The 60,948-nt window shown below is 27.4% G+C and overlaps 1 protein-coding gene across 2 annotated transcripts; it reads left to right on the forward strand.

Annotated features, from left to right (window-relative positions):
* Positions 1-18,383: 18,383 nt before the first annotated feature.
* Positions 18,384-57,579, forward strand: LOC129958750 (inactive phospholipase C-like protein 2). Of its 2 annotated transcripts, none has more exons than XM_056071409.1 (26): positions 18,384-19,198; positions 23,125-23,280; positions 25,391-25,597; positions 29,841-29,883; positions 30,062-30,191; positions 36,261-36,370; positions 37,455-37,518; positions 38,716-38,809; positions 38,888-39,005; positions 39,817-39,902; positions 39,993-40,110; positions 40,772-40,943; positions 43,933-44,016; positions 44,704-44,800; positions 45,135-45,314; positions 46,327-46,508; positions 47,144-47,276; positions 47,353-47,499; positions 48,760-48,857; positions 48,970-49,041; positions 49,163-49,348; positions 50,538-50,606; positions 51,610-51,663; positions 51,765-51,857; positions 53,396-53,491; positions 55,282-57,579. In XM_056071409.1, exons 1-26 carry the CDS (start codon positions 18,772-18,774, stop codon positions 55,573-55,575), a joined length of 3,510 nt encoding a protein of 1,169 aa, XP_055927384.1. In that variant the 5' UTR covers positions 18,384-18,771; the 3' UTR covers positions 55,576-57,579. The 2 variants fall into 2 exon arrangements, with proteins under 2 accessions (XP_055927384.1, XP_055927393.1); XM_056071418.1 differs by having other exon boundaries at positions 29,844-29,883.
* Positions 57,580-60,948: the final 3,369 nt, after the last annotated feature.

A 60,948-nucleotide genomic window follows, 5' to 3' on the forward strand; every position in this document is an offset into this window, starting at 1 on the left:
TTCACCCTCAGGCAGGGATTAAAAAAAAAATGATATAATAAGAAAGGGATTGAATAAGAAATAATTTTTAGTTGCGATTCTGAAACTATTTCGTTTCGTTTTAGTTTTAGTTTAATTTTCAAAATATTTCTTACTTTAGATTGGTTACTATATATATATATATATATATATATATATAATGATATTTTAAAACTTAATTTAATCCTAATTAATTTCCTAAATTTTTATCCTCAAATTCACCTCATGTCAAAGTCATTCTAAAATATTCTCTTATTTCCTGATCTCATTTCACTTTTTCTGTTTAATTAATTCAACTGAAGCTTTGTAAAAATGATGCGCCATCAGTTCCATGTGCCTAGTGAAAATGATCCCTCCGTTGCCCTTGTCAAAGGTCAACACGTGTATGGAATCGACACGTGGCGGAAATCTCATGTTATATAAGACCAAGGATAGTTTATTTCATTCTTCTCTTTTCGTTCTGTGTTGCGTGTTCGTGGCTCATGCTTGTATATAATGCGTGCTTCTGCTGTATAAAATAAAACGACGTCAAGAAATCAAAAGTCTCTTCAATGTCTTCAAACCTGCCTTCTGCTTTTAAGAATTATATGCTTACATATATATATATATATATATACAGGTGGTTATCAAAATAATGGAAACTCCTTAGATTTATAAATAATCCCTCATTAGTATTGTGTATTACCACCTTTGGCATATACACTCATGTCCAAAATTAAAGTCACAAACATAAAATCTGAGAAAAATGAAAAACTATTTACTGTGTTGTCACGAAATTTGGCACAGAGGTACACTACAATGGAAGGAAGAACATAGACTCATGACAACATGGAAAAGATTTTAATTGTGAATTAAGAAACAGGGTATATCAAAAAGTGTTACATTATGAATCAGAGATAAAGCATTTATCTCGGGAAAAGCTTGTATAATATGGACCACCTTGTATAGTATGTGACCACCGTGCACTGCTATACAGGCTTCACAACGAACTTTCATACTGATTATGGGGGTGTCAATAAATGCTTGGTACAACAAAGCCCATTCTTCCAAAGGCACGGCTTTTAATTCTTGTAGGGTATTAGGAGAGGGGTTACGCTGCGCAATGGCTCTTCCGAGACCATCCCAAACATGTTCAATAGGATTAGGATCCGGAGACCTCGAGGGCCAGTTCATACATCGAATATCCTCTTCCTCAAGAAAATCATCAACGATCTGGGCTCTGTGTGAACGCGCGTTATCGTCCATAAACATGAAGTCTGGTCCAAAAGCACCCCGGAACAACTTCACATAGGCTTCGAGGATCTCATCCCTATAGCGATGTGCATTGACAGTACCCGCATCGAAGACGTGCAGTGGTGTACGGCTACCCAACATTATGCAACCCCAGACAAGGATTCCTCTGCCACACTCTATGTGGTAAATCTCGACTCATCACTGAAAATTTCTGTTCCATTCTTGCTGTGCCCGAGACTGATGTGTTAGGCACTACAACAACCGGGCTTTTCTGCTGGATGCAGTCAAAGGGACGCACTCAACTGGTCGCCGGGCATAAAGGACCCTCTCTGCTAGACGTCTGTATACATTTTGTCTGAAATTCTTATTCCAGGCGCAGCAGCAAGGTCACGAGCAAGTTGAGGAGCCGTTGTCAGTCTATGCCGTCGTGCGCTTAATGCCAAATAGCGATCCTGGGCAGGTGTCGTTGCTCTGTGATGGCCTTGGACGGCCTTCCTGGTTACAGTACCACTTGTTTGGAATTGATTCCACAACCCGGATATCAGTTTCGGTGCCACTTGTAACCATCGAGCCACCTCCGCTTGAGACTGCCGAGCTTCAAACCTGCCAACAGCTCTCCATCTCAAGAAATCTTCTAAACGATTATGAGAACTCATTCTCACTGAAAACAGGTTAATTTTTTTGTTTTAATGAAATATTCACAAAATTGCAGGCAAAACTCCCAGATGCCTAAACGGTCTAATTTCAGTAGTTCCTCAAAAACTAATGCTAAACAACATTTTTTTCCCACAACAAAGGTTAATATCGTGTTACCGGTCCTTCACAATATATAAAACATAATTTGTTTAAATTTTACTGGTAGCCTTTTAGAATTACTTTGAAAAACATTTCTGTGACCTTAATTTTGGACATGAGTGTAATAAGCTTGGTTTTGCCTAGGAATCGATTCATACAAATCCTGAATAGTGTTTAGATAAATATTGTACCATTCTTCCTGGAGATATTATGAAAATTCTCAGAGAGATGCCGGTGGAGGATATCCATTCTGTATAGAACGCTCTAAAATAAACCATAACGGTTCAATTATACTGAGTTCAGGTTTCTGTGCGGGACAATGCAGATGTTTAACTTCATCCTCGAGTTCATCAAGCCATGATTGGACAAGTCTCGCTGCATGGATATGTGCATTATCATCCTGGAAAATCCCATCTCTTTCAGGAAACAAAGTTTACATCATAGGATGGACCTGGTCAGCTAACATTTCTCTATACTTCTCCCCAATGATCCTTCCTTTCAGAGTTACGATTGGTCCATTGGAAACCACGGTCTGGCTGCCACTATCATGACCTCCATGCTTGACTGTTGGAAGAAGACAATCACGATCATACGCTTGTGCAAGTGTCCTCCAAACGTGCACCTGTCCTGTTGTAGGGAAAATTGTGAAACACGATTCGTCAAACCATATTACTTTCTTCCACTTATCAATCGACCAGCTATTGTGAGTGCGACAGCACTGTAGACGACGTTTACCATTAACATCTGTGAGAAGTGGCTTGGGAATTGTTGATCTTCCATAAATGTTCCGTTTATGAAAGTGCCTTCTAACTGCAATCACTGACGCTGGAGAATCCCGATCGGGATTGAGCTCTGCTGTCACTTTTGCTACAGTTGTTCGCTTTTTAGACTTTACAATCAGCTTCAATGCCCGTCGGTCTCTTTCACTGATCACCTCTTTCCACCCACTATTTTGCTTTGCGGAGCTTGTCTGTGTGTATGCTGTCATGACTTTAGACGCAGTATCTCTATAAATGCCTAAAAGTTGGGATGTTTCGATCACACTTGCTCCAGCTAGAGGGGCACCTACAATTTGGCCTGTTTGAAAATCTGAGAGATCCGACATTTTGCGCTTTGAAAAAAATACAAGAATTACAGAACTTTAATAAAGCTAACACATCTATCAGAATATATACATTACTATTTATAAAAAAGCTGATGGTTATTATTATATTTTAATGCTTACGAAGCGCATTCAAAAATATCACTTTTATTCACAGGTATTTTTATTATTTTGATAACCACCTATATATATATGTGTGTGTGTGTGTGTGTGTGTGTGTGTGTGTGTGTGTGTGTGTAATGATATTTTAAACTTTTAATTTCAATTTAATTCATTTCCAAGATTTTATCTTAATTTAGCCCATATTAAGTTCATTCTCTTATTTCGTGATACAACTCCACTTTCTCTACTTAATTAATTCAAGAGAAGCTTCATAAAATTGCTTAGTCAGCTAACCGCCGAGATGCTTTCACACGCTCGGCATGAAGGGGTAAAAATGTCCAGTAAGCACATTCTTTCTTAAAAGATCCCTGTGTTTCCCTTACACGTGATTGACATGCGTCAGAAATCCCTATCAGAATCTTAATAATATATTAGCACTGTGGAGAAATATTTTCCCTATCAAAATCTAAGGTTATATAAGGCGAGGGATAATTTATTTCGGCCCTTCTTTGCCACTTCCGCTTTTGTCTGCGCTGTGGCGGACGCGAAATGTCAGCGTCTTTGCTTGTAAATAATTATGCTTTCCCGATGGATTAAAAAGAATTTAAAAAGATAAAAAGTCTCTTCACTGTCTTCAAACTGCATCATGCTTCACAACAAATAATGTTACATATTAAAAAAGCCGGCAGAATTCCGAATATATATATATATATATATATATGGGAAGTTGGATAGTACGAAAAATTAGTGTAAATCGAGCAGTTCCGATTACAAAGTGAAATAGTCGAAAAGTGGGAAATTAAAGTCAAAAAATAAATTGATGATTTCGTTTTTAGTAATTGATGAAAAATTAATTTTAACAATTCATGAAATTTGAAATAATTTAAATTTACTTTAAAAAATAATACATGCATTTATGATTTCTTATTATTAGCAGAAATGCATTACCTTATGACGAATGAGCGGAACGAGCAGGGATAATGTAGTCATCCCAAAAGAATCACAACATTATTCTTGAGTAAGGAATCAAAACCCCTAATAATATTTTAAATAATCTATAGACAGACGAACCTAAAAGATCTGTACAATTTATTATATTTAAAAATTGTCCTAAATAATATATATATACTAGATGCCTTTAGCGACCAGTTTATTCATTGACTTTTGGGGCAATTAAATAATTAATATGAAATGATTTTTTTAATTTTATCATGAAAACTTAAATTAAATTTGAAACTTGAAATGTGAATCATTGCATTAAAAAAAAAGTGTGTAGAATGAGAAATAAAAGAGGAAGTGAAAATCCTACCTTGGAGTTATGGTCCAAATAAAGCAATTCTTTTTCATTTTAATATTGACAAAATCATGCAATTGAATATTTTGCTGAATGAATTTGAATAGAAATTTGGCGATAATTAAACCTATTTCCGCCCTCGTTTAATCTTTCTGTTTGATATCTATTTCTTGATTTTTATTACATCCTCTTTTCTCTGGCTAAATGGAACTTTTGGGGGATATGGACTCCCACAAAAGCACTTCTAATGACATTTTGCTGTTCCATTAATTGGCGAGCCGTTGAATTAAGCGCAGTTATAAAGACGTTCATTGAAACGTTCGGCAAAACATTTGTTTACATTTACTATTGCTATTCGGCAATAAATAATAAAAGCGATTTCTGTGTCATGCATGTTAGCGTTTCTTATACATAGATAATATCTAATAAATGGCTTTTACTTTTAAGCCATTTATCTTATTGCTGCCATTCGACAATAAGTACTAAAAGAGATTTCTTATTACATATTGTACGTTAACGTTTTATATATCTAGACTCTGTCTAATAAGATTACTTTTTCTGCTTTTAAGCCATTTATCTTAATATAGAATTTATGAATGATGAAGATAATGTTAGAAAGTATTACTTCCCGACGACGGCGAGGGCCATAATGATTGAAAGAACGCAGAACCGAAACAAAAAGAACACATTTATGAGCCTTAAATCTACCATCACATCAGCAACGGATTTCCAACTAGACTGACCCTGTAACTAACTGTCTATAGCCGCTAAGCTGAGAAGGGGAAGGCCGCAAGATCGATTTAAAAATGTTTTTTTCTTCACATAAATATATTTGTAAAAAATACTGATGCTTTGAATAAAATAATTTTTAAGATAATATGAATATTTTTCAAGTACAATTGGTCAGATTCTTATATGTTTCATTACGTTATTTTCATTTTGTTTTTAGAAAATTTATAAATAACGAACGCTTGTTTTTATAATATTGAATAGAAACGTAAAAATTTGGTTGTCTAAACTCATGAGAAATAAATAAAAACTAAAATATATTTTAATATATAAAAATATATTTTAACATATAAAAATTAAATTATATAAAACATAAAGCTAATAAAATAATATATAAGACTATTAAAATAAGACTAAAATAAATCCTTAACATGTTAAAAATGTTAAAATAAGTAACTAAATTTTCCATTTTATTAAAAGAAAGGCTTCTCAATGTGCAAAATACATGAATCCACTACTGCATAGCATGTAGAACGTCTTCTCAATGCTGTAATGTGGAAATTTAGAGAAAATAGTAAATTGTAACTTGGGAAACGTTTTCATCATCTAATCACCATTCAAAGTTTAGAAATTCATCCCAAAATAATCTTTGTGTTCCTTCAAAATGGGGCTAATCTCAGTAACAATTACGTTCAGATTATTATTATGCCTTTCGCAAAATTTATCCAGAGAAAAATAAATGTGCGTTGTGATTTCCCACAATTACGCTCTGAAGATTACATATCTACAATAGTTTAAATTTCTAATCAAGGAAAACTATCTGGGTCAAAAGATAAATACTGTTATCGAATGTTCTTTGCTAAACAAAAAGATTAAACCATTAACATTATTCTTTAGAATCACGAAAAATGCTGAAATGTTACTAAAAGCAAGTGAGTGCTACATTCGCCCCAAGCAGCATTGTTTAGAAAAGACGTAAAAGTGACATTTTCATCAATTCGATATTGTTACGCGCGTTGAAAAGACAGCATTTACTGATTCGCCCCAGGTACCGAAACTTCTACTAGAATCCTTAAAAGACAGTTCTTTTTCATTTAAAGGCTTGATCACGTGATGTCTTCATTAATAAACTAATAATCTAAATCTGGCAGCAGCACAATTAATTACGCAGCAACATGAGTTAGTACGTTTAATTTCAAATCAGAGATTCCCAGTGCCTTAGGGAACTAAGAACTACTTCAAGGCATGAAAAACCGAGGCTGCGTTCGCTCATTGATTTTCTCGTATTATTTAAACAATGCTGCGTGTTTATGTTTATCAGTTTCGAAAGGGTAAACCATCTCTGGAACTTTATCGCGCATTCTTTAATTAATGTACTTTTGTATTATTAATCATATACCATGGACGAAGAAGAGTTATGAAAAAGCCTAAGTGTCTATTATATATAAGCCTTAAAGTGCGATACCAGGCGATTTCTTTTTGGCGATTAATCACTGGCCTGCGGTTAATCGAGAAATACCAGAACATCGAATGTATAGTATAATGAACATCTATATGAAGCCTATTTTTTTTTAGGTCGAGTGAACCCAAAATTTGACACAGAAATTCAATTTTAGTCACAAAACCATATACCAAACTTCATTCATTTAAGTCAATGCAATTTCTGTTATTGCGTTTACATGCTTGTGAAAGTACAAATCAGCAAGCTCTCAAGCCTTTCATAGATTTAGTTTTAAATTTGATACTATTTCTATTTATATACTTTCGCTGTCAAAATATGTACGATATTTCATTTATCTACCTCTCTTCGTCTTATAGTTAGCGTATTAACTTAGTTTCGGACGGTCGGACAGGTATATTGAATATCATATAAGCCAGTTAACAACTACGCTACCTGAGAAATTGCTTTTGTATCGTGGTCATGTTACTGGACTGCGAATCACAAGATCCCAGGTTCTATCCTCGCGCAATTCAATCTCACCACACTGGTGACCCGCCGAATGGATTTCTTTCAAAATTTGATTTAAAAAAAAAGTCTACAAATTTGGAGTACCCATGTACCAAATTTCATCCGACCAACTCAACGCGTTTTCGAACTATCGTATTTACAGACAGACAGTCATAATTTCAAATATATGTCTTTCAGACTCGAGAGTTCTGAAACGTGGAATTTTTCAAAATCTCGAGGTCGAATTTTTTTTATATTTACAGTCCTTTTTCTTTGTATATTTCGTAAATGAGAAAACGAAAAAAAAAATCGAGAATACATTTTGTATCTCTTCTATTTGATAAATTGATTCCAAAATACGATACAGATCTATAATTTTAGAGTCAAGACCATATACCAAATTTCTAAATTGTTGTATCATTGAATTATGTACTTGCAAATACATATACAGGCCGAATGACCACCATTTGTTTTACAAATATGGCTTAAAATTTATTTTGATTTTCCATTCTGGTGAGAAAAATATAAGCCAAATTCCATTCATCTTTGTTGCCTTCTTAAGTTATGGTTTTTACGTGTACTTAGATGGACAAACAGACTCTTTTTATGTATTTCATTCAAAATTTGATACGTACTAATACCGCAGACATGTAGGACCGTATACCATATTTCATTCAGGTAGATGGTTTCGTTTCCGAAATAGCATGGTCATGGACAGATAGATCTGACTCCAAAAATATGTTCCGGACTTCTCATAATGATTATGTTTAAAGAAAAAGAGATTCGTCAAAATATCGAAATTAATTTTTTTTAACAATTTCTTTTAATAAACTTTGTATATTGCATATGCAACAAGATAAAAACAAATGTAAAATTTTAGAAACCTAATGTTGAAACCAAAAGATGCTTTATATTAATTTATATTAATGCCAAAATAATGTATAAATATGTAAAAATATATAAGTCATATGAATGGCATCAATCATGCTTTGTATTACTTTATGTATAATATTCTTTACGTAATTTACATATATATATATATATATATTATATTCTTAAAATTTTTATTTAAAATTTCCCTATTTATCATGAGAAGAGAAACGAAATTTTATATAAAAAAAAAGATTGGAGAGACATATGATTTAAATTGATGATAAAAATTTGATCCAAAATACCAAAAGATTGAGACTATTAACATATCATTTCAAAAATAAAAATAAAACTATTTGAATATCTTAGATTTATTTATTAAAAGAACTTAAATATAAAGCTGTTTAATTATTTCACCCCTACAAGCGCAAAATGGCCAGAATATTTTCGACTTTGTATGGTAATCAAAATATTGAAAAGCATTGTGGGGACACCTTACAATATCAACTGTTATAAGGAAAGTGATATCGTATTTGGCTCCGTATAATTAATATCATTATAAAAGTTGCAAGATGATTAAAATTTTAGAACCATTTCTGAAACTTAAATAAATGGAATTAAATTTATTGAGTTATTTTTAAATTTGTTAAAGCCGAATTTATTTTTATTGTTCCTGTTTATAATCCAGTAATAATCAGTAAATAAATAAACTGATAGATGACTCGTCAAAATTTTGTTCACTTTCTAAATGAAGTCAGAATTGCTGACCTAGCCTTCCCGAAATCTTTGCATACTCCGATCTCCTCGGTCGAATAATGTGATATGTCCGGAATTATCGATTACTTAGATCAGGTTCGGTTTGCACCGTGATATGGATCAAATGGCATGTATCTGGTAATAATCTTTTAATTTATTGGATCCTATCTCTGTAATTTATTCTGGTAAATCCTCAATCTCAGAAATTGTCACAGATTTAATTGGAGGGCTATTTTCTATCCAATGGTATCTGATGTATCTTTAGGGATAAAAAGAATTGGTTAAATTTGACGATATATCTGATAATATTGGGATTTTACAAATGTATAATTTACATATATGAAATTCAATTACCATTCCATCTATTATTATATTATTCAATTCATTTATCATGCATCTGCAATAATCTATTTTTCATGGAACATCAGTTACTTATAAATCGATTATATTAGCATTATTATAACCGTCTTGCTGAAAACATAAAGAGAGATACTTCTTTTTAAATTCTAATTCATCTATTTTTCTCAGAATTTTCAAATTTAGGTAATCATGTTTAAATATGAAAGATATCTAAGACATCTAATAGAATGTACAAAATTCTGCTATCGTAATCAAATAATGCTGATTTATTTTACCCCTTTTTTTTATTTTTTATTAAAAAAATTATCCCTTTTTTTTGTCCTATTATGAAATTGTATGTTTTTTTTAAATAATTCTATTAAAAAAATTCTATTCTATTTTAAAAGTATCTTATTAATCATATGATTTTTCAGAATTATTCTTAAATAATTTAATAAGAATTACATGATAAAAAATTTATTCAAAAACATTATCTGCAAAAAATACCGTGCAAGATAAATAGACTAGGGGCATGATTTTTTATAAAAAAAGTTAGAAAACAGCTGGATATCATTTTCCTTCCTGTAACTATGATATGTTTTACTTCTAGAAATAATCCATTATGACAAAGTCTTTCAAAAGAATTAAATAGAATTCTTAAGGTAAAATGGTATGAATGTTGTAATGCAAAATGGTGAGGTAGTTGCGAGTATTCATCAATAAATCTAATATTTCAGAATGAAAAAAACACGAATTAATTGGTAAAAAATTCCTCTGTGCTTTTCTTTTACTTATTTGCAAAATTATTTGGTTTCAGAAAAAAATGGTGAATAACAATCAGTATTATAAAACGATATTAATTTAAAATAACGCAAATAAGTTTGATCAAAAGTCGTTTAGGACGAATAAACCTCATGTAACAGTTTTCAAGTTTTGTTTATTAATACAGAAATTAAAGTAATGATCATAAGTTGAGCTAAAAGGATATTATTGTTAATATTCGAAATAATATTTGCTGTTTAATCATCTGTAATAAAAATATTATTCAAAAATCCATTTCAGTAGTAATATACAGTATTCTAAATATGCAAATGCGGCATAAATTCGAAATGATGTTTCTCATTTCTTTTGGTTTAGCCTATTTTGCCAAGTTCATGGAGTAAGGAATCGTGAAATACTGAACAACACGTCTTTGAAATACTCTACGTAAAATCGATGGAAAAGTATGACATAGATGTTATATATAATGGGAAATCCCTTTCTTGAAATACTTTCAAGGGAAACTGTCGGACATTTGTGTTTCTTTTGAAATAAAACTTCCACAAGCCAGTTCGTATACCAGCAACTAATTCATTGCTAAATTGCAGATTGATTTACAAGTTTTTAAATAAAGCTGATTAAAGCGCAGCCAGAGAATAAAATCTATAGCCTTCTTTATCCGATTCATGCCATGCCATGCTTTATCTATAAGGTGAGTTGATGACATAAATCCAAAATAATTCAGAATACCCTAACTTTATGATTATTCTATAAATATCGTACATAAATGATTCTAAATTATCATCCTTTGTGAATCAGTTTATATTTAATGGAAACGAATATAAATCTGAGGGAATGCGAAAGTTGTAGGTTGTCGGGCCCTACTAAGCTCTCTAGAGGCCCTTGAGCGGTAGAAGTTTCATGGCCTCCTTTGCATGTATCCCAACTTCCAAAATCAGAATATAATTTATTGATTTTAATTTATTTTATACATAAGCAGTTTTAAGCAGCAAATTTTGGCAAACTGAAATAGTAAAATATAAAAATTGCGGATTACTTTCAAGGGATTTTGTTTCAATGTGTCAAAAATTTAAAAAAAGAAATCAAAATTCAAACTTTAAAGTAATCTTATACAAAATATTAAAAAATTGCCAAAACTTTTGAACACAGTCAAAATTCTATTTAATTATAGGATCGAGCATGATTTTTTTTTTAAATTATAAAGCAGCATATTTTTAGAACTACAAAACGACGCACAAACGACGTCTTATCTCTGTTGCAAAAGCTAATTAATTAGGAATGTTTCTAGAATAATGTTCCAAAATTTAAACTATAAATAATTTTGAAATAATTCTTAAATTCAATAAAAGTTTTAAAAAATTAAATTATTCTGAAACTAATACAAAAAAAATCTTGAAATTTTATTTATCCCTAGATAACTGCCTAATTCGTTTGATTAATAGTTTGACTATGGTGGGATGACTATAGGACAATGGCGTTTCAAATTTTACAATATTTTTATAGACTCAATAAATATTTTCTCTTTAATAATTATTCATTCAATCATCTAATGCTGGTGGACATGAAGATACTTTGTTTGAAAGATATCAAATTGTTATGTTGTTTCATATCATCTCTTATTTTCGTTGATTCAGGGTTAAAGCTGTAAAATTCTTATCTAAGTGAGAATCGTGCCACAGTTTGTAAAGGGAAAGAGCTGTTGATTTATTGTCCATTATTTTAAGTTTACCTCTACTAAAAATGATTTATATATCTTACTTGAATTATATTCATCACGAAAATATTGAAATAAGTGTGACTTACTACAGATATTTACAAACATTTCCTTTTTACTTTTTCATACACGAAAGATAGAGGAAGTATTGCAATCGTCAAAGACTTCGAACTCGAGACTTTGACAAATTTTCAGGTTTTAGACCTCCCTGAGTGCGAATAATACGTTTTTGGCATTATATTGTGGCAAATTGAGATGCGCGAGGATAGAACCTGGGACCTTGTGGTTCGCAGCCCTGTAATATGACCAAAATACAAAAGCAATTACTCGGGTAGCGTAGTTGTTAACTGGCTTATAAGCTATTCACTACAGAATCTCCCTCCAGTGAGTCGGAGGTGAGACGAATGATATGGCTGTTGAGTGGTGATGTATTTAGCTGTTGTCTAATGGGCCTGTACACAGTTGAGTAGCGCCAAGCGTTATGGTGGTCGTGTGTGGGTGAATGGTTGCTGATGCTGCGTCACGTGAGTGTGACGACTTTGGGTTGCTGCGTCAAGTGAATCTGACGACTTTGGTTTGCTGTGGGTAGATGGCGCCACAACAGCTGTACGAAGGTTGAAGGTTCATCGCCCGAGGTCACCAATGTAGCGGATTGTGATTAGCGAGGATAGAACCTGGGATCAGCCCAGTAACATGACCACAATACAAAAGCAATTGCTCGGGTAGCGTAGTTGTTAACTGGCTTATAAGCTATTCACTACAATATCTATCTGTCAATCATTCAGTCTCTGTCTGTGAACACGAGAATTCCAAAAATGTTTTGAGCTAGATGGCTGAAATTTGATATATGGAATTGACTAAATTTGAACTAAATCTATTCAAAGTAAGTCTGTCTGCTTAGCCCTTCGAGTACAAACAAACTTGATATTTTCAAAACTAGAGGGCTAGGTAAATAAAATATAGTACACCGATTTAGCATATAATATATAGAATCTCAACAAATTTTGAACCAAACCTGTCAAAATACTGACCGTCTCTCAATCTATTCTTTCGCATGCATGTACCCGCTATTACTCATAAATGCGATGACTTAAATCAATGAAACTTGAGTATTGTGTGAATACAATACTCATTAATTTTGGTGCCAATCAACTGACTCAAAGGCTTCGAAAATATATTTTTTTGTAAAATAAAAATCAGTAAAAATGCTAAATTTACGCCAAAGACCTATATTTTATAATTATCGTTCGCCAACGACACGCAAGGAATTGGCAGCTTTACTCAAGCTCTACAATTTTATACAGAAGTATTGGAATTTATTGGAGAATATATGAGAATGTTTCGGGGAGATGGCTTCTGTTGGCTTGTTTAGTGATTTTTGAATTAAGAAAAACATGTCTAACTTCCATTAGACATGATTTTTCTTATAACTATTATCCATTGATTAAATAATGTGTTCTTGAAAAACAGTCGAATAATAATGTGACGCTTTGTGTGACATTCAAATAGTTTTTATTCAAATACAGATATTGGTAATGAAAGCATTAAAAATATAACATCTCCAGAAAGTCACAAGAAGAGGAGGGAGTAAATGTAAAATGTGCTAAAAATGCAGGAGAACAGATTGTGTTTCCCAAAAGAATCTAATACATATTTTTATTGTGCCCATATATGGCTTCACTAATTTTAAACATTAAACATATGATCATAAAAAAATTTCAAGTGCTTTTTTTTTTCTATATTCCTTATGTAAAAGAGAAAATGCGATGAGATACTATAAAGGAAAGAGAATACGATAGGTACTATTAAATTCATTGATAAATTAAATTGTCAAAGAAATTGATGTAATGATTTTTGTATTAAATTTTTTGAAATTTTCCTATACTGTAGTTAGTACAGTTAGCAAGATAATAAAAGTGCTGACATATTTATTTTATTTCTATTTGAAATCGGAATGATCAGTGAAATTTCATTGGAAAGATCATTTATATCAGTTGAAAAAAACGAAAGGATGAGCTAGATAATTAAACACTAAAGAAACATAATTCAGTTAAAGACACTAGAAAAAGATATCCACTATGTATCAAACAGCTCCCATTTATCCATTTGGATCAATTAATAGTGTTTATATCACTTTCAACATTAATAATATGCATTAAGCTAGTTAAATATTTTACAACATAATGTTATTCTTCGTCAATAAGTTTATGTGAGTTAATTGTTAAAATCCATCTTAAAACTGAACAGTTTTGCAACCTGATATCAAAAAGAGAAAATGTCTCTTTCGCTCCCTTTCTTAATCTCTCAGATAAACGGTATTTTCTAAATTTCGTTTTGCACAATTCTTGTTATTTTTCTCATTCTGAGGTACCTTTTTTAAAAAAATGAAGTTTTAATCCTCTTTTTTCTCTGAATTTCTCAAATCCTTTTTAGAGATCGCAACAGAAAAGATTTCGGGCAAGTTTAACAAGAGACAAATATATCGATTAAAAATGATCGAATATAAATCACATTCAAGCTTTTTTTTTTTTCATACTAAACCAGGAATTGAACACTTTGACTCTCTAATGATTTAAATTGTGCCATGCTCCATACACTGCTAAATAGATCCTGGCATTCTAAAACTTTGATAGATTAGGAAGAACCTGTGATTCTGCTACTCGATATTTACCATTCTGCCTTATGGTAAATATCGATGCATCTTGCTGGAATTGTTCCCAACATAGCAAATGCGCTGCTCAGTTGGAATATTTTTAGAGAAGTCAATTGTGATATAAACTACTCATATTCAGTAATACATTCATTCATTTTTTGAATTAAAAAATTTAATTTATTTATTTATTATTATTATTATTATTTAAATAAATTCAAATTATAAAAGCAATTGCAGCTATCAAATATTAAGAGTTATTAAAATATTAATTTTGTAAAAGAAATCTATTAAGGTTCTTGACTACTTAAATTATAATCGACTTTTATTTTCAATAATCGAAAATTAGAACAAAGATTTTTTTTATTTTGTTTTTATTTGTGAGAAAAAAAGCATTTTATGTGAAATTGAAAGGGTATCATAAGTTTAATATATTCGCAATATATTATGATATTTCCTGACAATAAAAACCGTGTTTCAATTTCAAAGTAATTCAGGAAATAATTACCAAAGTAATTTGTCAAATTTTCTTGCCCCAGAATAATATGGCCGCTATTGTCTGATAGCATGGTTATGATTTCGGAAACGGAAAGCCCTTCAAAACACAATTCCACCGAATACCGTTTACATAAGCAAGGCTGGTGCAAATCATTACTAGCTGCGCCCTGCTAATATGGTAAATAAATTTAGAAAGATAACACCATTAACAATTTTACATTCATTAACTTTCATCGACGTTGTGATGATATTACTGCATATTATATATTTAATTATACAATATAACAGTTTTCTATATGGTTATATTTTTGATACCTATTTTTCGATTGATTTATTCATTTAAAATAAAATAAATTAATGCTAGAAAATGGAAGAAAAGTAAATAAAGTATATTAAAAAAGTAAAATAAAAAATAATTGTATATTTAAAAAATTATTTTTCAAAAATTCTTCAATCAACTTTTATTTCAAATAGAACTTGCCACAATTATTATGCAAGAACAAATAATCAAGAATTTTGGTGATCAATCCTCGTTTCACACAATTTTTTTTTCTTAATATTCAAATTTTAATTTTATTAAACTAAAAACCCGTAACTAATTTCGGGAAAACAAGAATTTTTTTTTATTTCCCATACATTTAAAAGCTGTTACATTTGAACTTAACTTCCGTACTCTATTCTAGAAAATCTTCATTTTTTACTTCAAATCGCATTCTTAGCTTGAAATTCTAAAAAAGTTAATAAATTGAAAAGACAATCCCTAGTTAGAAATAGAAGTACACGATATTTCTATCGAGTCAAACCATTACCATAATAAGAACTCGCATTTCGAGGTCTCACTGCATGAGTGGATAAGACGCCTCTAATAAACTCAAAAGTTTCGGGTTTGAATTTGTAGGTCCCCAATAGTATATAAATATTTTATAATTGCAACATCATACATCTTATGAATACCACGGAATACCGAATACTGTTAAAAACATTGTAAAATATGTAGCAAAATTTCCAAGATTATTAATTTTCAAAAATATTGTAAAAATTAAAGTTTAATATAAAAAAATTAATTTCAAGTCAATAAACAACTTCAGTTGATTATTATTATTAAATAATTCGCATGGACATTTATCCACCAACATACTGAATGTTATGTAATACTTTTCAATACAATGAAACTGATATTATAAAATCTATATTTATTGACACACATCAGTTGCAGTGCATACCTATTACATCAAAAAATGTCGAAAGTTTAATACTTTTTATTTTGTTATACAGTACAAGGGCAAGAATTTAGAGATAGAACTTTTCGCTTTGACTTTGAAAAGTTTCTTCTTTTGCCTTAAAAATTTATAAGCATTTCATTTTTAAATAATTCTTAAAAGATGACTCTCAGTTTCAGTACAGCAAAAATATTATAAATATATTTCACGAAATGCATTAAAGTGTAATAAATGATTTACTCGTGCCTTAAATCATCTGTCATTCAGTTTCGAAATTATTAACCTCATTCTCACTTAATATATTTTTTCTCATTTTTTTCTGTATATACAAACTATTAAAAGATGTGATGAATAACCTACTCTTTACAAAAAAAAAACTGTTTTCATCTTTTAATTAAAGCAGAAATTTCTTTGATCATAAAATAAATTAAATAAAAAGACTGTAATTGGTTTCGAAAAATTAGTCTAATTAAACTACTAACCTAAAACTATAAAAGATTAATTTAATTAAAATTAAAAGGTCTATTCAGAATTAGATTTAGTAACTGAATATATCATATGAAATAGAACTCTGTAAGTAATATTCCGCCGGTGTCCTGGCGCAGAAGTAGCGCGTCTTCCGCATGATCTGGGTGTCCTGGGTTCGAGTTTCGGTTCGGGCATGGTTGTTCTTCGTGTGTTCTATCTGTGGGATGTGTGAATGTGCCCCCCTGTAAAAAGAGGTTGTGCAAGCGAATGTGATGCGTGAGTAGCTAAGACGTACTCTTTGCCCTAATTGACGCGATTAAAAACAAGAGACGCTTCCTTGGCTTAAAATCGCTGACTTTGTCATCGAGCTTGTCCATGGCAAGTGTCATTAGAAACTTTAGATAAAGTCTTGCTAGTCCAGTGTGTAAGCCATCAGTTATCCAATTCAAGGAATCGAGTTGAAACAAAAGGTAAATCGTGATTGACTGTAACGGAATATTTAATAAGAATGGTGTCTGGAATTAACAGGAAATGCTGATATAGATGCTTAAGCTTTTCTCTGCACCCTAATTAGTAAATTCTGGATTTTCAGCATTGTGAAATATACAATACAATATAAGATTGTTTACTATTATATAACGCTCTATAATTGTGTATAATTCTGTACAACTTTATTGGAGCTGTTCTAATATTATATTGTATTATATAAGATTTCACACTATCGTTAAAAAATATTGTATAATATTAAAAGAATCTTGCATTCTATACTGTTTCAATATTAGAGAAAATATTATATTTTTGCAAATTTTATGATACTGCACAACATTATGTGCTACTTGAAGTAAGTGAAAAACAGAAGTATAGCAAATTTAGATTTTAAAAAATAATCAAGATCTGCGTTAAAAATGCCGTGTTTTTTTTAATTCTCGAATATGCAATTTTAATTAATTTCAAGTATATTTATTGCATTGAGGACCAATTTGGAGAACATTAGCAAAATTATATATTATCCGAATCCAATATTGATCTATAACAAAAGTCTTACATTTTACACTTTTAAAGTGTAAACTTATAAAATGTTGTACTATATTGTTTTCCCAAATTTTACAATATTATACAACATTATATACTTTTTGTTTTTGTAGGATAAAATAGGAATAATGCTTTTGAATGCGTTTTATATAATTAAAGCCAGAAATCCATGAATAGCATATGTGGTAATATAATAATAATAGTAAAATTCAGATATTATAAATTTACGCTACTGGTTAGTGAATATAGCGAGAATAATTAGTCTCCAGTACATGATATGATTTTTTTTTTTTTTTTTTTGCCTTTCCTGTTCCCGGCCTAAGCAGCTTAGCAAATGCAAATGGAGTCGGGATATGGCATTATATTTTCGTCCTTTTATCGCATTGAAAATAAAATGAAATGCACTAGTATTATATCCAAAACGATTCTCATAGAACGGTGTTTATATCCTCTCCCCCCCTACACTACTACACAACTGTTCTGGTGCTGTATGAGTTCGAATCATTAACTCACGAATCTTTTTACTGATATGATAGGGCGATAGTCTGTTTCATGTCGGAAAATATTCCTTTCGAAAAACTTTGACCTATCAACAACAATAAAGTGTACGTTTTTAAAGCATAAGCAACTAATCAAGAGTTTTGATTATAATAAAGCATAATATATATCATTCTTTTTTTTTTAATAGCAATGCATTTGTTAGGTTGTTGAACCATAAACATCAGGAATTAGTACTAAAATTTCTAAATAAATTCAAATAAATGGCAACGGTTTCTAGTCTCTCTACCGACCTCTAGCGGCCGGCAAAAGTGATTTCAATTTGAGTGAAGTTTGTTTATCGCGGTAGACGTGTGTGCAGTGTGTGTTTTGTTTCGCGCTAACAGTTTTTGGTTTTCGATTTATACTATCGGTCGTCTGCTCCAGTTGAAAACGAATTCTTGTGTATCAAGTCTTAAGCGTTTTAGCAAGTTAATATTTTTCAATTAGATTTCAACTTTTTTAAATTTGTCTTCTGTATATTCATACTGTGATGAAACATATGATTAACATCAAATTATTGGGGATTTAATATTTTCGTATTAAAATGAATTAAAAGTGTATAAAGAAAAAAATTATCATTGCCATAATTTTTTTAATTTCTTATTTCAATATTTTTCATTATAGTTTCCTGTGGAAATGATTATATACTCAAAAAAAATGTGGTTCTTAATAAAATAATATAAATGAGTTCTGAACAGAATATACGCACTGATAGGAATACAAATATTTCAAGCGATGGTGTGGAGATAAAAAATAACGGTGATTGCGCTAATGTTTGTGATGCCGCTCCAATTCGAATTAGAAACTTGGATCATCACAGTGAACCAGAAACCGAAACTAATTCCGCGCCTTCCGGATTAAAAACAACTAAAAAGGATTTACCAAATCTTCCTCATATAGCTCTGCAGCCTTCAGCAAGTGTTCCCATACGGGAAGATCGAAGTACTCCATCAGAAGAAGATAGCTGTGAAAATTTAATGTGTCATAGTTGGTCTGGGTCAGAAAGCAGAGATGACAAATGCACACATTTTCACAATCAGTACCAAAGGCCAAAATCTGTTTCATTCCACACAGGATCTAGTCTTCCTATTGAAAGCAAAATATCAAATGGTAAGTTGTACTGAAAGACTTCAAAACTCTGAAATTTGCGAGTTAGAAATTAGTTTGCTATAGTTGATTAATTAACTAAAGTTGGAAATACATTTTTTGTTACTATGTATGATAGAAATATTAAAATATATGCATGTATTGCTGCTGTGCATATGAAAAGCTATTTACAACATATTTTTGAGATGCGTCAATGTCTCTTAATAAATTTGGAATTAATATTTAACAACTATAGTGTTTCTATAAATTGTTCAATAATCAAAGTGTATTCACTTTTTTATATTAAATATTTATAATTATTCTTCAAGAGAATGTGTTCACATTAATTTCATCCAATTCTGGCTGAATCTTAAGAAATAGTATCTACTTTTTCAATAAAATAACAGATGATGATTTAGTTTAAAATATTTAATCATTGTATAAAATAATTTATTTATGGGTGTGTGGGTTAATTGTTTGCCATCTCATTAAATGTATAATTTTAAAAAATATTTTACACTGCATATTATATCTATAATATTATTAATTTATCTTTAGTTATATATTTTTTTACATACTGAACCAAAATTTCATTTTAATCTAAATTCCATGATAGCTTAACTCTTTTCTTAAAAAAAAAGCTCCATTTGGTTGTATTTTATTTTATTTACATCTTTAAAAAATAATCTGCAAAGTTCTAAAAGCATATATTTTCTGTGAAGATGGAATTCATTTGTTAGATTATTTTGTTATAAAATATTTCATAATTTTCTACAGCATTTCATTCTTTTTATTTTTTAAAATAGAAATAATATTTAGTGAAATATAGAATTCTTATCTTTTACTGTTGCATCTCTTGGCATCTCAATAATTATGAAATAAAAATTCTTTTATTTATAGAATATATTTCTATGTACATTTTTTAAAAATTGTTTTTTGATAAAATTTATTACATATTTTGTAAAGTGCATCAACTCATTTAAAATTATTTGTTAATTGTTTTAACATTTACTTTTTTTTTTTTTTTTGACAATTTTAAGTGGTTTCATTATATTAGTTGCAGTTTCTCTTTGAAAGAAATGTTTCTTTGTCGAAGAATTATTCTCTCCTCTAAATTCGAAGTAATATTTCTGCGTTTTTATAATTAAACTGAAAAAAATAAGAGGTTTGGTTGGATTTTTTTCAGTATCATAGCTTGCATCAATATGATATTTATTTTCTTGAAATATCAAGAGATATTTTCTTTTTTCTAAAATACAAATGTTCTAATTTTTTAATGATTAGGTTAATGCTTAATTTTATTAGGGTAGTGATCTAATTTTCAACGAATATTCTATTTTGTTGCTTAAATTATGTTTAAATTCATGTTAGTGTTAGTTTTTAATTTTTAAGAGCTTTGATCATTTTATATAAACTCAATTTCCTATATTTCATTTAAAACAATCAAAATTTGCTGTTATTAATTAGTCTATATGAGAATTATATGGACAAGTATTAAATGCATATCAAAATTATTATTGGTATTGAAATAACTATTAAAATTTTTATATATTTACTTTAATTGCTTATCAGTTATATTTTTGATAATTTATTTGTATGTCAAGTCTAGAGCAGTTAAAATTATTTTTAAATGTCTATTTAAACCATTATATATATATATATTGATTTTTTTCTGTATTCATTGAAAATTTTATCATTTTACCCAACCTACCCTTTTATAATTTTAATATGTATATATAAAATTTTATTTTTTTTAAATGTTTCATGTTTTTTAAATAAATTCTAGATGCCAATTTTTATAGTATACATAATATAATAATTTTGTCACTGGTTTCAGTTAGTATTGTAAATAGACACCATTAATTTTTCATTAGAAAAAAAATGTTGTTCTTACTTATATTAATTTACTTTTTTAAAAAAAAATTGGAAAAATAAGTGTTATTGATAAAAATTACAAAATGTGAATTGAAACTTCATTAAAAAAGTTACAAATCCTTAGTTCTTTCCTACTAAAAATTAAAAGTGGTCATAACAGAATTTGTTTTCCTATTAAGAGAGGACTCTACAGTATTATTAGCTATGTACTATATATTATAGCTAATTTGTCACATAGATATTTTTAAGTATGACTAATAATGCATTTCAAATTTTACTGGGACAATGTCTGATAATAATACTCATAATTCTTATAATTTGAATTATTAGTAATTTGTCAAAATTCATTGAGGTCTTATTTGTATTAGTCTGAGATCTAGTTATCAACAGGATCAAAATAAATAAAATTAATGAAAGGATAAAAGTGCAAAACTACTTCTTATGAATGAAAGGAAAAAGAGTAGTAATGGAAAATAAGAGTAATAATCAGTATTATTATCTATTCAGGTAACATGTGACATTTAATTGTAAGTCTAATGTGGCCCAATCTAAAAAACTAATAGCACAGTTTTATATGGAAATTAAAGGTTACAAAAACTTCACTTTGACATGAATTTAAAAAAAGTTTCATGCCTGTTTCAAATTAATTAACACTTTTACTAAAGAGAATATATTTAGATATTATCTAATCTAAAAAACTATTTTGAAAGTTTTGCTTATGTATTTGAAAATATTGGAAAGATTTTAGTGCATGAGCTTGATAATATTTATTCTTAATATACAGTTTACTTTCTAATAATTATAATGAGAAGGTTTCCTTTTCTGAATATATTACAGTTTTTTTACCTATTCATTCATTCTTTAATTCAGAAATATTATGTTTTTTGAGATGCTTAATTTAGTAGTATTGTTCGAGAATGCATGAAATTATTCAAAGCATCAGCTCATAAAAATTTGATTTTAATCCACCATTGTCTGTTAATTGATTTGATACTTACAGATAAGTGTGCACCTTTATTACAGTATATAATATTATTGGAGCTTGAAAATATGAGTATGTTAGCCATCAGTTGAGTATTAAAATAATGAATACTGTTTTTTTTACAAGTTACCAGTCGCCATCAAAATTAAATGGTAATACTATAGTATCGATATTCGTCTTAACATTCTTGTCACTGAGATTTCAAGCTGCACTAATGGAATTTTGCAAGATAATGTGAAATAAAGATGGAATCAAACCTTTTAATCTGGATTTCAATTCTATATTTCAGAATATCTAGGGCCAATTATAATTTCAAATGCACATGGGAATTTCCTTGATCAGATTATTTTGATTTTTATACTTTGAAATATTGTTTAAAGGTTTTTGTAATGAAATTTCAATTTATATTTGCCAAAACATACTCAAAATTAGTAATAAATTAATGCCATCAAAGCAGTTGACAATTAACCAATAATCATTCTTTATGAAAGCAATAGCATACCTAAATACATTTCTGAGCTTAAGAGGATAATCTGTCTCTCCTTATAAATGATCAGAATGTTGTCCTGAATTTCTGCTGAAGGAAATGAATTTTTTTTAATTTTAATTATTATTATTAAAATATATTTGTCAATATATTTTAACCTGCCAAATTTAGTCTGCTTTTTGATTATTTATCTCACTTTTATCTGGATTGTCATGGTTTTAATACACATACACTGAATATATTTTCTCAATGAATATATTTAGTAAATATGTAAAGTAATTTTTATCTTTCAAAACATCTTCAGTTTTATCTAATTTCAAAAAATTAAAAGTTTTAGTTTTGGTTGATAAGAATGGCTCCTAATAACTCATATTTACATTTATATATGAGCCGAAATTATCAGTGTTGTGTTTTGAAATATAAAAGAACAAAAAATTTATTAGGAAGTAAAGTATTACTCTCAATAAAAGTTGTATTATTTTTAATCAGATATATCTTTATTTAATTGTCACATATTTTACTAATAAACCTCTTTATTAATTATAGCAAAAATGTCTTGTTCTCATTCTCTGCCTTATTTTCTAATATATTGTAACTGTTTTATAGCTATTGATTGTGTTAAATACATGATAAATGGCAGCAATCTAATCAAAGTTCGTCCAAGTGCTCGACAGTACAGACGCTTCTTCAGACTTGAAAATTGCTCTGATGAATATGCTTTGAAATGGATGCCATCTTCTAAAAAGTCATCAAAAGCAAAAAGTATAGTTATTTATATTTTATTTCCCTTCTGTTCTCTACCATATTAAAGACAAATTAGAGATCTAATAATCTAAGTATAATGATGTTGCATGCTTTTTACCTAAAATGCTTTATCTTATTATAAGCTAAAGATTAATACATAATATTTCTTGCTTTACTAGAAAATTATGGAAATAAAATAAATATATAAATATAAAATTATGTGTTAAAAAAAGTTTTTAATGATGTATTGTTTGGTAAAAATGCTAAGATTAAAAAAACTTTTTTTTTTATATTCTAAACTCCTCTTCTGTATATGCTATAATAATAATGTTAGTTTATATTTATGTGCTAAGACTATTGTATTCAAATTCTTTCATGTAAATGGAGTGTGGAATTTATAAGCTATGCACGTTTCTATAAATTTTGTTCTGCATTATGTTAATTTCCTTGAAACTTAATCTTTTTCAAAATGAAATCATAATTGCTTAGTAGTATATCTAAGAATAATTGCTGATAGTATTTGTTTCAAACATTTTTAAACTTTTATTACAAATTATTTAATAGATAATTTTAATTAAGATTTTACATTGAAATGAAATGTTTTCCAGTAATATATGTATAGTATAGGTTTTTCCTTTATGTTTTATTTAATCTATTTTTATATTACTACTATTGAAGCATTTAAGGGTTGTCTAAATGTTCTTTTAATTATTGTTTATTATTTTTCTTCATTATTTATCTCTAAACACATTGTGTTCACATACTTAATAAAATACTGGTATAATTAACAATTTTATCTTTTATGCTTTTGGAACTCCATATTTGTATGGATAAACCCAATATTGTTATGTAAAATAAAGGTATGCAAAAAAAAAAAAATGAAAAATTAACTTAAATTTAAAAATTGTTTAAGATTTTATAAACTGAATTGTTAAAGTAAAAATAACATGCATTACTTTTTGTACTTGTTTGATTATTATTTTTATTTTGATAAGGATTTTTAATTACAACATGACCATATATTTTCTATATTCTCAGTTTGATCATAGTTTATTATCTTCCTATACAGTTTAACCATTTGAAAATGTTATAAAGTAAAAATGTCTATGAGTTCAAAAGGCTACAGTTTGTATAAGTTGTCTAAAAACTTTCAAATCTATTGTGGAAACCTCTTATTCATCTTAAATAAAAAGGTGTAAGAAATTAAAAGTAACAAACTTGTTGAATAGATTATACAAAAATTTATGCACATGTTATGGTCAGAAAACTAAAGAGCTGTGTTTTTTCTTAATTTGTGTTAAATGCTTAGATATCTTTAAGTGTTCACACTTTGAAAAAACAAAATGAATATTAAAAAAGATAATTCAGTGTTTGAGACTGTTAGTTCTACAAAAATATTTAAAATTTCTTTGATTTTTTTTTTCTATAATAAAAAATCAAAGAATATAAGGTGATCATCTTTTTTTAATATTTGTTTACTTTTGAGTTAATGTATTATTCGGGCTTCAATAAATCAATACTACAATTCCTTTCTAATTTTATTGAAGAGTATGAGAAATTAATTTTTTAAATGGTTTAAATTTTTCATCCAAAAATTAACATTAATCCAAATTAAAGAAATTGGTTTTAAAAAAATAACTATGTAAAAACAAATTCGGAAGATGTTGGGATTTTGATGTTTGTTCTTTGACAATTTGATTGACTTATAAATAAATAATAAAACTTGACAATTGTATACAGCATTATTATACTCTATTATGTTAATATTTAAAAATGTAAAGTTGATTGATGTATCTCTTCTGAGAAGCATGAAGTAATTGAAAAAAAAATATTATTAGGTCAAATGTTTGCAATTTAAATGAACAATTTTATGACTGTAAATAACTTTTTAGTTTATATATAATATGTAATTTTTTAAGACTTTATTAATTCTGTTTTTGGAACACATTATACTTTAAAGAATCAATACCTTAACTCATACTGTAAAAAAATATTTAAATTGGACATTTTATAAATATTATCAATATTTATTTTTAAATTCATTTTTGTTATGATTTAGATATTTTTAAACTAATTTTTCTATTAACTTGTTATTGTTTTCTAAATCATTTTCCATTTTTATTTTCAGTTCTAATAAAATCTATGAAGGAAGTGCGAATGGGAAGAACAACTGATGTATTAAGAAGCAAGGAAATCTCATGGACATATTCTGAAGATTGTGCTTTTTCAATAATTTATAATGACAATTTTGAATCTCTTGATCTGATAGCATCATCTCCAGATGAAGCTAATATTTGGGTTACTGGGCTGAATCTTTTGATTAATGCAATAAAGTGTAAGAATTTTTAATATCTTTAGATAAAATATTTTTATAAATGTGCAGCCCAGAATATTGTGGAATAGGTTGAATTTTTTTGTTATGAAGGCTATATTTCAAGATGTGATGTTCTTAAAACATAGGGTTTTAAGTGATTAAGATAGTGTTATTTTTATATCACTTTCCCATTAGTGTGATGGCAGCAAAAATGTATCTAAATATATTAACTTAATGTTGTAAAATGTAGAAAGGAATTTAAATCATCTGCTTCAAATCAGGAAATTCACCTAAGAAATTCCCTTGATAAAAGAAGGTGACTGTATTTTTAAAAAAATTGCATACATTTTAGTGACTGCTATAACCAATGGGGAAATTGGATTTCATGTCAATATTCATCTTAAGTACTAGTTACTGTCCAAATAAAGGAAAAGTATCATAAATGATTTACTTGCTTTTGTTTTGATTGTATTAGTGTCATTCTGTGCTTTGTGATTAAAAGAATAGATGTTCAAATCTTTCTTTTCTCAAAATTTTTATTCTGCATCCTAGATTAGCATATCATATTTTTTTTTTTTTTTTTAATATTGCAAATACTTTCACTTTAATATCACTGGAAAGTTTTCAGATTTAGATTCCAGTTTCTCTAAAATCTTTGTGAGTCAGCAGGGACTCAAAATTATGAATTTTATCTCTCACTTTGAAATCAAGTGTTAATTTTAAGGCTCAAATTATTTTCTCAATTTCTTTATATGTTTTAATGTTGCTAGTAATGATTGGTTATGAAAAAATTAAGCTCAGAAGTGCAGTATTGGAAGAATGGAGTGTTTATATATTGTTTTGTGCAAGAATATATAATATTATATTAATTATTCAAAAAAATTAAATGATATATTTGCTTTCTCTTTATTTATTAAGTAACAGAGGTCATCTCATATTTTAATGCCATTAATAAATTATGATTAGGTATATGTTAAATCAAAAATTATTTTCCTTAATAAATAATATTTTTAAAAAATTAGCATGTTCAGAAAAATATGATGCCTTTATAAATATACAATAGCTTAATTAAAAATTAGAAGTGAGCAGAATCAAATAAAAACAAAAGAGAAATTTAGTTTCAGTTTGAAAGCTTTTGTTTAGCATTCTTGAATGAACATTGTTTATGCAATCTCTTTGAAGATTCTAATAGTAATCTGCAATAAAATGAATATCCCATTTTTCTTAGTATTGCTATTCCATTATCTTAATTTTCTGGTGAAATAGTTCATTCTGATTGGTTATGTGTTCATAATCTCTTACTAGATAATTCTGCCTCTGCTGCCAAATTTTTTGGAACTGTGTGAGTAATGGATATACTCTGATTACAACCAAAGTTTTAAAATAAAATAATTTTTAACATTTTGACTGTCCAAAAAAATTTTGAATTGCAAGAATAAATTAGATGAATTCATTTCACTTTGCCTTATTCAATATTCTGCATCCATGAAATAAGCATCATTTATGAATTTTCTCTTTAAGAATCATAAAAAAATTACAACTTTAAGGTGACATGGTTTACTTATTACAGCCATTTTTTTGTCATAAGTATGCAAATCAAGGGATGCCATATTCATAAACTGTTATATTAACCTAGTTTAATTTGCATTTAGGGTAAGATGATTCTACTTTGTCTGCTTAAGAGCTCATGAATGATATTTCTTTCTCCTTCAGTCATATTTTCTATTTAATATATAACTTTTTTTTATCTAATTGTATGATTCTGCTATCTCATAGTAAAAGAAGCAAATATATTTCATGTGAGACCTTTCTGACCATATGAGATATACTTGCATTAACTGAAATGTCCTATTTTTAAATTTAATCTTTTCCATGACAAAAATTATAGTATCATAATATTATCTTATTTACCACAGAATTTTGTATATGAGAATACTAATGTTCTATCTTTTATTTATGTGATATTTCTGTCCAAAAAATAATTTGCTCTTTTAAGTTTTAAATGTAAAAAGTAAAGCTGCTGAAAAAAAACTTTTCATATTTGAAATCAGCACACCAAATGTAATTTTTAAAGAAATTGCTCAGCACCTAGCAGCTTTATTTGCCTCCTAAGTAATGCTTATTTTAATCATATATTGTACAATTATACAAAATGAGAAAAAAAAAAAAAGTCGATTTTTCGTGTTTCAAATTGTAATAAGTTCTAAAAGCTGCTTATCTGCTTACTAATCAATAAAAAAAAAGTGAAAAAATTATGCATTAAATCTTCAGTTCAGTCAGAAAGCTTGAAAAAAAAACTCTGAAATTTACCTTTATGTTAAAGTTGTAGAAGCTACAATTTTTTGCTTGTTATGGGATCGGAAGTTCTTCCTTTTTCATATATCATAATAGAAAAAAGAAAAAATATGTAAAATCACATACACTTTATTTTGTGTTTATACTTTAAAACTAAAGTTTTCAAACTTTAGAATGAAATCTGGATTTTACCGTTATACAAATATACATAATATATTATTGGACGACTAATTACGTAATAAGATATGAATTGATTCATAATAAAAGGAATATACTTTGTTAGTATAAAAGATAATACTAAAAAAAATATGAACACAAATATGCATACGAATTTTTTAAAAATAACTTGGTAGGTCATTTCATTCCAACGAATGGAAATAGTTGTGAAATTGCAAAATAAATAGCTAGAAGATAATAATGCTACCATTAATGAATTGGAAACAATTGTATGATGGCGAAGCAACAAACACTAATTGGGAGAAATGGAACTGTCTGCAGATAGATCTTAACATTCAGCATACATTGCAGTGGTTCATTTGCTTGCTTCATTTCGGCGGATTACCATGCAGACATTTACGCGAACATCTAAACCGTCGTCATTCTCTAGGAAATTTAGCAAATATCTGCATGATTGTGAGAAGTTACCCTTTATAAATTGTGAAGTGATTGCTGTATGAAATCAATGTAGATAAAACTTTGTGAAGACTAGCAATGCCTTCTAAATATTGTTGGAGCAGTTGAGACAAGGCAATTTACTCTAAATCTGGCTGCAAGAGATTTTGAGGCCTTTGGTCAGTCCTGATAGTTGTTGACATTTATAAACCGAGTTTTGCGATTGCTCACTACCCAAACATTTCGTAAAGGCTTGTAATTGCATTGTGGCAACATATTCCTATTAGGTTCTACATTAAGAGACATCACTCCGTAAAATAATGTCCTAAACATATTTTGAAAGTTGTGCAAGAAACGAAATATTTGTTAGATAGCATTAAAAGAATAATCGGTTTTGTGATTGAGAGAAACGTTTTCTTCTGTCACCCAGAAAACATTTTGTTAGCTATAATGGTGGATGAGGGACAAACATATGAGAATTCGGTTAAAGTGCTAAAGAACCTATAAACCGAAGTTGTTAAAAGCTTTAAAGCTTCCTTTAAGAAATTTTGATGCCATGAATTACATTGAGCCGATAGATTACACAAATTTGTTATCTTCCTCAATAATGAACAGGAACTTAACTCCTCAAAGATGAAAAAGCTTGACAAAAAGAAAACCAATTCATCATTATTACAAAATAAAGTTTCCTTGGGTTGATTTTTGAAATGTCCCCTTACTATAACCCAACTATTGAGATTCATTATTGGGACAACAGAAAAAATGTATGAGCAAGGAAACATAGATTACATTGGATTTACTTTGCTCTTAAAAGCCACAATGCCAGAATTTGATTTTAAAAAAATTAAGATTATCCGAAACTTAAGTCAACATAATTTAACATTTCCTGTTCTTGAGTAGGCTTGAAATTACTTGTAAATTTTGGATAATTTCATAAATATATTATTTTAGTGAAGAACTACAAAATAATGTACTTTTATCAAAACAGTGATAAAGCTGATCACATTTAAAAATTATCTAGAAAGACAGCCATTTACAATATAAAATATTGCAATGCATTTGTTTAAAAGATGGTAAAAATCTTTATTATTTTTTTATTTAATTTTTAGACTTTTGAAGAATGTAGTATATAGTTCTTGTAGCATGATTTTAGTGTTAAGGTAAATTTTGGTCTTATTTCCGTTGATTATTATTTAAATATACAACTTTTTAGACCTTAGAGATCGATTTTATTTCTGTTTGCATCACTTAACCCTTTTTTCATCTTGTTGTTCACCTGTTACCCTTTAATTATCCTATTTGATCTTTTTTATGTTGAAATTCAACTTTATGTATAAACTTTGGTCCTTTCTTTTAGCAGCGCCAGATTCGATTGATGAAACTCAAAAAATGAGAGAAAAGTATCCTTTCGAATGTGTTTTATTTTTCTAAATGCTATTTTAACAGAAAAATTTAGTTCTTGATCAATATTTTTGAAAATTATTGTATGGCCTTAATATATATATTTTTTATTGATTTGTATGATCATAAAAAGTTTTTGAATTGCAAAATGTGATTAAACCTTAGCTAGTGATTTAGATGGTTAAAAGATGTCTTCGATCAAGCAGATACCGATCAAAAGGGATTACTGAGTGAATATGATGCCATATCATTAATGAAAAGAATTAATAGTGCTCTAAGTACAGTCCGCTTGCACCAAAAATTTATGGTAAGTCATTCTGTGTACCTTAATTCTCATACATTTTTGCTGAACTTATCACTAAAAATTTGCATTGAATTTCTGAATTCTATATATGAATGGGATTTCAATTCATGCCTTTTGCAATAAAATACTAATTAATTTGGCGATAATTTCAATGTTGACTGTTATTTTTATCTTGATTGAAAAATGGGCGGATATATAAATAGCAATCTTTTTCAACATTATTAAATTTATTCTTAAACACTGAAAAATTCACAGTCATAGGACCATCGCAGGGTAGACAGTCAAAAAACAGGAAATGTTCAGGGAATTTCGAGAGATCAGGAAATTTTATTTTAGAATTTGAATTTATATAAATTATTATCGCAGTCAACAGTTCACTGATCTTTCTCCATAAGTAGAATAACCAATACAAATCGGTCATTTACTGAAATCAGAAATAGAAGCCATCCGTGTTTTTGCGCACTTACCAGTCTGTGAAAAGTTTACATTAAAACTAAAAAGGAGCAAAATTTCGGGCATAAGATCGTCACCGCAGTAAGTACCTTCAATTTTGAACCGCTGTAAGTACCTTCCTTTTTAGTTTATGATAAAATTCTACTTCTGCTGACTATTTGGAAACATGTAAAAAGTTACGTTGTTTTATGCTAGATTGCTCACGTTTATCAATATAATGTTTAAAAAGAATCTATTCCTTTATAGCAATTTTTGCATAATTTATGGTATTACCAAGATAACTCAATGATATAATTTATTAATTCATTCTTTTTAGATCAAATCTCGATTTAGGTTCGGTTTAGCAATCGTACTCTTAATCAGAACAAGTTAGGAATAGTAAATTGGTGATGTCAACATTCGGAATTGCAATGGAGAAGAAAAGGGGGGGGGAATAATAATAATCTCCAGAATTTTTATAGAGAGTTGGTTATCAAAGTGATGGGAACACCTGTGAATAAAAGTGATGTTTGAGAATGCGCTTTTGTAAGCATCAAAATATAGTCCTAGCTAACAGTTTTGTTATTTTTAATATAAAAGTTATACGTCATGCTTAGTGGGAGATAGTTTTAATAAAGTTGTATACGGCTTGGATTTTTGTCAAAAGCGTAAAATGTCAGACCTCACAGACTTTCGAAAAGACCGAATTGTATGAGCCCGACTAGCTAAACAACTGTGCCGAAACATCCCAGCTTTTAAGTTTTCAACTTTTTTCCAGAGATATGGTGTCTAAAGTCATGACAGCGTACAAATACAGCTTGGCAAGACAAATTCGACAAAGCAAAATACTGGAAGAGAAGTTGAGTGAAAGGGACTGGTGGATATTGAAGCGAATTGTCATGGCTCAAAAGAAAACAATGGCAGTCAAAACTGACCGCAGAGTTCTGTCAGTATCTGGATTTTCCTGTGTCAATAATTAATAACAGTTATACGGTACCTTCATAAATAGAACATTTACGGCAAAGCACCGATTTCCCAGCCGTTTTTTAAGCCAAACGTCGATTACAGTACTGCCATAGCTACAACAGGGTTGCCACGCCATCTGGAAAATCTTGAAAACCAGAAAAACACAGGGAATTTAAAAATCGGCAGAATAAACCGGGAAAATGCAGGAAATTTTTCATAAAAGCAGGATTTGTAAGTTTCTCAGATATATATATATATATATATATATATATATATATATATATATATATATATATATATATATATTTCCATTTAACAAATCCCGATCTCTGTAATGCCGAAATTCACCCCCTTTTCTCAGCTTGTAAAGTTGTAATGTAAAAATATTTTAAAAACTGCAGAAATTGGCTTATTCAAATCTGATAACTATTTAATCATTTTACTAAGAAATGTGTAATATATAAATAGTAAAAGATTATAATAAAATAATAATACTGTTACAGAAAATAATTTTCCGAAAAAAATCGAGTTTTTGTTGTACGATGAAAAAGTCCAACATATTAGTAACAAATAATGACGTTTTATACTGACAACAAAAACAGCCAAAGCATACGCTAGGACAGCACTTGCAGAAAACAGCAGCACACAAGCAGCAAATCGTTGATAAATAATTATAACGGCAAAAGAGGTCCAAAGAGAAAGACTTTTTTCAACTGTTCGGGCTTTTGTAATCGTCTTGTACTCTCAACGGATTATCCGCTTGAACTATTCGACTCATTACTGACTGACTTCAGCTTTGTCTCTCAGCTTTTTATAGTTTCCTTGACATAGCAAAGAAGGTTGGTTCTAAAAATATCAGCATATTTGGCCACTTAATGGAGCTACTCTCAAAGATTCTTGAATCTTAGATTTTGTCGCCATGACCTATGGTCATTGATTCAACATCCATCAGAACTATTTATAATGGTAAAACTGTCTGTCTTCCTTAGCATTGAGCTAACTGTGCTGGGAAACAATATCACAAATTCATAATAATATTTATTGTTAAAGTTTTTTAGTAATTTAAAACAATTTTGCTCGATTATTTATTGTTCCATTTTCATTCAAAGCAGTTTTATTGAATACTTAATTTTGCAGTGAATTTCTCTCATGAATTACGGGTTTTAAGAAGTTACTGAAATCCTCAAAATATGGATGTATTGAACTAATGAAAAAGATTCAAATAAGACCGGTCTTTAGTTGAGTGGATCGATTTCTTCTAATTGGGTCACGCGTCTAAAGGGTTCCGTGTCATACTGCAGTCTATCTTGGTTCAGTTCTATGGCGTATCTAGAGTAGGGTCGGCAGAACCCATGGTCTAGGCAATGTTGCAGTAAGAATGGTTATGGTGCTATGTTTTTTATGAATTAAGAATGGCTATTGGGGGTGTGTGTGTTTTTTACTCCTTTTTGATTCAAAAAAGAATTTTTTTAAAAAATTCTTTTTTGTTCGAATTTTTATTATTCGAATCATAAGAAGGATAAGTCTTTCTTGCAGTCTGTTTTTACAGGTTGATCTTGAGTCTTGATTCAATTAACTTTCTAGCAGAAACAGCGACAAAAATTTACTGAGAGAAGAACAGAACACATCCGACATGAGGCAAGAAGAGTTCCTTTAATTTAGCTTCAAAATGAATAATTAATAGTACATTTAATTAAAGCTAGTTAAGTATTACTTAACTCATTAAAATTCTTCATCTTAATCCTTTAAATTTTTTTTCCAGGTAACTGACCCTAAATTTTGTTTTAAATTTGTAAAAAAAAGAAAAAAAAATGTTCTCAGTTTTTTTTTTTTTTTTTTTTTTTTTTTACTGGCGATTAAATGAGTGTCAATATTTGAATCAATTTTTATGAGACTCTTAAGATTTAATTGCTTTGAGATCTAATTCTAGAAAAAAGTATCGTTATATTTTATTCTAGATTTTAGTATATTATCGAAACACAAGCCTTAGCAGTAAATCATCTTAATTTCTGTAGCAAGATCATAAAAAATATTTTATCGGACTTCAATGAGAAATAAATTTTTAACTTCTTTGAATTTGTTTCGAATTTAACAACATTCTTAATCTTCTGGTTCTTTTTCTAAAAGAATGCTTATAAAATATTTTAATTACAATAAAAATGAATTAATCGAGATGGACTTCAGTATTTTATGAATGTCTAATATTGGATAATGGTAACATGTGCAAAATAATGATAAGACACAAGAATGTACGAGAGAAAACGTAAAAAAAAAAAGAAATAAATCTTATATTTATTTTTATAAACCTTCCAAGACAGAAAGAAAAGTTATTATTTTTTTTTTTTCCTTTCTTTTTTTCTTTCTTCCTTTGACATCCATATCCTGAAAAATATTAAAGCTTTCATCTTATTCAAGCGAGGAATTTTTGATCAAATAATTTCTTATGAATTCTTCATTTTTGTCACTCCCACTTTTAAGACCGAAGCTGTCTGATATTGTTGTGTTAAATCGCACTCGTTTATTCACTTAGTTTCATACTCGTGTATGTTTTTAGTGTAATTAATATGAAAAGCATTAACTGACAACGCATTCAATTTTGTGTCGATTGCGGTTGAATGATATGTCATGCTAAATGAGCGAATGTATGCTATTGTGATTGAAACAATATAAAATGAATACAGAAATTAAATTCGAATAGTTTCATTAAAAAAAGAAAAACTTTTCAGAAATACAAAATATTTAATAAAAATATTTGATATTTCCGCCAAAAAATTCGTTTTTTAGCGTAGTCACCTATCTAAATGAATTTTTCAATAAGAATTGCAGCAACGAGCAAAAATTCAAAAGTGTTTCTTGTTCGAGATGAATAAGTTCTCATGCATGAACAAAAATTTATTTCTGTTCGGACGCAAACAATACAGAATGCGGAAACGATACGATGTTGTTGTCTTTTAAGAAGGCTGGAGAAAATATCTTGTAAATGTAGTGAAATAATTTGAAAGATAATTAAGATGCTGCAATTTTATATATTTTAAGATGTTGATACTTTAAAATGTCAAGAATGAAGACGTTTTCCTTGCTTATATTTTACTACTTGTCAATTTTTTTGGAATAAAAGAACTGAGATAAATGAAATTAGCTCTTCAAATAAATACTACAAATCACATTTATTATTTCTCCTGTGTCGTAATATGTTATGATAAATAAATAATATGTCATGATTTTTATATGTAAAAAAAATTTACATCCTATGAGATTTGCTACATATCTATTTAAATTGGTGGGTTTCGTTCTGGTAGAATTTCCGTCAGATTTTATTCCTTTTTCGTTTAGGAAAATGATTTTAAAAATTTCATAAATTCATAATTTTTGCAAACAACATGCAAAATAAGCTGATAGTAAACTTCACTATTAAAACTGACCTTTCATTTTCTAATTATTATTGCAATTGCTATTTAATTCTTCTGTTGAATTTTTGTACATTTTTTTTAATTCTGAAAATATAATATTACTGATTTCATTTTAAATCATCTGAAATAAAGAGAAGTCATATCACTGACTCTCCGACCCGCCCGAAAGCACACGGATAAAAATACTGAATGACTGGACCGACGCAACAATAACACTGACGGGAACTGTGGTGAGTCCTAAGGGCCATCATCGGCCACGGTACAACCCTTCCCGAAGTACGTCCCGTCATGAATGGAAGGAGCCAGATCCCCCACCTTTTTGTGTGTGAAATAAAGAGAAAAAAAAAAGTAGTCAGGAGTTATATTAGATCGGAATAATTATATTCTTTGTTAAAAACTAAATATATTTGTGTCTCCACATTTCTTGTCACTCTTCGAAAATTACCGATATCTTGGGAATGAGAACTACAATAGTGTCTGGGGACTGGAAACGAAAATATTCTTAGATTACTGCAGAAGTGATATCTCCTTGATAAAAGAATCGTATGTAAATGCTATATCTTTTTATTCTCGGGGAAACGTGTTAAAATTTAGGAATTCGGTTGCAATTTTTCTTCATTTTATTACGGTAAGAGAAGTTTATCAGGAGCACTGCTCAGCTTTCTGTTATGAAAATCTGTTATGAGTCAGCTTTCTGTTAGGAAAAGAAAAATGGATACACTGGCCTATGAACGAATTTCAAAACATGGAGGGAAAAATCATAAATATTCTGAATTTAAAAGATATTTCATTTGAATTATTTCCATTACATCTTTTGTATCACTCCGTCTCAGTGTCTTCTGAGTTAAGAGCTGTATTTGGTTAAATTTGTGTATTAATTGTGTCCAGCCTTGCCTGCCTATTGCTACTACTACTTCAAATATTGCAGAGTTCCTACTTTTTAAATAAAGATTTTATCTCTCAGTAAAGATCTCATGCTGCTTTCATTTAATGTTATTGTATATTAAAAATTGTTTACTTTTAAATAAATTAATTCCGTTTTAAAATTATGAATTCATTTTCTCTCACTATCGTCTGTGTATTTTCTGTAGGCGATTCAAGGTCATATTCTCTACCGCATTACTGGTACCAGACAACCACTAACGAGGTAGAAAATATGACCTTGAACCGCCAACAGAAAATACACAGACTATAATTGGGTTATATTGGAAAACCATGATATGTTTTGCTGTTCTATTTTCTTACTTTTTATTCTTTTATATAGGAATTTGAGCATGGAAAGCAAGGAGAAGAAAGAGGAAGAATCGATCGAAGTGGTTTTGTAAATATATTCACTGAAACTACTAGGAAAGAAATACATTTTTTGTTAATAAGGTGAATATGCTTATCTATGTTTTTAAAATAATTGGCAAAACCAAAAAAACATCCCCCAACCCCAAACGTTCAAATTTCCGCCAGTTTTTATTTCATCTGAAAACTCATAATTCCTAGGTACATCATCACTAATACCCTGCCCCTACCACACCAGCTTCGTGAAATATTACAAAATAAATCTTTGCAAAACTCCCAGCTTCAACAATTAAAGTGATTTTACCTCTTGCTAATCAATCTGAATACTCTATGTTTATCGTATGAGCATAATTTTGAAGACAACTTTGTATTACAATAAAATATAGTTCATCAAACTTGATTAATGCTATTATTATAGTGGTGGTTGAACAACTGTTTGCCAAAGGTGGCTATTTGTAAACATTATTTTATGTCTTACAGTCATTTAGAACCAATGTAAAATTATTTTTAATAAACTAGAAGATTTGAAAAACTTTTATTAAATGTATTTATTGGTTTGAGATATTTTTGTAAAAAGTTAATAAAGTGCCTTTTCTTTGATAGTGATTAATAGTTTTTGTTTTAAAAAATAAATATTATATGTGTTTTTCAATAAATATATCCTTTAAAATCTTCAATGCTAGTTTAAATCTGGTGCATTTTTATATTTTTATTCTTATCACCTTGTATGTTGGTGTTGTTCTTAAAAATTATTTGCTAGTAGTATATATTTTTTTGTCTGAGAGACTAACATTTAGTTGACTTGTAATAATAAATTTGTATAAAATTTATTTTTTTAATCATTTTTTCATATAATTTAAGAGTTGATTGGATATATCATTATTCAAAAATCTATATCTTGAAAATTAATTAGATAAAATTTCACATTGAAGCTGAGAAAAAAAAAGATTAGCTCTGAAGCCACTTTCATAATAGAAACTATTAAAACTTTTGTTTTCAACATTTAAAAAAAAGGGGAGGGTTCTTATATTAATTATGAAGTTTACTGTCTCTAATGCTAAATTCATCTCTGCGAATTAACTTGTAAAAATTTCAACAAAAAAAAAGTAAGAAATATTATGTAACTGATAAATTATATTTCTATTTTTATTTATATGCTTTTTTTAAGGTTCTCTGGTAAGGATTATATGACTTTAGAGGATCTGCAACTGTTTCTTGAAGGAGAACAAGGAGTAAGTTTTTCATTTTCATCATTTTAAAGCTTAGTGAGTATTAAAAGTATACATTCATTTTTTATTATCATCATATTATATATTTTTCCTGTTGTCACTGATATGTAAAAAGATGTTTTCATATAGAAACAATTTTAAATATTTTGTTTCTTGTGATAGGCTTTTGCTAAATTTTGAACTAGATTAAATTCATTTTATTATACAGACCTATATGAGGTATTCTTAAGCAGAATCCCAAATGAGATGGTGGGAAAAAAATCTGTCTCCTTTTAAAACAAGATATTTCTACGATTCTGTTTAATATTCTGAAGTCCAGGCAGAATCTTGAGATATTATGACTATGTTATTGGTTATTTTATGCTAATAAGATGGATAACAAATATTAAGTAACAAAGATTAGGGTCATCTTGTTTCAGATTCCTCAATATTTATAAGCAAAAAATATGCTAAATCATCTTGACTCAAAAGATTTTATTGTAGCTAAACAACAATTTTTTTTTAGTTATTTTTTAATTTCTTTTTCTTATTATTTCTTTTTTATTTATTTTTATCAGTAAGACAATTTATAAAATTCTATGGCACATTTTAGGATTTAAAATACATAACAGCAAAAGAATGTATTTAGCAGATGATAGAAAGAAGCTTATATGTGAACAAAGTAATTTGAAACTATGTATAACAAGAGCTTCACTACTTAAGAATCCAAGATTTAAAATGAACATATAAAATATATGCTTTGCATTACTTTTTAATATAATTTCTAAATATATGCCGTCCTGAACTTCCTTATTGGACACTGTTAAAGAAATTGTTGTTTTTCAATGTTTCAACAAGAATATGTGCTTAAATTATTTAATGTGGCATTGTTAATCGCCATTTTTAATCAAATCCTTGATGGAATCATTTGAGTGACAATTTTCCTGTTTCATATATTAGTATTATTCTTTTATTTGCAAATCTTTCAAATAAAGTATTATAAAGTATATGTTTTCAGAAATAAATAATATAAAGTGTTACTTTTACAGCTAATTCTTTGTAGATTAATAATTCAATTTTCTTGCTATTTTATTGAGAATTACAATTTGACATGTATACTAATTATATAACTTTTTTTCTCCTATGTTTAAATATATTGTCATATGAATTGTATTTAAAATCTATTGCATTCTTAAAATTATGATTATTTCATTCAATTAGATGGTTAATATTAGCACAGAAGATTGTATGAAGATTATTGAGCAATATGAGCCATCTGATGAAGCTAAGAAAAATAAACAAATACTAATTGATGGTAAATTTTTATTCTTTCTGCCATTTAAATAGATGGTTAACCTTCTTCTAATAATTCAAAATATGTAATTCGTTTTAGGTTTTACTCTGTTCCTCCTGTCTGAAAGCTGTGATATTTTTAATCCTGAACACCTGACTGTTTGTCAAGATATGACTCATCCTTTTCCTCATTATTTCATTTCTACATCTCATAATACGTTAGTAAATATAGTTATTTTGTTTAAGTATGCCATATATTTATTTTAAAAACTAGCAATTTTGTCTTAGTGTGAAATTCAAAGTGAAATATTATTTGTCTGTATAAAAGTCATCAAATTTTTCATCTGTTATCCATTGTTTTATATTTCTGTATTAGAAAGTTTAGTTGTCACACTCCAGTTATTTTTTAATGAATCTTCATTTAAGTCAAATTTCAATTTTAATTGTAATTTTTTAAAGAATATGTTGTGCATATTTGTCTTTTGCTTCAGACTTAAAAAAACAAAACAAAAAAAACACTCTATTTATTTTCTTGAAATAGGTAATAAGTTTTCATTTTTAATTGAGTCCATATTTATCAGTCTAAAAGTGCACAGTGTGATTTTTAGGCCTATGCTACATTAGCAGATATTATAAAATTTATATTATCTACTCTAAATTTGGACTAATTCTCAAAGAAACAAGACCAAAAAATGTGTTAATAGATTAAAATAATTGCAGTAGAGTGAATTTCATTAAAATGTTACAACTTTTAGCTCATTTTTTTTAGATAGAGTGGATTTTGCTCTTAATATTCTATGTTGTATTGCAGTTATAGATTTTTTAAAAATTCTAATGTATTATATTTAGATTTTTCTAAAACATTTAAATCATAAAATGCCGAACTTTTACTGAAATAAAATATTTATGAATATAATCATTTATATTGTTATTGTCAGTAATTAACATAAGATTGCATTATTAGTTTGTGGTTAACCAATATTTGTTTTTGACAGTCATGTTTAGAATCATTCTTTTTGTTTTTTACAGTTATCTTTTAGAAGATCAATTAAAAGGGCCTTCCAGTGTAGAGGGTTATAGCACTGCTCTGAAAATGGGCTGTCGCTGTTTGAAGGGTATAAATAGTTTCCTATGATTGTCTTATATTTTGCAAAAATAGACAAAACATTTGTAATATTTATTTGTTTTTGTTCCTGTTTTTTTAGTGGATTGTTGGGATGGTTTGGATGGTCCTGTTGTCTTTCATGGTAATACCTTAACTTCAAAAATTTCTCTTGAAGATGTTCTGGAAACAATTGTGGAATTCGCTTTTGTTACATCACCGTAAGATATAAAATATTTTTATTAAATTAAGTATAGACCATTGTGTTTTATGCAATAACATCTAAAATAGAAGTATTAGTTCAATGAAAGTTTTATTAAATACTAATATATGAAAGCTATATTATTATCTGCATGTACCATTCAGTTAAATTTAATAGTGAATGGTGTAATATATTTCAGTTATTTTCCAGTAAATATTTACTTTTGAAATACATGGATGATATACTGTATTTAAATATTGTTTCAGTCTTTTCTAAATATACATATATGCTATTAATTTTGTATTTTACACTTTTTAAAACTAAAATATATAGTGTAAAAATTTTTTTAAAAAAGGTTGTGTTCCTCTCATTCATTTAGAATATTGCCTAAAAAGAAATTTTTTCTAGAATTATATATTTTTGATTTATTGAATGTAAAGTTAATTAAAATTAAAGTATCTATTATCTGAGTAGAAAGTCTAGATATGAGGGAGTTTTTAACTGTAGTATTGCACTCATCTAAATTATTTAGTAACTTTTCATTAATAATAATAAAATTTTGTAGACATCTTATATAGTAATGAAAGTAAATTTAATTATTTTTATCTTTTTTTATTTGGTATATACTATTACTGCTCATTTAATAAATTTTGTTAATATGAATTTCTTTATTATTTCAGGTATCCATTAATTATTCATTTAGAAAATCATTGCAGTCTTGAAAATCAAGAGAAAGTCGCTTCACTCTTCACTAAAATATTAGATGATTATTTATTTATTCCAAGCAAAGAGGGCAAGCAGAAAGTTTCACAGATGACACCTGAACTTTTAAAAAGAAAAATAATTATTAAAGTAAATGTTTTATTTTCAAGGATATTAGTGTACTTAACATAATTTCTCTTATAATTTTACTGCATTCTTATTTAATATCAAAAATAAAAGTTTTGAAAATTCTTCATTTAATTACAATTTGATTTTTCTATATTTTAAAGAATGCAGTGAAGGCTTTCTGTTCTAACCATCCTCTGAGTTAAGAAAAATTTCTCACTTAGTTTTTTTTATAGTTTTTCCAGTTTCTATAAGCATATGATTTGCAGTATCATATTTGGAAGAAAGCTTGCTAACCTTCTTTGCCCTCAATGTCCTCAAATATAGCTACATTTTTTAATAAGAAAATATTTTCCCCCTGATGTTACAAATTCCTTGCATAGAATTTAAATGACATCAAGCTAAGTTACTTTTGTTGTTGTTGTTTTTATCATTCAACCATTGAAATCACAAAACGTTTTTTGATGATCATCATTCCCTGAAGGGTCAATGCTGAATATGACTACCATCAATCACTAAATCATTTTTTGGGTTTATTTTAAATGTGTAGTAGTAGTCACTTTGTACGCTTTAGTTATAGTTGAAGCTAACAATATTGAACCATTGTATGGCCCATTTATATATATACTAGCCGCCTTTGGCGACCAGCCGGTTCGCCAGTATTACCGCTCGCTACAATTTTCAATTAAATATTTTAAGTAACTGGTCTCTTGATAGATTCTCAAACAAAACATTTTTAATCTTCAAATTTTGATAGTCAGACCAAACTTATACTGTTGTTTAGATTGTTTCGTTCAATTTACTATATATATATTGCTAATTTGTTGTCATTTCTGGTAAAACTTCAATTTTAATTTAAAGTGGAAATGATGAAATTGCAATTAATATAAAGATAATTTTTAATAAAACCAAGCGTTTTATTTTATTTATCATCTTTATTGTTATTTATTTATTATTATTATTATTATTATTGAATATGAGTATTGCAAACAAAATCGCTCGGTATTTAAGTCTTATGTGAACTACAAAATATTTTTCATAATTTATGTAATATGTCAAAGAATAATTCAACAAAAACTTCTCAGATTCAGCATAAAATTCAGTTTTTAGTTTTGCTTTCAAAAGGATTGAAATGAAATCAATAATAAAATTTTGTTCCGGCCTATAAACATATTTCAAAGATTATGAAGTCTAAATTTAATGCAGTAAGGTATCATATTGTGAGAAATATTCTGGACACACCAAATTTTAAATAAAAGAATGAATGTTTCTGTTTTCCACGATCAACTAAGACTTATTTATGAAGTTTTGAATGTTAAAAATTTAGAAAAACTCAACATTTTCATAATCTTAGGCCAATTAATCTTGAGAAACCTGCACGCTGATTGGCTTATTTTCTTTAAAACGATCGATGGAAAATCTAAAATTATTCTTTTTTTTATTGAATAGTGATATTCAAATTTTCATTAATCAGTCAGTTTAAGTGATTGATTTAGTTGATTGGAAATTAACTCTTTTTATTTAAAAAAATAGTGTTTCAAGAACATTTTGTTAATTGTGATTTCCACAGCAGAAGCTTTATGTAAAATCAAAAATGCGTTATTTATTAGAGCATTTATTGAATGAAGTTACATAAAATATAATCATTTTCCATTTAGACCATTTTAGCATATCTGCGTCTTACTAAAGGTTTACAAATTAGCTGTGTGGCCCTGATTTGAATGGATATCCTGTTCATATTAAACAAAACTTGCCTTAAAATAAAACTGATTTATTGGATTAATAATATAGAGAGTGTAAAAGATCATAAAATAATTTTTCGTGAATTTATTTTTTAGAAAAAATAATATTTCATATTTGTTTTATTTTCTACAGACACGTGCCGAAAATTATATTTTTGCAGATTTCATTTCCAAAAAGATTTAATTTATTTTTAATTGGAGCTTTAATCAATGTGATGGCAACACTTTGAAAAAAGCTAATTTTTCCCCATGAATGCAAAACGTGCTCGTGCAGCTTAAATTTTATTTTTATTTTGTACAAAAAAAATTATTGAAAAATATAGTTAAAATATTTATTTAAAAATTCATTAAAAATAGAAATTTAATTTTAAGGTTAAAACATTGGTATAATTTAAAAGATAAATTTTTGAACATTAACTTCATGTAAAAATCTTTTTTGTGCGGTAATATTTTCAGAAGTTATAGCAGAAACACTCCAAAATTTCGCTTAATTTTTAAATAAATAAAATTCTGATTAAAAATTAGAAAAAATAACCCCCAGGTGCACATTCCCGGCCTCCAAGGTATACACGTGCCAAATTTGGTAGCTGTAAGTTGAATGGTCTGGCCTGTAGAGCGCCAACACACACACACACATTGAGCTTTATTATAAGTATAGATATATAGTATTTGTTTTGGAAAATGTTTCTGACTTTTTAAGTTTAAATCATCAGAACATTATATTAATTTTGATTTGAAATTGTACCTCTCATTTTGAGCCTTTTTTGGCTTAATTTTCAGGAAACTGTAATGTTAATTCATTCCTTATCTTTTGTATTTCACCGTTTGATGCATTTCAAAGCTTTAATAAAAAATACATACATGTTACTCTGTATCAGAAGATGCCATAAATAATAAAAAATATATTTTTGGAAATTATATTTATTAATTAAAATTAGATAGAATTAAACCTTTCAAGTATTAAAGAGTTAAGTCTTTCCTGATTGTTCAATAATATATCTATGTAAAATTAATTTGTTATATATTGAATATATATTTAAATAATAAAGCATATATCTAATAAATGTAATATTATAAATAATAATAATTTTTTATTGATTTTTTTTTCTTCATTTTAGATATTAATTAAAAATTATATGCTGATGAAAAAAATTAATTAATATAAATGTTATTTAAGCCATCTTGATATGATTTTCTTTGAATAAAGAAAAGAAATCAAAATAATGAAGAATGCTACTTGTATTTTAACATGAAATAATTTTTTTTCTCAGGGTAAAAAACTCCCAGCAACATGTACAGGTCCAAATGGTGATGTTTCAGATGAGGATGAAGACCAAGAAGGAAGTGGCAGCAAAGTATGTCCTGTAATTAATAACAATAGTATTTTGTGTAAATTATTGTCCTAGTGCTGACTTCTGATGCATCAGGAATGATTATTGTGGTGCATTTTTAAACTAGCATTTCAAATATATGAGATATTGCAATCCAATAGTTAATTTCTGAAGCTGTATTACTTGTAACCAAAAAGTGCTATACTTGGCAGAATAATTAAAAGTAAATTTATAAATAGTAAAATTTATATCCTAAATTCAATAGCAAATATGGGTTATAATGATATGAATCATAATCAGATGTGTTATTTTTTTAATGCTGTAAATTTTTCCGAAGCTGTATTAAATTGTGTTATCAGTGCAATAACAGTTGACTTAAACTGATTGAAAGGGTGCATTGATAAAATAGTAAAAAATGGACAAATTTATACAGGAAGAGAGAAATTATGAAACACCCTGCATTTGTTCTTTTGACATTTAGTCTTCTTTCATTATATATAGTAATTGGTTTTTATAAAAGCTTTCTCCCACCCTTATTTCTCCTGAATTTGGGTGCCATTTGCAAATATTTATCTGCAATATGCATTTGTACTCATATTATGCTTTTATAACAGAATATTATTATTTTTGTAGAAATCTTAGAGCTGTTATTCGTATAAGATAATAAATTGCATTAGATAATTTTGTAACTTATATTTCTTTGTATTTCAGAGTATATTCAGAAAAATTAAATTGTGTCGTTCATTATCAGATCTTGTTGCTTTAACGAGAACAAGGTTTTGGGATATTGAATTAACAGAAGAAATTCGTAAGTTATTCTTCAATATATAAAATATTCTTTAATTATGCCTTTTTTTCCCCCCTTTTAGTGTATTCTTATGTTTAGCATTTGATTTTACTCTGGAAGAGAAATTCTTGTGTATGAAATCTGAGATTCTTTTTTAAATAATTATGTTGTAATAAATAATAGAGGTCTCAAAACTCAAATATGAAACAGATATTTCCTCATATATTCTGTATAATATAGTTGAATCAACATTAGATTGCATAATGAATTGCAACTTTTAATGAAATTTAAAACTCCAAAAAGTTAACTGATGTTGTACTTTATGCTTATTTATATTTATTTTAATAATTTTCAGAGAAATTGTCAGATGTGTCATCGTTTTCTGAAGGGATGGCTTCCAAATTAGCTCAGATATCTCCTGAAGATATGGTGAACTACAGTAGAAGATATCTAATTCATGTTTTCCCAAATAGCAATCGTGTCGATAGCAGTAATTATAATCCTTTGGAGTACTGGTGTCTTGGATGTGAATTAGGTAATATTATCTTTTAAATTTCTATAATGATGGATTTATTTCATAAAACAAGTTCTGGCGTATTTTTGTGAATTTAATAAATAATGTAAGATATCTTCTCTGATTTGGATTCGAAACTATTTTATGAATTTCCCAATATGTTCTATTGTACCTTTAGTTTTAGATTTTTGTTTATCATTATCAAATCACTTAAAATTTAGTGAATGGTTGATAAGACAATTATTTATGCTTTTAGTTTACATCAGAAAAAAAAGTGCTCAATTTATATTTCCATCATCATATTCTTATTTTGTGTGAGCAAATGTTATTATTTTTATGAAATAATGATTTCATGGTCCTTTTCTGCTAGGCTGTGCTATGCATACTTTTTTTAATAGTTGTGTAGATCTAAATTGAAATAATAAAGTAGTAATTGGAAATATGAAATTTGTGCCACATAAAACTTTCCATAACTAAGCCATGGATCAAAACTATCTTCAGCATTGTTATAGAATAATACTGGAGAGACAAATATAATTGATTAAATCATTTTATTATACTACTATATTCTTACTCTAAAAGCAAACTTCCCTAGAGAATTTTGTTCCTTAAATAAACTATCTGAAGTAAAATTTATCTTAATTCATAGTTAATTCTGGAATTAAATTCTCATTTTTTTTAAAGAAATTGAATAAAATATAAGCAGTACGAGTAATGTTTTATGCATTAGTCTATCATTATCAAATATAAATGATTATATTTGGATTTGGTCTTTATCTTTAAAAAAAATTAAGATGAATTACAATTTATCTGTCTTGATTAAATAAAAGCTTTCAAAATCGATTATAATCATCTACATTATCTATAATTTAATAAATATAATCTTTAAAATCCTGTGTGAAAAAAAATATGACTTAAAACATTCCCTAAAAGTTTTATCCTCTGTAATTTTTCTTGGTCCATGTCTAATCATTTGTTTGTAGTTGAACTTTTATGCTATTTTACAAGATCTCAGCTATTTTTTTTTTTCCAGTTGCAATGAATTATCAAACAGCTGGACTAATGATGGATTTATATCAAGGTTGGTTTCAGCAAAATGGGAACTGTGGTTACACTCTTAAACCTTCCTTTCTTAGAGATCCATTGTGTCTGTATTCAGGAGGCTGTGCTAAAGATCCCTTGCCTGGTGTTGAACCAACTATATTAAATCTTAAGGTATTATATGAATTTCAAATAGTTTAATTCATTTTTAAATCACAGTCTAATCAATAATTCATATGTTTTTATTTTCCATCAAATTTTTTACTTTTTCAAAATAGTTGAATAGGTTGCTTTATAATTTCCTTTGAAGTTCAAAGTTGTAACATCTACAGAAAAAAGTTTTGATTCAGTATATATAGAATTACTTAAAATTAAAATTATTTGACAATACAGTAACATTGTAAATATAATTGTTTCTGCCTTTTCCCCTTCCTAGACATGGAGTGGATTCTAAAAACTTTCCATATCATATTTGTTATATACCATATGAATATGTGATATTATGAAGCATCTCATATTTTGAAACTTTATTTCATGTTCAGTTTAGATTGTATTAAAGTTTTCCAAAGCTACCTAATAGCGCATAAATCTTAAAGTTTTCTCACTCTTTAAAATGATTTTCTTTATATGATATTTTCTTGTAACTTTATTTTTACAGAAGAGGCAGCCCAGTATGTTATAAATGAGTGTCATATAAAATATGAAACTTTTGACATCATATGTGCAATCCATGCATCTTAACTAATATTATAATTGAAAACCTTTTATACTTGCAATAGTATGATTCTTAAATGCTACTTAACTTCCAGATTATTAGTGCTCAGCAGTTACCTCAACCTAAAGGAGCATCTGCCAAAGCTAGTTCAATTGATCCATACATTGTTGTTCAGATCTATGGAATGGGTATAGATTGCGCAGAAGCACGTACAAGAACTCATGAAGGTAAAAAAAGAATACCATAAAGTTTTTATCAATTAATTTTAAGGATTTTAAACTGATTAATTATTGTTTATTTCAGGTCATTCTCCTATATTTGATGAAAGTTTTGAGTTTACTGTAACAGTTCCTGAACTTGCATTGTTAAGGATAGCTGTATTAGATGACGAATTTATTGGGGATGATTTTATTGGGCAGTATACAATTCCACTTACTTGCTTGCGTAGAGGTAAGCACATGGACATATGTATTTATTTGCCCTATTGGTTGAATTTTGTCGTTACTTATTATCTGAGACAAAGTTGATTCACAAATATTTTTAAGCCTGAAAAACAAGATATAGGATTATCTGAAACACCATATTATTATATTTTTTTATTCTTGGCAGCTCTTATGTGAAAAGAAAATTAGTTTTAAAAAAATTTTCAGTTACAAATGGTTTTATAAATATTTAATTGATTGTTACTTAAGTGAAATCTTAGACAATATTTACATAAAGATGTCACATTTTAATTTTTAAATATTTAGAAAATGGAGGTCATATTCTTAACAATAATTATATTTTTATTAGTTGAAATGTTAAAACATATTAGAAAATTTAGAACCTTGAAAACTACAAAAGTGTAATTACTAACAGAAATATTATAGTAGCTTATCTAATTTATTATTAATGTTTTCGGTTAAGAAAATAGAAGAAAAGTATTTCTCTGGTGAATCTTCAACAATCTTTCCATCTGTATAAGGCAAGACATGTCTAAATTATCTCAATTGGTATTGTCTTTACCTTCATAATTTTTAATTTAAAAAAATTGCACACTAATATATTTTCTGTAAATAATTTTTTAACATGTTTACAAATACAGTATCCAATTCTGCTATATAAAAATGTTGCTTTGTAAACTTGTCTTTGACTGGAAATATATTTAATAACTTTTGCATTATGGGTATCCAATTTTTAAACCAATTATTTCAAAGTTAGTGTGAATTCTTGCATTTTTACCTGTCAGAGTTCATGTCACAAACAATATTTTATACTTATCCATTTGGTGTCTTCCTTTTATTCAAAAAAGTCTGTGTAGTAAAATTTACTTTTTAATCATGTTGTAAAATCAAATAAGATAGAGACAAAATATTCAAAGGTATCTTTTGTTGTTTCCTTATATAATATTCAAATGAAACTCATTAGCTGTTCTGAAAAATTAAACATGCAAATATTGCATTTTTCTGAACTTTTAGCAGTTTCCTTTTAAGACATGGTATAAGCAAAAATATCAATTTAAGAAAACATTGCATGCAGAATCAGTTTTTATTTTTTTTCTCTTACAAATAATCGTATAAATAGGAAAATACTATTTAAAGGAATATATCTAAATGGAATGGAATATAATATATTATATATAATACTATCTAAATGGAATACAAGAGCATATTAATAGAAAAAAATGTCTGAGATGGTCTTTGTTGATTGTAATTTTTCTTTCTATTTTAGGCTACCGTCATTTACGACTGTTATCTAATAATGGGGATCCTTTGTATAATACAACACTTTTTGTATACATCTCTATGACTACAAGATCTGAAAAACAGGTATATTTAATTGCAAAATTAGATCATATTAAAATTATATATTTTGTTTATCTTTATTAATATTGTGTTTCCTGTATTAAAATAAGCATTTTCATCTAACCATTGTTTACAGAGAAACAAGAGGAGAAAGGCTTGGCTAAATATGAAGGCTGTAGGTATTAAACAAGCAGATGATGTTTTTAAGGTAAGTATATATTTTCTGTGTTTTATATATATATATTAGAAATTTCTATTCAAATTTACTTTACGTTTTTTTTTTATTTGATATATTATAGTAAAGTAATTTTTGTCATCTTATTCAACAGAATGCTGCTAATCATTTAGCCGAAGCTTATAAGATGCGAATTGATGAAGAACAAGCAATGTTAGATTTGTGTAAAGAATGTGGTCTTCCAGATCATGCTAACCTCGTACAATGTGTTAGAGTATTATCTCTACGTATGGCTAGCTCACCTGCTGTAACATCGTGGGAAATAGAAAATATTAGTACTGTAAGCATTAAAAAGTCTTTGTTATTATTGTATATTGCAACATAACTCATAATAAGTATTATCAGTATAGAAATAAAATATAATTTTCTACCAAGAACTTTATCAAAAATTTTCTTCTTGTTCTTTTAAAATTTTATGTTAAAAAGGTATTTTATATTAAGGTTTATGTTAAAAGGTTATGTTTAAAATTTTATGTTATCAACAATTTTCTTCTTGTTCTTTTAAAATTTTATGTTAAAAAGGTTAAAATAAATTTTATGTTTCATTAAAGTTTTATAACTTTAATGAAATTTATTACATGATTGAAGTAAACAATTATCTTCTGGTTTAATCTTCTGACAAAATAGTAATCTTCCTCCTTTTTTAAATGTATTTAAATTAAGTTAATAATTATATGTATAAAGTCAATTATATAATTAAATAATAAACAACAAAAAACTTTAGAATGTTTTTAAAATACAAATAAAACTTTTTATTCAAGTTAAGAAGACCTATTGTATTCATGATTATCTCTTTTCTAATATTTTGATTAAAGAATTTAGATTAAATTCTTTATTCAAGAAGCAAATATAAATTCGTATAAGAGTGTCTTCTTATTCAAAGAGCAAAATATGTTACTACATAGGAAAGAAGTCAATTTCAGTAACATCCCTTCATCCCAACCTTTCATTCCTGTGCTGTCCATATTTTTTTCTTTTGTTGATATTTTCAAAATATTCATAAAAGTTGAAAATTTGCATTCTATTTTTCTTTAAATAAAATATTTCTTTCATTTTTTAAGCCAGTATTTTTGTTATGTATAATTCACGATATTAATTTTAAACACTGTGCAAACTATTTCAAAAAGAAATTAAAATGAGCAGTACTTTATTTTATAAATTATGAATATTTGAATAAAAATAAAATTTCAGTGATAATTAAATTAGTTTTTAATTTTTTTCATTACACAGTTTTTATTCTGTAAATTATCAAATTATCCATGAAAAAATTGTAAACTTCACAAACAGAATTTTTGTATTTTTATTTCATATTATCTTTTTGGCTAGAATTAAAAGGGAGGAGGTGAATATTTTTAGTTACTGGTATTTATACTGACAGGATTACAAAAAATTATGCAAGATGTTTTTTATTTGATACTTTTGTGAAGGACACCTATTTTTAAAAATTTAAACTCTTTCTTTTCTTATAGCAACCAACAGTGCGAGTATGTGGCGAACTTTCTTCTTGTTTATGTAAAGCTGTCTCATTGTTAGAAAAGGTATAAAAATTCTGCATATAATTCATTTAAGCAAATATAATTTCAATGTTTTACCAAATTATATCTCTTTATTTTTAAAAACTGAGTACTGAAGGGTAAATATTAAAATGTTTTGTTTTCTATTTCATGTTATAATTTTAATATTTCCTAATGAAATAAATTAGGATTCTAATATATTAAGAAATTATTTGATATTAATTGCATCCTGTATCCATAAGAAACTAAGCTTACAAAAGAATTTGAATCTTTTTGTGAATTTAAGCACAAATTATAAGTTGGTTCACTTTTAAAATAGGGGATCATTTCAAATTGTTGCATGCAACATTATGATTAGTTTGCAAATACATGAAACATTATGATTAGTTATTTATCTATCAAAGAATATTTTTTGCCTATCCATGCTTTCTTTCATGGCATTTTAGACAGTTGCAGGATGAAAAAAATAATTATTAGATAGATTTATTTTTATTACTTAGATTAATAATTGTTACTAGATTATTTATAGATAGATCACTAATTTTTATTTCAGACTTAAATTTAAAAGACATGAATTTTTGAAATATTTAATAATTTAAAATTAATAAATGAAAAGTACTCAGTTACATAACTTATGTAATAAATATCAAACTGTTTCTAATTTTTTTAAGAAATGAGCTACAAACTTATTGAATTCTGAAATTGATCATTTATGTTGATTAAAGTATGATTCCTATCATACGGTTGAATATCTTTTGATGTGGCTATTTACAAATAAATCTTATAAAACTGCCCTATAGTTTGTTTATATATATGTATATAGTTTAATAACAAAGCACTTCGTCATTTAAACATCAATATGAAATTTTTGTCCGTAAATGAAACAAGAATTTATAATATTTTTCATTTCTTTTATTTAAAATAAATTATTTTATTCTATAATTATATTGTATCATTCATTTAAATAAAATGCATACTTTCATGTTGTATAATTTAGTAGGAACATAATACTCTCTTTTTTTTTCAGGTCCTGGTTGAATATAATTACATTAAAAAGAATGCTCATGATATTCTGAAAATAGTATGTGCTGGTTTTCCCTTTTTTTTTTTTTTTTTTTTAATAAACAACCAACAATAAGAATAATAATATATCAGTTTACCATTTTTCTTTTCCTCCAACAGCTTACAGATCACTGTAAAACAGGAGAAACTACTTGGTGTGAAATGATGCATAATACATCTAATCTTGGGTTAAAAGGAAGAAAAGTAGAAAAGGTATGATTTTCCAGAATGTTTTAGATACAAACTATTATAGCTATCATATTTTCAGTATTGCTCTATGGATTTGAGCCTCTGAGCACTAATATGGAAATGGTCTCTTAGAAATAAAATGAATGCGTAAATAAATATAATTTTTAAATTAGGAAGAAATATTTTATGTGATATTTTTTGGTATTAAAAATAATATTATTTTTCTGTGTTTTTTCAATTTCAAAAAGTCTGTCTATTTTCTCATTAAAATGTAAGTTTGCATAATTTGGTTTTTATTTGGCATTAGTTTTTTGAATATGGACCATTGTGGATTTTAAATAATCTTTTACTATTTTCAGCTATTCAGAAACAATATTTGGACAAGTGAGATTGCTATTAGCAGTATCAATAGAATTTTATAATTATACTTAAATTGGAAAATGTATTTAACATTTGATTATTTAAAAAAAAAGAAGCTAAAGAAAATTAATCACATATGTTTTCATAAAAATTTTTATGGAATACTTTTTTTTTTTCAGAAAATTTTTCCCTTAATATTCACATTATTATTATTATTTTTTTTTTTTTGAAGAGAACATTTGGGAATTTGAAATATAATCAATTTCATTTCCTGTAATTTTATAATATCATTTGTTCTATATATTAAACATCTTGATGCAAAGACTCATTAGCTTTCTTCCTTCTGGGATCTGCATCTTATTGACTGATCTTTAGGGATATTATAGTTTTTTTTTTTTTTTTGCATTGTTAGCAAAATACAAAATAATTTATGTGAAGAAAAGTATTTTTTAAATAATTAAGAATGTTAAATTTTTATCTGGAATAATTACTATACAATATATAAGTGATGCATGGTGCTTATTGTGATCTCATATTGAAATACATACTCTGAAACTGATTAGGACCCAAAGTTAAAAATAATCAGAATCTCAAAATGATTGAACATTTTAAATTAAATTAAAGGTTTAATGTTTGAAATTTTAGAGACAAAATTTGGTATTTCATTCAAAAAATTTGATTATAATTATTGTTTATATATATATAGGCAATTTTTAAATTTTATGTACAATGGTTGACAACTATATTACTTAATATGGTCCTTTACAAATATAATATTCTTTACTTTCAAAAAATATTAAAGCAAGCAAAAATATTCATCTTAATTTGAAAAAGATTAGAATCCTGATAATATTTTATCTTAACCAGCAATATAATTATTTGATGTGTTCCAGTTATGGTTTTTTTTTCCCTTCTATAAATTTACTGTTTAAAACTGATGAATCTGTTATAACAGTAAGAATATATGAAACTCCCAAATATACTTCAAATTCTGAAGATATTTGGATTGTTCAGAATTCAACATGAATTATTACATTACAAAATATTTATTTCCTTTAATGTTTGTTAGTTAATGAAATGTGTCTTGCATATATTTTTAGATCACCCATTATTTTTAATTTGTCTATGTATTTTAAGCTCTCCAATAAAACATTTCAAAGTGCATAGTTTATTATTATTAATTCTCTTATTTTTATTGTCAGATTGCTGAAAACTTTTTATGGAATATGACTATGTTAGCTACTCAAACTGACCTATTAAAAGCAGTGTATGAACAGAGCTGTACAACAATTAATCAGGTAAATTCTTATCATATACGTGCACCACTTCCACTGTTGGAAAAAACTGTTATCATAATAATCGTATATGGTTATGATAATCTGCTCTATGTAAATTATCATCAGGATGTTTACAGAATTCCAGAGTAGAATAAAAGAAATTGTAATTTTCATACTTTTATTTCTTTAGCTATTTAAGGTTTTGAAATGAATTCAATTTCAAAGCCGTTGGTATAATAGAAATGGCTATTGAAAGTTAAACGTTGCTAATACAAAAAATAATTTGGATTAAAATTTGAATTACTAAATAATACAAAACAATGGAAAATGGACAAGAGAATGATAAAAATTCTCCAATATCCATGGCAGCAAAATGTTTGTTTGTCATCACTTTAAAATGAGGAGTAGAAAAATAACACCATGCTTTAGACTTTACCTTCCTTCCTTATTCCATTGACAATAGACCCCAAACTTTTCAGAAATTATTTAATAAAGTTTTGACAGCTCAAGTCAGGTGTTCACATCTGCAAATACTTCTAACTTTAAAATATTATATATAAAAAATCCAAATTTAAAATAATAATAATAATCATTTACTAAATTTAAATGAAAAGAAGTATTGCATTACTGAATGCATTTTGAAATAATTACTTTAATGAAAATGTATTTAATTTAATAATTACTTTACTGTTACTCCTAAGAGGAGTCCTCCATTATAAAGATGAAATATTTCTGATTTGTTGTTAGGTAAATTGGTAAAAATTTCTACATCCTAAGAGGGAAAAAAATTCATCAGCTTAGATAGAAATGTGCATTTTGATGGTGGCTAATATACTCTTTGGTCATGTATTTTGTGAATTTGGATTCTATTAATATTAATTTGCAGTCATGGTGCATGCATTGCAATTGTACGAAGATTTGCTTAACTTAAATTTTATTCAATTTAATGATTAGTTTAAAAAATTGTTTATTTATTTGATGTAAATTAATTGAAATCCTTGTTTTCTATATATTTTTTTTTTTTTCCTTCCTGTCTTAAATAATTTAAGTGCTCAAATAATATTTCATTTTAGAAAAACTAAAACAATTTATACTATAGAAATAAATATAAATATTTAAAATGAATTATTAAGTAAGAAAAGAAAAAAATGTGCTTTTTAAAAATTTCAATGCATATATTTTGAGAAAAAAATCCTGAAGGTAATTGAAACTTCTTTTTAACTTTAAAAAAATGATAAATTTTAATCGGAATTAATAATTATGATTAGAATAATTTGGGGGGAATTTAATAGTGTAACAAATAAATCAGTTTTATTTGCTACCATTCAATTAAATTCCAAAACAGGATAGTCTTCAAATGTAAAATACCTTAAGCTTATATGAAAACATAATTATTTGACTAGAGATATTGTTGGGTAGGATGGGCCATATCCCATATTTCCCTTTCTTTAAAAAAAATTAGATTATAAATGAACAATTAAGTTTACAAACCACATTTGATAATAATAAATTTATATTATTGAGTCTAAAAAAACATTGAAAACAATTAACAATGAAATCGAAATGCACTTATTTTTGATAATATAAAGTCTTTTTAATATACAATCTCATAACTTCTTGCAATTACACAGTAACAAGTGTGATTTTGTTTTTATTCCAATCATTGAAAGAGTAATAAATTTTGCCAATGCTTATTTTAAGCATTATTGCAGATTTCCCATCCCTTCCAGTGTCCCCTATTTCTGCTCTAATGAACCAAATTGCCATATTTAAAAGTATGAAAGTGTTTATATTACTTTTTATTTTTTTAGTTGAGCAATTTGATGCCAGTTTTCCTTAAGTTATTTCAACGGGAAAGAGAGAGTGTCATTGCTAATGTATCCAGTGCTGCTGTAACTCCAGTGTTAACAAATCAAATAAATCTACTGCCTTCCTCTGAACCTATTCCCCTCACTCCAACTTCTCCGGGTGATGGCAGATTACGTGGTATACTTAAGAAAACCAGCACAGCATCTACAATTCCAGTCTCTGGAAGCCAGGTTGATAGCAATGGTGGATCATCTGTCTTCTTTCCTGGAAATATATCTGAAAATACAAATAGGTAGCACAAGCCACAAATAGTTACATTTACTTTTCCTCAGCTAATGTTTGGCAAGCAGTAACCTGAGCAAATGCTGGGAAATGGTTGTATTAGTATCATTTATACAATCTTTATATTAAGAAAGTCATCAAACATTCAGAACATTTGCTTCAGTGGATATTATGGATTATTTGAAAAGCAATATGCTCCATATCTAGTCTTCTATTCATCCAGTGGTGAATATTGTTATGGGACATAAAAGAATGTTTTTTTAAAAAAAATTCTAGGTTGTAGTCATGTATAGAAAATTTTTAGCCTTCATAAAAGGATTTTTTTTTTTCTGTCTCCCTGTAAAATGTTTCTTTCTTAAGTTATTGCTGTTTGAGATTATTTTAGTTGGTATGAAATTTTTTCCCTGTGGTTGCTGTGCAAATAAGATGATGCTCAAATTATGCACCTCTTTTTTATTATTTATTACTTATGTGTTGTTTTGTAAAACTTAAAAGCTTTTAGTTTTTTTTATAGTATTAATTTGTTGTGATAATTTATATCAAAAAAAAATTTACACTGTTCAGTTAATGTCATTTTTTTATTCAAAGTATGATGAGTTGGTTAAAAAAAAAACATCTTTCATGGCTTTGTACAAATTTAGATTATGCCAAAACTATTTTGTTTCATATTGTCTGTCCAGTGTTTCATTAAAAAAAATGTAAAATGAGATGATGCTTTTCTACTAATGATGTTGAGTAATGCTATATGAATTAAAAATGTATAATTTGTTTTAAAAGTGATATTTTGCTAATATTAAAATATCATAAACAAATTTCGTAATAATTCTTTAAATCTGTAATAGTTCTTTTAGATATTACCAAAATAATTATCTTAAAGAAAAAATATTTCTTTACAAAGAATATATAAATTATGTTGTTTAATGGTACAAATGAATACTAAATTTTAAATTCTTTCTTGTGTCAATCTAGTTGCAGAATTTTTTTATCCTTCCATATAAAAACCTCAGCATTCTAGAAGAGTAATTCTAATTGCTTAATTTAGACAGTTCATGATTCACAAATGTATTTTTAAATTGATATAAAATATCAGTTAAAAAGTCCAAAAAAGTATGATTTTTTTAAATTTCTGATTATTATTGAATATTTTTTCCAGCACTGGAAGACCCTCTTTTATTATATATTTATGCTGTCTTAATTTTTAAAAAAAGTTATACATTCAAGAAAAAATAATTATATTTAAACAAAAGCAATGTTATAGTATTTGTTTTTCTCCTGAATTCGGAGAAAGATAACATATATTGTTATACATGATAACTTAATGAAGTTCTTTTTAAAAATGTGTTTTTATGTATATTATAAATTTTTAAACTTTTATTCTGTAAAATATTAATAGATTTTGTCAAATTATTTGTTTTACTGTCATTAATGTTTCATCCTAGCTTTTTTTCAATCTGTCAACTGTATATACTTCTGAAACCACAATTTTTAAATATTTCTAAATTTTCTTTTATGTGATATTTAATAATCAAATTTGAAAGTCAAAATGTTTTTTTTAAAGTAAAGCTACACCATTGATGTACATTTTTCCTATTAGTGTTCAGTCATTACTGTTTAATGTTACGAAGAGGGGGGGAACCTATTGAACAGCTTTTAAACTGTTGTACAAAATTAAGTATTTCATATAATATATTTTTGTTGTGCAGTTATTAAAATTCAATAATTCTAAATATTTTGTTTCAGTTGAACAGCTTTTAGACAGTTTATTGGTTAAAAATATTTTTCTATATATATATATATCTCAAAATCAGTGTTTAGTTCATTTTAAATTTTGGTCAATGTTGGAAGTTCAGAAAAACTTAGTTTTATAGTTCTAAGAAGCTGCTATTATGAAAAATTGTTGATTGTGTACAATATATTTATTCATGTTGGATTAACTGATATCATTTATAATTAGAAAGATGTATCTATTTGTTGCATTTTTTAAATTATATTATAAAAATTTTGAGATGCAGCCAAAATAAATACTTAAAGAAAAAGTTGTTCTGAATTTGAATTTTTATCCCATTTTGACTAGTAAAATATATATTCTGAACTCATTAAGAATTCCAAAAGTTCCAGAACCAAAAAAAAAAAAAAAAATCCATCATCATAAATAATTTAATATTGAAACTTAAACACTTAAAAACTGAGGACAAAAAAAAACTATTGTCTATCTCTGCCCTTTCAAACAATTCATTCTATTTTATATATATGTGAAAATGTCTAATATCAAGAAATTTTTCAGAGATGCTTCTTGATTTTTAAAATCTGACAATATTAATGTGGTATGAACATAGTTTAAAAGATTCATTGCTTTGTATTCCAATACTGTTAATCGTTTTGAAATTACTTATCTTTCATATATACAGGCACATTGGCTTTCTTTGTGATTTTAGTTATACTCAATTTTAAATAAATAAAATTAAGAATTTCTGTATATCTACAGAATTAAATATGGAAAATACTTATTATTTTTATACAAGTTTTTTAAGGAATATTTTAGCAAAAATCTACATAGCATTTCAATTTATTATTAGAAGAAAGGCAAGAAAAAAATAATCAAATATTATTTGAATTATGAGCTATTAGAAATACAAAATTATTTGCATTTAATTAATCATCTGTAGTTTAATGCTTTACTTAAATTTATGATTCTTTAATTCAGTGTTAATTATAATTCACCAGCAAATTATACACATCTCTAAATCGAATCACATCTACTTATAATAAAAGACAATTGTGTGTGCTCTATAGGCCAGGTCATTTGACCTAAAGTTACCAAACTGGCCCAGATATAATTTGGAAGAAAAGAAAATGCACCTTGGAATTTTTTTTTTTTTTTTTTTTTTTTTTTTATGTGATTAACTTTCAAAAATGTTTATGCACAAAAATTATTTTCTACTCCATTTTAAAGTTCAAATGATGCCAACTTAATAACTGTAAAATTCTTTAGCCTACATTTAATTAGCTTTTAAACAATTTTCAGTGTTTCATCAAATATCTGACTGCATGATTTTCCTCCACTAATGAAAGCTAAAGGATTTTGTTTAATATTACTTAGTTAATGGGACAAATAAAAAATAAGTTACAATACCTCTAAATTTAGATGAACCAAACACAATACCGCTAGGATGTCATAGAAATGTTCTCTATTAGAAAAGTTCATATACACAATAATTTAAAAGTCTATTAAAATAACACAGTTTTAATGTCTGAAAATTTGATGGCATCAGTTTTATCTAAATGATTTCACTGAAATTAAATATAACCAATATCTCCAGGTAACCAGCTGGTCACCAAAATTTATTAAATTTTCAACAAAGAAAATTCTACGGTTCTGAAATCAAAACTAATCAAGTTCGATCTTCATTAATTTGGAAATGCAACTAATTTCAAACAATATGGTCCTCCATGCAATTATTTTAATAATATTAAGTGCTGACATCAAGTTAAAAGTCGAATGGCCCAGAATAATTTATACTATTAATAATAATAAATATGCATTGATTGTTTGACCTACAAGTATCCAACTTAGAACATATATACTTTGGAGGTTTTTTAATTTTAATTCAAAAGTTAAGGAAATGTTGGGGGATTACTGCAATAACTTACGTTTATGTTATTATACAAAAATAAAATTTGAAGCCATTTTAAAATTTGTCTTTTTATTGATCCAATTTAACAGCCATGAGAATTTTTACTGAATTTTGACAATTTTTTCAAAATATTTAATTTGATTTTAAACAACAGTTTATATTGTTGCTCTGACAATCAAATCATTTTCATAATTTCACAAAATATTTAATCGCAAAATTTTCTTTCATTGTTAGAAGCTAAAAAAAAAAAAAGATTCTGGTTAAAATCAGTAGTTTACGAAAAAAAAAAAAAAAATTGAGCTACAATATTGCGAAATTTAGAAGGTAGATGAATCCCTTATTAACGTTTTTAATAGCGCTATGGTGTCACCGTACCGATCTCCATCAAGATTCATGTACAGAATGCACGGAACTTAAAAAACACGGCTTTAATGTCAGACAGTTTTGTGGAATCATGAACATGAAGTTATAAAAAGTGATTTGTCAGAAATCAAATATAACCAAAATAGGGTTAACATGGCACCGGGAAAATACAAGGAATTTTAAAATCATCTAAAATGCAGGGGAAAATGAAAGTTTCCATAAAAACCAGAAGTACAGGGAAATTTTTTTCATTAAAAAAAATTTCTAAATATAGCATGAAAAATATCGTAGCTAATAGCTTCAAAAATGAAACACCATTTACGACAGTGTAATCGCGGAAACTCATCCTTTTTTTTTTTTTTTCCCCTCGCTATATTTTTTTCTATATACAAATAGATCAGTCCAATTTTGATTTGAGAGGCAGATGCTCTTTTTCATCAGATTCCTGTACTGCAGCTAATAAGCATGAGCGAGACTGCTACAACTATGTGAGAGAATAACAAATGTCTCTGGCGAGAATAGCAATCAACATTTAGCGATAATGGGATCGCGGTGATGTTTAGTCACTTACACGTGAGTTTATTGAAAAGTTCATATCAATACGAAAGAATAAAAGTAAGAACTAATTCGGAAAAAAAAATCATTAATATTGGATTTTTATCTAAAAGGGATACAAAAGAAGAGGACATCAAGTCCCAAAAAGTCAAATTTGATGAAATCATTTAAAATCGAACTTTTATCGGTATTAAAACTTATTGCGTCACATTCGTCCTTTATTGCATTCAATGATACATCGGGAATATTTTCGCATATAATTACTTCTTTTTAACAGTGTTTCATAATTGTGGGAAAAAAAATATTTGCCGCAAAAATTTTGCCGTTTTAAAAGTTGCATTTTGTTTAAATGCACATTTATTAAAGAACAATGCATTATTTTCTGAGAAACGAATGTTTGCTTTGCTTCAACTTTATTCCAAAGCACAAATTTCCGCGGCATGTTCAGAACGTGCAAAGATTGAATTTGAAATTTTTCCGAAAAAACTAAAAAGGTGAAAACAAAGAGTAGCCTAATTCATTCAATGAAAAAATTCATTTAGAAGTCAAAAGAATTTTCTGATGTTTGGGAAATAGTAAAAATAATTCTTGCGCTGTCACATGATAATGCTGCTAATGGAAAATGGATTTTGTATCAACAAAGGTATGCTTGCTGAAAGTCTGAAAGATTCTTTAATTGATCCAAAAACTACATATGACGATAAATTTGTATGGAGGTGTTTTAAATTTTCCAATTTCAAAAGATTTGCTTCAGTATGCTAAATTAGTATAGTATATAGTAGTTTCCCATTGGAGGTATTATACAGCTATAGAAAAAAGTTCGGGGGGGGGGAG

This window comes from Argiope bruennichi, chromosome 2 (assembly GCF_947563725.1).
Source record: "Argiope bruennichi chromosome 2, qqArgBrue1.1, whole genome shotgun sequence".
Taxonomy (NCBI): domain Eukaryota; kingdom Metazoa; phylum Arthropoda; class Arachnida; order Araneae; family Araneidae; genus Argiope; species Argiope bruennichi.

What these genes read in the sequence shown, in the direction of transcription:
- LOC129958750 (XM_056071409.1), top strand. Translation starts at nt 18,772, where the DNA reads ATGAGTTCTGAACAGAATATACGCACTGATAGGAATACAAATATTTCA. An exon ending in AAATAGAAAATATTAGTACT is followed by an intron (nt 49,349 to 50,537) that starts GTAAGCATTAAA and finishes CTTTTCTTATAG; the next exon opens with CAACCAACAGTGCGAGTATG. An exon ending in CTCATGATATTCTGAAAATA is followed by an intron (nt 51,664 to 51,764) that starts GTATGTGCTGGT and finishes TTCCTCCAACAG; the next exon opens with CTTACAGATCACTGTAAAAC.